Genomic DNA, 72,089 nt, shown 5'->3' with positions numbered 1-72,089 from the left:
ATGTAACCGTGGGAATGCAGAGTCCAAGCCCGTAGGGCAGGCCACAAGCGACAACTCCAATGAAGGGTCTGAAAGAACTCCACAGGAGAGGCTAGTCGGCTGAAGCAGGAAGAGTGACCGTCTCTTCTGAATCCTCTTTAAAGCCTTCTAGTGATTAGATTAGGCATCACTCATTGTAGAAGACACTCCCCTTAGCTCATTACAAATACAATCAGCTGTGAATGCAGCCAGTGTGATCATGATTTAAGTCCATGTTCTCATAGCAACGGATAGGCCAGTGCTTGCCTGACCAGACAACCAGCACCACCAGGTGGCTAAATTGATACATGAACCTGATTACAACAGTGGGCATTGGATTGTTTCCATCTTTTGGTAATTATGAACAATGCTGCTATGAACATTGGTGTACAAGTATTTGTGTCCTTGCTCTTAGATATTCTGGGTATATACTGAGTAGTGAAATTGCCGGGTCATAAGGAAACTCAGTATTTAGATTTCTGAGGAACCACCAAACTGTGTTCCACATCAGCTGTACCATTTTACATTCCCACCAGCAGTGAATAAGTGTTCCTATTTCTTCAAATTCTCAAAAACACTTGTAGTTCCCTGTTTGTTTAATAGTTACCTTTCTTATAGGTGTGAAATATCTCATTGTGGTTTTGATTTGCATTTCTCTAACAGCTAATGAAGATGAACATCTTTTCATGTGCTTTTTTAGCCATTCATATTTCCACCTTGGAGAAGTGTCTATTCATATCTTTTGTGCATTTTATAATCTTTTTGTCCTTTTATTGTTGAGTTGTGGGATTTCTTTATATATACTAGATATTAAATCCTTATCAAATATACGGTTACCAAATATTTTCTTCCATTGTGTTGGCTGCCTTTACACCCCTTTGACAAAGTTTGTTGAAGCACAGAAGTGTTCAATATTAAGGGTCTCCCATTTATCTATTTTTTGTTTCATTGCTGTGCTTTGGGTGTCAAGTCTAAGAAGCTACCTGCTATCACTAATTCTTGAAGATGTTTACCTATATTTCTTCTAGGAGCTTTGAGGTACTGGCTCATATATTTAAGTCTTTCATCCACTTTGAGTTAATTTTGGTATAGGGTATGAGGTAGGAGTCCTCTTCATTCCTTTGGATATGAATATCCAGTTCTTCCAGCCCTATTTATTGAAGAGACTATTCTGTTTCAGTTCAGTGGATTTAGGGGTCTTGTCAAAAATCAACAGACCATGGATTTGAGGATCTGTTTCTGAGCTCTCAATTCAATATATCAATATCTCTATGTTTGTGCCAGTTCCATGCTGTTTTGATCACAGTGGCTTTATAATAAGCTTTAAAGTCAGGAAGTATAAGACCTCCTACTTCATTCTTCTTTTTCAGGATATTTTTGGCTATTCATGACCACTTTCCCTTTGAAATAAATTTGATAACTAACTTTTCCAATTAGCAAAGTAGATTTTTGGAAATTTGATTGGTACTGTATTAAATCTGTATATCAATTTGGATAGAATTGACATCTCAATGACATTTATCCTTCCTATCCATGAACACAGAATTTCTTTTCACCTATTTCTATCTTCTTTGATTTCTTTTAGCAATGTTTTGTAGTTTCCTGAGTACAGGTTCTTTACATATTTGTTTACTAGGTACTTAATTCTTTTAGTTGCTGTTATGAATGGGTTTTTTCTTAATTGCTTCCTCTCTTATGCCATTCCTAGTGTATAGAAACACTATTGACTTTTGTGTGTTGATATTTTATCCTACAACTTTGCTCTATTTGTTTATCAGCTAAAGTAGATTTGTTGTAGATTTCTCAGGATTTCCAAATATTGTCTGCAAACAATTAAGTTTTACTGCTTCCTTTCCATTTTAAATGTTTTTCATTTCTTTTTCCTGCCTAATTGCCCTTGCTAGAACCTCCAGCACAATGTTGATGGTGGTGACAATGGGCATCCTTATCTCATTCCTGATTTTAGGGGGAAGGCTTTCATTCTCTCCCCATTGAGTGTGATGTTGGCTCTGGGTTTTTCATATATGCCCTTTATCATATTTGGGAAGTTTCCTTCTATTCCTATCTTTTGAAGTGTTTTATCAAGAAAGGATGCTGAATCTTATCAAATGTCTTTTCAGCATCAATCGAGATAATCGTGGTATATTACTTTCATTAATTTTTTGTGCTGAACCTCCCTTGCATGCCTTGTATAAACTCCACTTAATCATGGTGCATAATTTTTTAATGTGCCATTGGTTTCAATTTGAGAGTTTTTTGCTGAGAATTTTTAAATCTATATTCATTAGGGAGACTATTTTATAGTTTTCCTTTCTTGTAGTATTAGGTTTTGATACTCGAATGACATTAGCTTCATGTAATGAATTAGGTAGTGTTCCCTTTTTTCAATTTTTTTTTTGGAAGCGTTTGTGCAGAAATGACATTAATTCTTTTTGGAATATTTGGTAAAATTTCCCAGTGAAGCCATCTGGCCCTGCACTTTTCTTTGTAGGGAGATTTTTGATGACTGAGTGAATCTCTTTACTTGTGACTGGTTTGTTGACATCTTCTATTTCTTCTTGAATAAGTATAAGATATTTGTGTGTTTCAAAGAAATTGTCCATTTCATCTAAATTGTATAGCTCGTTGGTATATCTTCTTAAGATCAGTTATATTTCTTTGGTATCCATAGTAATGATTCCCCTTTCTGATTTTATCTCTGATTTTATTTGCATCATTTATATTTTTGGCTTTGTCAGTCTAGCTAAGGGTTTGTCAATCTTGTTGCTCTTTTCAAAGAACCAGCTTTTGGTTTTATTGTGTTTTTGCTGTTGTCCTCCAATTCATTTAATTCACTTTAGACTTTATTTCTTTTCTTCTACTTGCTTTAAGATTAGTTTTCTGCTCTTTTTCTAGTTTTTTCAGTTGTTCAGTTAGTTTTCTTTTTATTTTAGCTCTTTCTTTTTAATGTAAGCCTTTAGAGTTATAAATTTCCCTCTCAGTACTGCCTTTGCTGCATCCCATAAGTTGTGACATGTTGTATTCTTTTCATTCATCTCAGATACTTACTGATTTCTCTTGCAATTTCTTCTTTGACCCACTGATTGTTTAAGAGTGTGTTCTTTAGCCTCCATATGCCTTTCAAAGTTCCTGTTCTTTGGTGGTTATAGATTTCCAACTTCATTCCATTGTGATCGGAGAATATTCTTTGAATAATTTCAATCTTTAAAAAGTATTAAGTCCTGTTTTATGCCCCATAATGATCTGTTTTGGAGAATGTTCCATGAGCACTTGAGAAGAATGTGTATCCTTCTGCTCTGGAGTGCAACGTGTATTCATTTATCATATTATTGAGGTTCACTATTTCCTTGTTCCTCTGTATAGTTATTCTACTTTTTGAAGAGAGTAGCGTATTGAAGTCTCCTACTATTAATGTATAAATGCTTATCGTTCCCCTCTGTTTTGCCAGTATTTGCTTCATGTACTTTGGCACACCTTGATTGGGTACATAGACATTTATGATTGTTATTTCTTCACGGTGGATTACCCCTTTTATTACTATATAGTGTCCTTCCTCGTCTTATAACATCCTTGCACTTAAAATCTATTTTATCTGCTATTAGTAGAGTTACTCCTGCTTTGTTTTCTGGTTATTGCTTGTGTGGAACATCTTTTTCCATCCATTCCCTTTCAACTTATTTGTATCTTTGGGTCTAAAGTGAGTCTCTTGTTAACTGTGTATAGATAGATCATATATATATTCTTAATCCATTCTGCCAGTCTGTCTCTTTATTGGGGAGTTTAACCCATTAACATCCAATGTTATTACTGTGATAATCCATGTTTCATCCATTTTATTCCTTAATTGTTATTTGGCAGGTCTAGTATTTTTCGCTCTTTTCATCCTTTTACTTACCCTTACTGATAATCATCTTTTCTGTACACTCCTCCAAGTCTCCCTCTTCTGTCTTTTTTTTTTTTTTTTTTTTTTTTCAGCTGACAGAACTCCTTTTAGTATTTCTTGCAGGGCAAGTCTCTTGTTACCAAGGTCTTCCAACATTTGTTATCTGTAAAAAATTTTAAACTCTCCCTCGCTGTTGGAGGACAACTTCGCTGGATAAAGAACTCTTGACTGGAAGTCTTTCTCTTTCAGAATCTTACATATATCATACCACTGTCTTCTCACCTTCATGCTGCCCTGTGAGTAGTCAGCATGTAGTTTTACATGACTTCCCTTGTATGTGGTGAATTATTTTTCTCTTACTACTCTCAGGACTCTCTCCTCTTCAGCATTAGATGATCTAATTCGTATATGTCTTGGAGTGAGTCTATTTAGATTTATGCTATTTGGAATTCATTGGGCTTCTTTGATTTGTATACTTATGTCTTTTATAAGGGTTGGAAAATTTCCCCCAATTATCTCCTCAAATTAACTTTCTAGCCTTTTACTCTTCTTTCCTCCTTCTGGGACACCAGTGATTCTTATATTTGTGAACTTCGTGTTGTCCATCATTTTCCTCAGATCCAATTCAAATTTTTAATTTTTTTCACCACTTGTTCTTTTGTATATTTAATTCAGGAGAGCCTCTCATTTGCTTATTCTTTCTTCTGCCTTTTTACATCTGTTGTTGTGTCTCTAGTATATTTTTACTTGACATACATTATCTTTTATTTCCATAAGATCTGATGTTATTCTATTTATTCTTTCAAAGTCTTTTTTATGCTCTCTTAGTGTCATCTTGATATCCTTTATCTCTTTAGCCAATTCATTGAAATTATTTAAGAGGTTTGTATGAACATATATAGTTGCTTAGTTTTTCCAAATTCTGTTTCCTCTCGCTTTTCATTTTGATTATTTGGTTTGGCATATCTTCTTTCTCCTTCATATGGTTTATTTTTTGTTGTTGGTTTCTTGGCATTTAATTATCTTGTTAAGGTTATTTTGACAGTTGGTTTCCCTTGCTTGTCTAGTATTTTGTTTTTACTTGGGTTTGCACTGAATGTCTTATTTGGCACTTGGTTGTCAGTAATTTCCAGTCAAACCAAGGTCAGAGCCTGTCTCACTGAGGGCAGCGCTTTTTAAACGTTTGCTCGAGGCTGGGCAGAGAAGCAGTCCACACTTCTGCACTTTGCCCATCCTCCCAGCAGATGGCGCTGTTGGGCCACTTCTCCACAATCGCATCTTTCCCCAACTGCAATAGCTTTCCCGGCCGGGTCCAGACCAAGTGAAAATCCAGTCAAGGCTGCCGGCGGGCCCCCAGGTCTGCTAGAATCCTCAGGCTTTAGGCATAGGGGATGGGCATTGTGCACCACGGCACAGACTCTGGTTTGTGGGGTGATGGGTCTGGTGATTCCCAGACTACTGTATGGAAGGACTCCCAGTTATGGGACTGGGGGCTTCAACTTCACCAGCCAGCAGCTGGCCCAGGAGTGCTCTGCTTTTTGTTGGCCAGGAAGACTGCGTTGGGGATGGGGAAGGGTGCCTGGCATTGCAATGCAGCTCCTTCGCACCCCCCAAACCCCAACCCCATGTGCACAGTGAGCACCCTGAGCCTCTGTGTATAAACATCGTGACCGCAGAAATCCAAGAGTCTCTCTCACCAGCCAATTATCAGATCGGCACAGCTCTGCATCCCCTCTCCTCCGGCAAAGAAGGCTTCCCAGACTTCCCCAATTCCAGGCACCCACAGTGGCCTGCCTCAGGGATCAGGGGGTAGGCAGTGGGCAGCAGTGTCTCTGTATGTGGCTAAGATGAGTTTACTGGCTCCCAGGTTCCTGCACAGGAACTTGAGGCTGCAGACCTGAGAGGACTGCCTCCCCTTCCTTCCTCCCCTCCCCACCCCCAGCCCCTCCTCTAGGAAGCAGGGGTTTTCCTCTTTTAGGCTGCCTAATCCCACCATGGCCAATTGGCGGACCTTAGGGATGATCACAATTGAATACACTTGCCCCAATTTCTCAGCCCCAGTTTCCTCACCTTTCCGTTCAGGTCTTATGTGATACAGAGGTCCTTCTGATCACCCCGACACTGGAACTGCTGCTTTGGTCGTTTACTGTCACTTTCCAATGTGTGGTATGTTTTACCTATGTTTCTTGAGCTGTGTCAGTTTGGCTCACTAGATAATTCCCCCTCACAAAATGAAGAAAAACAAAATAAAACGAAATATGTTGCTGTGATGTGGGCCCATTGTTGTAATTGAGTCTTAATACTTGGATTCTTAACTGGGTCCTCACTGAGGGCAGCAGTGCTGCATCACCCTCGCTCAGCCTACCTGCTCTGTGGCTGTCTCCTCATCTGCCCACAGTCCTCACTGCTGTCCCCAGGGCTTCCACCATCTCTTGTCACCACCTGTGCTATGCATGTGGGGCAGAGGCCTTGGAAGCGTGGACCTTCTGACTCCCCAAGACAGGGGAGCAGGTTCCTCTCATTGCTTTTTAATTAAAGAACCATCAAATGCATGTGTCTGTGCATGCATGCACACACATGCAGGGGGTAACTGGCAATATATTGTTACATAAGCAGTAGCAAACATCCATCTATGGACATGGAAGAGGAAAGGATATGATGTCTTTTTGTAAGAGTTAAATATTATGTATCACCCATATCCTTGGGAATTATCAATAAGTTAGAAGCAGGATTGTTCAGGAGAGATTTAACATGGATGGATAAGATGGGAAACGAAGACTGAAGAAAAGTTAGGATTTTAGAGCCAAACTGTAAATATTTATGCACACATACTGGGTTTATTTCAATTTCTTGTGTCCTAAATTAATTATGCCAGTGTGTGCCAGGTAATTCTGAGCTGTCAGGAACTTATCTGGATGCAAAACAAGTTTTTTTGAAAATGGCCTTGAAGGGCTGGTGCATCCCCCTGGACAGATTGGAAGCTAAGTGCATTTTTAAGATGCAGGCTTTCAAATTTATCCTGAGAAAGTTCATCGGATTCTAAGGAGAAATCAGGGAAGAGGAGAAAGTAATCTTTACAATAGGAACAGTGCTTTAAAATTCCAGAGATAGTCTTAGAGTTCAATATCATATCCACAACTCTGAAGATCTTCATCATTCTAGAAAGAGAAATGTGGATGCTTTTGGTGGTGGGTCAGGTTTACGTGCCTGGTGTGAACCGGCAGCATGGGGAGAAGGAAAAGTAGGGTCACTTGAAACAGGAAGATAAGATAGCAGTTTAGCGAATGCCTTTGTTAATGCCACCCTGATTTTGATGAGAAAATCCTCTCATATTTGTTCAAATATAGTATGCTATGGTTTTAATTTCCCTAATGATTAATGACATTCAGCATCCTTTCATATTCTTAAGAGGAATTCATATATCTTTTTGGTGAAATATCTACTTGCACCTTTGGATACCGCCCCCACCCCAATCTCTTTTCAACTTTATAAAACCTTGGAGGAGGCTGTTGCAGGTTGGAAGGCTAAGCCACCTCCTTGACAGCGTCATCATTCACATTGCCCAGAGGGAAAACCCTTTTGCTTTACATTTTTCTTGAGTGTTTTTCTCTTTTTTAATAATATCATGTGATTATTTCCCTTTAATTACAGTGGACCATTTGCTCAGAATAAATATATATGATACATACTGGGTGACTTTCCATGTAAACATATATAAAATTATTTTTCTGCTCTGCTTCCCTGTCCCATCTCTTAAACTTCCCTTAGGGAAAGAAAGAGAGCTCCGTTTTGGTAAACAATATTAAATTAATCACCAAAGACTTCTCTGCTTCAAGAGCCCAAGGAAATCAGATTGTGGAGTGAAGCGCTGACCAGGTCCTAGTGCCTCTGTGTCACTTATTTGATTACCTCTAGTTGAATCTGGAAAAGAAGGGAGAGTTACATTATCCTGGATAATACTTTTGCAATGAAAACTTTTCAAGTACATATCATTTTACCAACCCATCTACTTGGCAGTCCATCTGTGTAATAGATAGTGAGGGTTCAATAATGAATATCCGATACACAGTCCCTAATCTCAGGAAGTTGCCATTAGGTCCTGCCAGGCACAGTATAAAGCCTTTGAGAAGGAATGGTTCTAAAATCATAGTCATTCCCAAATTCTGCAATAGACTTGGGCTTCAGCCCATGGACCCAAAAGCTATGCATCATTTTTTGCCTGAGGCCAGCTCTAACACAACCTCTGGGCTCAAAAGTTTGGTTAGTTGTCCTGTCTGAGGATCTGCAGTAGACCCTCTGCTCTGCTTTGTTACTCCCCCACACTGTCTTTGCACTGGGCTCCGAAAGTGGGCACCCTCTTTTGACTTGAAGCAAATGCTCGTTTTCAGCATCTGCCTGCACAGTCCCAAGCCTGGGGTGACTGGATTCACAAAAGTGAACAAAGTACAGGTCCTTATACTCAAAGAGATTATAGTCTATAAAACAGACAACAATAATAAAATATTTGTAGTACCAAATGTGTATTTGTCACTGTTATGAGTGTGACAAAGGAGAGATACATGATTTTAAGGGATTTTGCATAGGCTGGAAGGTCCAGGAAAACTCACAATCATCTTAGATCTTTGCTGAGCCAGCCTGATGACTGTTTGTGGTCCCCAGGTAGAGACAAAAGGCTCCTGCTAGGAGGTAGCATATTCCTCTGCCAACTGATGATGGAAACCACACAGGAGGGGAGAAATGACACATGACCTGGGGCAACTGGTAAGAACTCCCAGGTAGCAGCTTATCTTATTCTTCTTGAATGTATCTGTTGTGGGGGGGGAAGCCACAATTTACTCCATGTACTTATAGCAAAGCATGTGTCATCCCATATGTGAATTTTTCATTAATAGGCAGTATTTCTTGCTTTGTTCAGCCTGTGAAGATGGATATGGGCCATAGTATTTTGGGCATATTTATCGAGTAGATTAAGTACTTGCATGGTTTTTAGATGGTGGCATAATGGATCAGGCATCTTTAGATATCTCATGCTTTTAAGGTTACTATACATTTTTCAAAATAGGCTTTCGGAAAATGTGACCTAATATGGGGGAAATCTTATATACATGGCAGCAAAGTTTTAAAATAATAATAAAGGGAAACCTAAAATAATTTCCTCTGTTTTGAAATTTTCTCTACAAATAAATCTTCATTCTATTTGTGTTAATAATTTAACAATTTTCTGAAAGATTTGTCTTCTTTGGTCATCCTTTTGTTCTTTTCTGGTCTTTCTTTGTCTACCTTTTGTTTTACCAGAAGCAAATAATATAAAAGTGAATGAGTTTAGAAACTGACTTTGTATAGTTGGTTTTTAATCTCCCACTCTTGTCTCTGATGCATTTATGTAGTCCCATAAATTTCAAATGAGCATCTTCTCTACCTCTCACAGCTGGGAACAGGGTATTTCTATTGATGTGGTTATAACTGCATTTCTGTTCTGCTCTCTGGCCATTATAGATAAATAATGTGCTAATTTCCTTCCATCTTTACCCATATGTAATCTACAATAATAGTTTTCCTGTATGAATTATTTAGCATGATGTCAATAGAAATGCCAACTAAAAATAATCACATTTCAGGGATGAAACATGGTGGCCACAAAATGGAATCAAGACTCACTATTTAAAACAATAAGGCTCATGAATATTAATGAGGTAATTGAACTGAGAGAGAACCATAGACTCCCCTCCTCCAGTATGAAAATCTGAACTTAAATAACTCAATAAGATTTTGAGAGCCATTAGTCACAGGACCAAAGGATTCTTTGAGTTTTCATGGCATTCACTGCAGGGTTCCTTCAAATATTGAGTTATCATAGAATATTTTAAATGTAATTCAGTTTTTAAAATCTAAATCACCCCCAAATTGCAGAAATTCAGCCACTACTCTCATGTAAAGCAAGGCCCAAATGACATTATTTCTGAGTAGGGTTGCTTTTGTAAGAGAAGTAGTCCCGTAAATTTCAAGCATTGTTTTAATCACAGGCTATTCTAGTATGACCTTAATGTCTAGTCACAGAAAGATCCCCTCAGATCGTTTCTCTGGTGGTCAGCCTTTTAGGTCTCGCTGCCCTTCCCACTCTAATGGCTTAGGACAGAGGGAGAATGCTGGAAGAGGGCAATGGCAATCAATGGCCATAAAGGGTAAGGCAAGGGTTTGTTTCTTATCCCCTCCCCTTTCCTAGAAGTGGGCTGCTTGAGGCTGTTTGGGCCTTCTTTGTGTTGTTTTAGGGTGTCCTTCCCTGATTATGATAAAACCTACCGATCTTCAGAGATTGTGTCCTTAAAATAGGTCTTTATGCCTAAGGAAAAACTTCTTACTAGCTGCTGACTTAGTCAGGTTTGAATAAATGAGAGTGAGGCACTTTTGCTACTCAGCCTGCTGCAGCTTTCAAAGGGTTAATCTATGAATTTAAGTGTCTGACATTTCACATTTAAGCTTACATACTTATATAAATGTATGCATTGATGTTGTAAAAGTAAAATTATTAATGTGGATGTATGTCAATTTGTTTAAAAAGCAATTTACAAAATATTATTGGATAGCACAAGACTTTTTATAAGAAAAGATGTATATAGATGGGGAAAATTGTAGGAATTATATGCAATAATATGTTTACAGGGACAATTTTTAGGTGGAGAGACTATGAATTGTTTTTATGTTCATTTTCATGTTATCTTTATGTTCAGATTTTTCTTCCAAGTGGAAATTCATATTAAATACTCAATAAAGTCAATTTAAAGCAGAAAAAATATCTTTTTGTGATTTGTCTCCTTATGGCAACATTATGTTTTCCTGAGCTGAGTTTTTCTGAAATTATTTATTAATATTAAGTATTCAAAGCCAAAAGTTAGGATTTTAGATTTTTTTTCAACACTGGGAACCATTTAGTATAATCAATAACTGGCTTGTGATTGTCTGGAGAATTTATAAACTTTCTCAAGGGCAACTTTCCCAGTAGGGTCATGCAAACACCTGCAGGCTGGCAAAATTGAGAGCAAATAAGACAGTATGTTCTTTTGGAAGGAGCTGTAACAGGACATTTGTCTTCATCCTCATTGGTGTGTTCCTTTGAGCCTCACTCACGGCCCTCCCCTGCCAGTAGCAAAGTCTTGGGCTTTTGCAGAAGATTGTTCTCATTGCTGTCTGTTCCCCTGTCAAATATGGTCTGGTTACATGGAGTCAACGGGAATTCCTGAAAAACTGTCTTCCCAGAGATAATCAGTATCATTGGAGGAGACAATCTGGCTTTAGGGCACTGAATTGAAGAGATAGCTATTTCCACTCTCTTGTCTGCGTGTGTGATTGGAGGACTTACTTTGTCATAAACTCCATCAAACCAAATAGGTATCTAAGCTTTTTAAATCAATATCAAACACATAGACTGACATGGAATGAAATAAATTCTGTCAAGGCAAAGGCTGAGACCTTAAGGTCTCCCATATCCTTACCCCAAACTCCTTTTCTTCCCACTGCATCCCAAGTGTTCTCTACTCAGATTGTACCATATGTTGCCCTCTCCTATAGCTGGCCTTTACTTCAGCCATTCCTTCCACTTAGAGTGCTCTCCTCTCACCTTTAGCTTAACAAAATTCTTTCTTAATTCAAATATTGCCTCTTACAGGAAGCTTTGGTTAGAAGGAAGGTTTGCTTAGAGGGAAGTTTGCTTAGAAAGAAGATTGGTTTATAACGAAGGTTGGCTTAGAAGGAAGGTTGGGTCAGAGGGAAGACTTGCTTAGAAGAAAGGTTGGCTTAGAATGAGCTGTCCTCGATCCCTTCATATTATCCTTACACCTTGAGAGCAAGAATCCTACCTTCCTTAGACTGGCAGCCTTTTGTGCCATTATAATAGTGAACATCAGGTGGTTCTCAATACAGATAAATTACAGAAAGAAACCAATGAACTAATAGTATACTTCATGGTGTGTTTATCATGAAGTTTTACTTCATATCATTTTGTCTCGAGGTTATAGATTTTCCTACTATTATGTGATGGCAAACTCTTTAGGCCAGGGGCTATGTAAAGTACATTTTATACTCTTCTCCTCCTCACTAGCACCTAGCAGTGTTTTTCATTGATAGGTGCTTGATAAGCTTTGTTTAAATCAAAAAGTGTATTAAAAAGGAATATCAATTAATAGATTAACTCATATAGTACATGTTTCACGTACACAGCTATAATCCCAAATTGTGTTGTATCTTTTGACAGTCTTTCTCTCTATATATATTGAGCCTACAAATCCCCAAGATACATGAACTAAAACTGCATTTGACTCTACACCAACATTGCAAGTATAAACATTGCTGCTGCTTTTACATTTACCTTCCAAATCTCATACAGATTTCTCTTGTGAAAACTACAACCCAGAGCATACATGGAAGGTGATTATGGGAAACATGCTTCCAATTTAGTTAAATTGACACCGTATAGGCCATGTTAAAGTATTTGGATATAATGATAAAAACGAATGATGGATACACCTTTTGTTGTGTTTTGTTTTTCCCATCCAAACATTGGTAATTGAAACTACGTTGATAAATTGAGCCCACATTGTTAAATGAATTGGTTATCCATTGTGCAAAACAAACCTTTACTACTTTATATCTGTTTGAATTGGGGGGAAATAGCACTGGTCTATATTTGAGCACCCACAAAAATGGTAGAATATTTTAAAGGAAATTTCATATGATGTAGGACCTCTCTCACCCATTGCTGAATGAATTTACATATCCCTGCTTCAATCCCTGTATTTTACTTGGGAATGTTGGGGCTTCAGAATATCTTTTATTCCACTCAGAACTGTGATTCAACATGTCATGAGATTCTCTGCCAGCAGCTCACCTGGTAAATCATAACAGCACAGCCATCAGAGAAGCCTCAACTCATTAGTAGTACCAGGATTTCTGAGGCCACCACAGTTGGTTCAATGCAGAAATTAGTGAACATCTGAAACCATATTGGTCTTTTTTCTTTCTCTCACTCTTCTTCCTTTTCCCTTTCTCTTCCTCATTCTTTATCTAGTTATCATTTTCCTCAGTCTATCTTAGCTGCTTTTCTCTATTTCTCTTCATTCTCCTCAGCTCTTTTTGTCCTCATTATCTATCCAGGCTCCTTTAACCACAGGTTATGTGATTTAGACCTCCATTCACTTGTAGTTTTACTTGCTTCCTACCTTAATATGCCTTCAGTCCTTCTTTCTCTTTCTCAGGCCCTATCAAGCCTTTGAAGCCCAGATCAGCTTCACTTCCCCAGAAATTTTCCCCTCAGTTCTGCAGTCAGCACAGACCTCTCTAGAAAAGTCTCTGCCTCTGAAATCTGCACCTCTCCTTTGTCACTTGGTGCCTACAGTCTTAAGTATTTCACAAAATGTGCACCTTCTTTTTTTTAAAATATTTTTATTGTGAAATACATATACAAAAATAAATAAATTTCAAAGTATATTTTAACAAGCTTGGTATGTGATGTAGTTCCACAATTTCAGGTTTTTCCTTCTAGCTGCTCCAAGACACTGGAGAGTAAAAAGTAATATCAATATAATGATTCAGTACTCATACTCATTTGTTAAATCCTAAGTCCTCTGTTATAAATCATCCTTCTTATTTTGTCCTTCTCCCAATCTTTAAGTATTTGGGTTATGCTCATTCTAACATTTTTCATGTTGAGAAGGGGTGTTGACAATATAAGATAGGGGAATGGAACTTGATGCTCTTGGGGTGACTGGCACCTCTGGGTTTCTGGACTTTTCTGGCCTAGAAACCATCTGGAGGTTTTAGGTTCTAGAATAGTTAACTTAGTGCATGCAACTTTTGTAGGATCTCAGATAGGGCCCTGGGTGTTATTTAGAGTTAACAGAAATGCAGTTGGTTGGGGTTTGGCAAACTGTGGCAATTAGCAATATCTAGCTGATGCTTGCATTAGAGTAGCCTCCAGAATAGATTCTTGACTCTATTTGAAATCTCTTAGCCATTGATATGTTATTTTGTTACATTTCTTTTCTGTCTGTTGATCAGGAAGGCAGTGTTGATCCCAGGGTGCCAGGACCAGGCTCATCCCTGGCAGTCAAGTCCCATATTGCCAGGGAGACTCACATCCCTGTCTGTCATGTCTCATGTAAGCCGGAAGGTAAGATTTTTGCTTACAGAATTGGGCTGAGAGAGAGAGAGGCCACATCTGAACAACAAAAGAGGTTTTCTGGAGGTAACTCTAAGGCATAATTATGGATAGGCTAAGCTTCTCCACTGCAGAAATAAGTTTCATAAGAGCAAGTCTTAAGATCAGGGGCTTGGCCTATTAACTTGGGAGTCCATAGGGTTTGAGAGTATCAGGAGTTTCCCAGGCGGAAAAGCTTAATTGTCCCATATTTTTTCTCCCATCCCTCAAGGTACATTGCTGATATTTTTTAATTATCTGCCTAATATACTCTGTTATGTAGCCATATATTATATTAAGCTTTATGGAATTACAAGCCCTCGTTTCCATTTAGGGCTCCATATGTATGGGCTGTTTAAATGAACTATCCAGACAAGCTGAATTAGATTGTGTGCTACAGAAAATTTAGGTTTTGAACAAAATTAAGCTCTCTTCCTTTGGTCTTGTACAGTAGGTGAAGTTCTAAAATACAGACGCTGTCATCCTTTATCTTGTATTCTGATTTACCTTAGTCTCAATCAGATTGGTTTCATTCTTGTCTCTAATTGAAGCCTTATCTCTTTTTTTGGTTTCTTTAGCAGTTTTTTTTATTGCAACAATGTTGACTTTCAGAACTGCAGAACTCCAACTCTGATTCTTAGGTGTCACACAGGTACCCAAAGTTCCAGAGAAATACCAGGTCATACAAATAGAGCACAGCATCTCAGAATCTAGAAATAACACTTAAAGCTCAGAAACAAATGTGATTGCTATAACGACTTACAATCTAGACCACAATTTTCTTATAACTATTTTCTAAAAGAGACTTTAAAATATCTGTCTTTTTGTTACTGGCTTATTTTGTCCAACAGAATGCCTCAAGGTTCATACTCCTCGTTGACTGCCTCATGACTTTGTTACTATCTGTAGCCGCACAATATTCCATCATATGTATACACCATAGTTGGCATTTTTGCTTCTCAGTCATTGTACCCTTCAGCCACCTCTATCCACTGGGCATCATGGATAATGTCCGAAATAAACAATCCGTGTCTTACAGTATCCCCACTTAAGTGAATCATCCTCACACTCAATTTTGGAGATTTTTCACTATTCCAAAGAGAAAAATAACAGATAAACCCTCACTGAAGAGATAAATGACACCCTCACCCAAACTCCCCTTAACTCTTTTTCCTCCCATCCACTGCAATTTTTTACCCCTAGTATTGTTGTGGCACTGGCGATGTCTTCTTGTTAAATATAGGCCAAACATGCAGTAGTAATTTTCCTCCTATATGCCTGTATAATTAACTCTTTGTACAAGATCCATACCTTTGAAGTAGTTCATGCAAAAACTTATAATTTTAGTGTTAATTGGTGAGTTACGTAGCTCTATGCAACCCTTTTTCATCATATCCACCTTCAATATGACAATGTTTCTTATAAACTCACTAATAAATTACCATCACATCTATCCTTTCCCATGAATTTAAGTTCAACTTCATTAAGTAACCGTTCACCTATCTGTAGCTTCTGTGTATCTCTAGGTCCCCTGTATTCTATACTATAAGATGCTGAGTTAATCTTTACCAGGGTCTTATTAGCAAAATCATACAGTATCCAAAAGAATCATACCGTATCTATCCTTTTATGTCTGGCTTATTTCACTCAGCATTATGTCCTCATATTTATTCATGTCGTCAAATGCTTCAGGACCTTAATTCATCTTACTGCTGCATAATATTCCATCATATGAATATACCACATTTTGTTTATCTACTCGTCTGTGGATGGGCTCTTGGATTACTCCATCTTTTACCATTGTGAATAATGCCGCTATGAACATCAATGTGCAAATATCTATTTCAGCTTTCAGCAATTCTGGGTATATATACCAAGAAGGGAAACTCGATCTTTAGTTTTCCAAAGAAACACCAAACTGTCTTTCACAGTGTCTATAGCATTATACATTCCACCAGCAGCGAAAAGTGTTCTCATTTCTCCACATCCTCCCCAGTTTCCTGTTTGTTGAATGGTAGCCATTCTTATAAGTATGAGATGATATCTCATCGTGGTTTTGGTTTGCATTACCCTAATAGCTAATAGCTAATGAAGATGCACATAAAAATTTCATGTGCTTTTTAACCATTTGTATTTCCTTTTCAGAAAAATGTCTATTCATATCTACTGCCCATTTTATAAATGGGTTGCTTGATTTTTTGTTGTTGAGTTGTAGGATTTCTTTATATATATAGTATATCAAACCCTTATGTGATATGTGGTTTCCAAATATTTTCTCTCATTGAGTTGGCTGCCTCTTCACCTTTTTGACAAAGTCCTTTGAGGCACAGAAGCATTGGATTTTGAGGAATTCCCATTTCTCTATTTTTTTTTTCTTTTCTTGCTTGTGCTTTGGGTGTGAATAAGATGCTACATCCTATTACAAGGTCTTGAAGATGTTTCCCTATATTTTCTTGTAGGAGTTTTATGGTACTGGCTCTTATATTTAGGTCCTTGATCTACTTTGAGTTAATTTTTGTGTAGGGTGTAAGGTAGGGGTCTTCTTTCATTCTTTTGGGTACTGATAACCAGTTTTCCTTCATCCATTCATTGAAAAGACTATTCTGTCCCAATTCAGTGGATTTAGGGGACTTTGTTGAATATCAATTGACCATAGATTTGGTGGCCTATTTCTGCACTCTCAATTCAATTCCTTTGATCAATACGTCTATCTTTGTGCCAGTAGCTTGTTTTTGTATTTTTTTAGCATGTTGTTTTGATCACTGTGGCTTTATAATAAGTTTTAAAATCAAGAAGTGTTAGTCCTCCCACTTCACCCTTTTTTTAAAGCATATTTTTGGCTATTTGAGGTATCTTTCCCTTCCCAATAAATTTGATAACTAACTTTTCGAGTCTTCACAGTAGGTTTTTGGAATTTTGATTGGTATTGCATTGAATCTATAGCTTAATTTGGGTAAAATTGACATCTTAATGATATTTAACTTTCCAATCCATGAGCATGGGATGTTTTCCCACCTGTTTAGATCTTTGATCTCTTTTAGCAATGTTTTGTAGTTTTCTGTGTACAGGTCTTTTATATCCCTGATCAAGTTTATTACTAAACAATTTTTTTTAGTTGCTATTTTGAGTGAAATTGTTTCCTTAATTGTCTCCTCATTTAGGTCATTACTAGTGTGTAGTTACACTACTAATTTTTGCACATTAACCTTGTATCCCCCACTTTGCTGAATTTATTAGCTCAAATAACTTTGTCATAGATTCCTCAGGAGTTTCTAAGTATAGGATCATGTCATCTGCAAGTAATGAAAGATTTACAACTTCCTTTCTGATTTGGATGACTTTTATTTCTTTTTCTGGCCTGATTGCTCTAGCTAGAACTTCTTCACAGTGAATAATAGCAGTGACAGTGGACATTTTTGTCTCATTCCTGATGTTAGATGGAATACTTTGAATCTTTCACCATTAAATATGATGCTCGCTGTGGGTTTTTCATATATGTCCTTTATCATATTGAGGAAGTTTCCTTCATTTTTTTTTACCTTTTGAAGCATTTTTATCAGAAAAGGATGCTGAATTTTGTCAAATGCTTTTTCAGCGTCAATCAAGATGATAATGTGATTTTTCCCCCTTTTGATTTCTTAATGTGTTGTATTACATTGACTGAATTCTTATGTTGAACCACCCTTGTATGCCTGATATAAACCCTACTTAGTCATGGTGTGTAATTCTTTTAACGTGTTGTTGGATTCAATTTGGAAGTATTTTTCTGTGTATGTTTTGCATCTATTATCATTAGGAAGATTGGCCTGTAGTTCTCCTTTCTTGTAGGAACTTTATCCTGCTTTGGTATTAGAGTGATATTAGTTTTATACAGTGAGTTAGATAGTGTTTCTTTTTCCCTATTTTTTTGCGAGAGTTTGGGCAGGATTGGTGTTAGTTCCTTTTAGAATGTTTGGTAACTTCCCCTGCGAAGCCATCTAGCCCTGGGCTTTTCTTTGCAGGAAGATTTTTGATGACTGATTGAATTTCTTTACTTGTGGTTGGCTTTGTGAGATCATCTGTTTCTTCTGAGTCAGTGTAGGTTGTATGTGTGTTTCTCGGAGTTTGTCCATTTTATCTGAGTTGTCTAGATTTTTGGTGTATAGTTGTTCATAATATCCTCTTATGATTATTTCTTCAGGGTCCATGGTAATGACCCCCCTTTCATTTCTGATTTTGTTAATTTGCATCCTCTCTCTTTTTTTTGTTTGCCAGCCTAGTTCTCAAAGAATCAACTTTGGGTTTTATTGACTATTTCTGTTGATCTTTTGTTCACCAATTCATTTATTTATGTTTTAATCTTTATTATTTTTTCTTCTATTGCTTTGGGGTCAGTTTGCTGTTCTTTTCCTTGTTCCTTCAGGTGAGGAGATAAGTCCTCGAATTTTGCCTTTTCTTCTTTTTAAATATAGGCATTTCAGGCAATAAATTTCACATTCCACAAGTTCTGATATGTTGTATCATTATTTTCATTCATCTCCAGATATTTATTGATTTCTCTTAAAGTTTCTTTTTTGACTCACTGGTTGTTTAAGATTGTGTTATTTAATATCCATGTATTTGTGACTGTTCTTGTTCTTTAGTGATTATTGATTTCTAGTTTCATTCCATTATGGGCAGAGAAAGTACTTTGAATGGTTTCAGTCTTTTTAAGTATATTAAGATTTGTTTTGTGCCCCAACATATAATCTATTCTCGAGAACATTCCATGAGCACTAGAGAAAAATATATATTGTTTCCGGTTGTAATGATCTATATATGTCTGTTAGGTCTAACTCATTTATCACATGGTTTAGGGTTTCTATTTACTTATTGATCTTTTATCCTACTATTCTGTCTATAGAGGAGAGTGGGGTGTTGAAATCTCCCACTATTATTGTTGAAACGTCTATTGCTTCCTTCAGTTTTGTAAATGTTTTCCTCATGTGCTTTGGAGTTTCTTAATTGGAAGCATAAATATTTATTATTTTTATTCCTTCTTGATTACTTGTCCCTTTTATTAATATGCAATGTCCTTCTTTGTCTCTTATGAGATCTTTACATTTAAAATCTATTTTGTCTGATGTTGGTATAGCTACTCCTGCTTTCTTTTTGTTACAGGTTATATGGAACATCTTTTTAAGTCCTTTCACTTTCAATCTATGTGCATCCATAGCTCTAAGATGATCCCACTGTAAGCAGCATATAGATGGATCATATTTTTAAATCCATCCTGCCAATCTATATCTTTCAATTGGTGAATTTAGTCCATTAACATTCAAAGTTATTACTGTGTGAAGACAGTTCTTTTTTTTTTAATCTTTTTATTGTATAATATAAAATATATACAAAGCAAAGAAAAAAAGAAGCAATAGTTTTCAAAGCACTCTTCAACAACTAAGTTACAGGACATACCCCAGAGTTTGTCATGGGCTACTATACAATCCTCTCAGATTTTTCCTTCTAGCTTCTCCAGAGTATAGGAGGCTAGAAGGCATAAATATCTTTTTATTATCACAATTGACTTTATTTTCTTTTTTGTGAAAAATGACATATATGTAATAAAGCAATACATTGCAAAGCACAGCACCACAATTAGTTGTAAAACATTTTTCAGAATTTGACATAGGTTACAATTCCACAATTTTAGGTTTTTACTTCTAGCTGCTCTAAGATACTATAGACTAAAAGGGATATCAATTTACTGAGTCAGCAATCATATTCATTTGTTAACTCCTATCTTCCCAGTATAACTCCACCATCACCTTCGATCCTTCTAACCCTTTCTTTAGGAGTGTTTGGGCTATGGTCATTCTAACTTTTTCATGTTGGAAGGGTCTGTCTATAATATGGGGTAGGGAGATGGAACTATCTGATGTTCTGGAGAGGCTGGGCCCTCCAGGTTTCAGAACTTATCTGGAACAGGGGCCTATCTGGAGGTTGTAGGTTTCTGGAAGGTTACGCTAGTGCATGGAACCCTTGTGGAGTCTTATATATTGTCCTAGGTGTTCTTTAGGATTGGCTGAAATGGTCCTGGTTGGGGTTTGGCACATTATGTTAGATAGCAATGTCTAACTGAAGCTTGCATAAGAGCAACCTCCTGAGTAGCCTGTTGACTCTATTTGAACTCTCTGTGCCACTGATACTTTATTAGTTATACTTTGTGGAGGTAGCCTTAAACCTACCATCTTATCCTTAAATTTTTATTTGTCAGTCTATGCATTCTTTTGTATTCTTTTCCCTCTCACTGTTTATATCCTTTATGGTACCCTTACTGATACTCTTCAATTTTGTGCCCTCCTCCAGACCTCCTTCACCTGTCTTTTTTTTTTTTTTTTCTTTAGCTGACAGGACTCCCTTTAGTATTTCCTTTAGGGTACATCTCTTGTTGACAAATTCTCTTGGCAGTTGTCTGTGAAAATTTTAATCTCTCTCTCAGTTTTGAAGGACAACTTTTCTGGTTAAAGAACTCCTGGCTAGAAGTCTTTCAGAATATTAATTATATCATACCACTGCCTTCTTACTTCCATGGTGCCTGTTGGGGACTCCAAACTTCATCTTATGTGGCTTTTCTTGTATGTGGTGAATTGCTTTTCTCTTGCTGCTCTCAGGACTTTCTCCTTCTTTTGAGCACTTGAGAATCTGATCGTGTCTTGGAGTGGGTCTATTTGGATTTATTCTATTTGGGGATTGGATTGTTGTGATTCTGTGATTTGTAAATTTATGTCTTTTATAAGGATTGGGAAGTTATCCTCATTATCTCCTCAAGTAATCTTCCTAGCCCTTTACTCTTCTTTTAATCTTCTCAGATACTAATCGTTCTTATATTTACATGCTTAGTGTTGTCCATCTATTTCCCTGAGATTCAATTCAAATTTTTTCGTCTCATTTGCCATTTGTTCTTTTGTGCATTCAAATTCAATTGCCCTGTTTTCTATTTCACTTATTCTTTCTTCCACCTTTTCAAATGTGCTGATGTGTGTCTCTAGTCTATTTTTACTTTAATCTACAGTATTTTTCATCTCCATGAGATCCACTATTTCACCATTTATTATTTCATATTCTTCTTTATCTTCTTCTAGTGTCTTGTTGATATACTTTATGTCATTAGCCAACCCATTGAATTTTAAGAGGTTTTTATGAATGTCATTGATTCAGGGTTCCAAATTCTGCATCTCTCTGGTGTTGTAATTTGTTCATTTGGCTGGGACATGTCTGCCTGTATCTTCATGTGCTTTTGATTTTCTGTTGGCTTTGAAATATTTGATTATCTTGATAAGGTTATTTTGAAGGTTGATTTCCCTTGAGCACCTAAGGTTTTGTATTTGCTTGGTTTTGTGTTGAATATCTCCTTTTGCTTTTGATCTGTCAGTAATGATCCACCAACCCAAGGCCTGAATCTTATGCAGGAGATGCAACTCTCTTTGAACATCTGTTGAAAGCTAGGCAGATACGTAGTTTGTCAGACTGCACTATCCACATCTTCCCAGTAGATGGCATTCTTGGACCACCTCTTCCCCTTTAAGCCCATCTCTCCCAGACTTCGACAGCCAGCTGAGCCGAATGAAGACCTGGTGCAATTCCAGTCATGGACACCAGGTATTGGTGCATGTTGAAAGTCTTCAACCTGGAACTGGGTGATGGGCAGTGTGCACTTCAGTGGAGAATCCACCTTTGTTCCCAATGGGCCTGGTGGTTGCCAGGCTCCTGCTTGGGATGGCCTTGGGCTTTTGGAGTCATTATTTCAACTATTCCTGCCCTCAGCTATCCCCAAAAAGCCTGGAAGTGTGGCACAGCCTGGCTTGCTTCCTTGGCTGCACCTATCTGCCCATGCATATCTGAGGGCTCCAGGCCTCTGTGAGGAAAGGGAAGTGGTCATGGGATCCAAATGAGTCTCTTCCTCCAGCCAAGTTAGTCTGACTCTACTTTGCATCTCCCCCTCCTCCCAAAAGGAGGGCCCTCCAGTCTCTGCCAAAATACCAGGCACTCACAGCAGCCTATCCTGGGTCCCATGCAGGCACTGTGCACTGGCTAGAATGATTTTGTGTAGGTAAACTGAGTCTGCTGGTTTCTGGAGTCTTCATGGGAGCTCCTGGCTATGGAGCTGAGAGGGAAGATCTCCCAAGCTAGCTGTGGAGGCTAGCAGGAGTGTAGCAATGCCCTGCTCCATTAAACCCACTCTTTCCTGTGTGCCCCAGGTGGAGTCATGACCGAATACACTCACCCTGTTCTCTCCACTCCAGTTTTTCTGCTTTTTCACTTGCCTATATAGTGTTGAAAACCTTCTCTGGTCACTTATACCCTATACCTGCTATCCTGGTCATTAGTCTGGCACTTCTCTAACTGTTCAACAGAGCAGGGGTGGACTCAGTCTATCCTATTCTGCCATCTTCCTGGAAGTTCCCCAAATGTGCATCTTCTTAAGGTCCCGACTTGGTATCATGGTTAAAGCACATGTTCAGTAAATGGGAGATGCTCAATGAAAGCTTTTGTGTTATATCAATGATTATTGGTGAATATAGGCCACTTTTAAGGTCTCTCTCCTATTTATTGCTTGTGTTTTTATGCAAGTTTTCTTTCAGTTGTTTCCACTTACTTTTCCTTGGCCCACTGCTTTCTGTAGTATGAAATGATGACATCTGCTCAGGGTGAAGAAGAAAAACTCAGATTTGGTCATCTCCGGGCAGGCATGAACATATGTGCAGCTATGGGAACATTGCAGAGCACCTGCTCAGAGTGAGTTATTATATACAAATGTTCATTAAAAATTGCATAATTTGTAAGAGTGTGTCTGTGCTTGGTAGTTGGTAAAACTCATTTGGGTCTTTGTAGGGTGTAATTTTGCTGGAGAGGCTCAGGGGAGATTAAAATTTACTGCTGGGAAGATCAGAGAAATAAATCACTTATTGGTAACTCTAAGCTTCATCAAAACTCTTAATTCTCTCCAGCCTCTGGTAGCAAATGAACAATTTCCCAGAGATCTTCAGATGTGTGCTGTTCTGCAACATTGCCATTTTGCCAGTTCTCACTCTCTAGCTTCCTTTTATTCTCAGCCACGTTCTCCCATCTGCTCTTTCTCCTCCTTTTACTTGGGGAAGCTTCACAGGTGGTGGTTTGGAAGCTCACCGGTTCACCCTGTGACTCTCCCAATTCCTTTCATTCATTTTCACTTTTACAGTTCCTATTTTACTCATGCATCCTCTGAATTGCACGAGTTTTATTTGGAGGGTGAGTAAAAAGCAAAGTACTCATGGTTCAGATCACAAGATCAAAGCTCACATGGAGACAGTGTTTAAAGATGAGTAATAAGTTGGGATTATTATTGAGGAGTTGACAGACTTAATTAAAACAGGGCAGGAAATGTTAACATGAGTATTACTGAAAGTAGGAAAGTAAAGATAAATTAATTACTACTGGAAAAATAATAATGGAAACGGAAATCCAGATTGAGCACTATTATAGTCAATTTGTGGGCAGCAATAGGATATGATTTCGCAGGTAGAAAAGACTATCACCATTCTGGCTACATTCATTTGGACACACGTCTTGCGTGAAAACTTGTGTTTTCACAGAAAACACAATTGCTATGCAAATCCCTTACCTAATATTGTTTTCAAAGCTCAGGGGCTTATTGGATCCATTCACTTCCATGCACATTTTGGACTGAAAGTACTTTCTTCAGAGAACACTATCCTTAACCTAACCTAAGTCTCACACTAGCACTCCCCTTAAATGTACAATGACCTCAAAACTGACGACCGACACAAACCTATGCCAAGCTTCTCACCAATCTTAATCATACCCTAAGCAGAATCCAAATCCTAACACTAGCCTAAGCCGAACTCTAACCCACAACCAACCACTAATACTTGACACTAATGCTTCACCCTCAACCTAACCATGAGCCCAATACCAACATGAACATAATCTGTCTCAAAGACCGAGCAATATTAATATCTGCACACATTTACAAGCATTTTTCATGGAAAACACCACTGCAAACTACTGCTACCCAGTAAAATAGGAGACCCGTTTGTACATGTGCTTTGGGAACTCATTGATTTCAAGCTCCAGTCACTTTCAAGCGTTTCTGTCTGAGAAAAACAGTGTTTCTGCAGAGCCCTCACCTACAGCAATGGAAACCATTACCTAAACATGTTTGGAAACCTAAAAATTCTCCTGGTTCCATTCACCTGCATAAGATTTTTTTTAACCAAAACTGCAATATTTCAGAGAACCCTCACTTTCACTTTATTTAAATGTGACACTAACGCCACCAGAAACACAAACAGAAACCGAAACACTGAAGAACCCATACCAGCACAAATCCCAACCTCCAAACCCAGTCCAAAAATCAAACCGATGCCTGCCTTCAACCGAAACACTCACACGAAATCTAACCCTAAACCTAACCCTAACCCTAGAACCAACTCTACCTCCAACTCTAACCCAAAACCTAACTCCAACCCCAACACCAACCCTAAACTCAACCCTCAAATTTATACCGAACCTACAAACAACCACACCTATAAACTTAACCCTAACAGCAGCCCTAACCCTAACCCTAACCCTTACCCTAACCCTAACCCTAGCCCCAACTCTACCACCAACCCTAGCCCAAACCCAACCTGCAACCACCACACCAACCCTAAACCCAGCTCTCATATTTAGACCAAACTGACACCAAATCGCAGCCCTAAACTTAACCATAATTCCAACCCTAACACCCTAACCCTAACCCTAGCCCCAACCCCAACCCCAACACCAAAAGTAAACTCAACCCTCATATTTATACTGAACCTACATGCAACCACACCCCTAAACTTAACCCTAACACCAACCCTAACCCTCACCCTTACCCTAACACTAACCCTAGTCCCAACCCTGCCTCCAACCCTAGCTCAAACTCTAACTGCAACCACCACACCATCCATAAAACCAACCCTCAAATTTAGACTGAACCTAGACAAAATCGCAGTCCTAAACTTAACCCTAATGCCAACCCTAACCCTAACCCTAACTCTAACCCGAACCCTAACCCTAATCCTAGCACCAACTGTACCACTAACCTTCACCTGAAACCTAACCCCAACCCCAACGCCAACCCTAAACACAACCCTTGACTTTTTACCAACCCTGCAGCGAACCACAGGCCTAAACTAAACCCTAACACCAACACTGAGCCTAACTCTAACCCTAACCCTAAGCCAAAATCTAGACCCAACCCTACCACGAACCCGAGCCTGAACCCTAACCCCAAACCCAAAGCCAACCCTATGAACAACCCTCACATTTCTACCGACCCTGCACCCAAACGCAGCCCAAATCGTAACCCTAACCCCAACTATTACTCTAACCCTAACCCTAACCCTAACCCTAAGGCTGAGCTGGCCTTCACATAATTGGTTTTAGATACTGAGAAATGGACCTGGTCCATACGCGACCATACTGATTTTTAGGCTCAAATGGCATTGTCCAACATATCTCACCCTATTCTTGGTGGGAAAAATCTGTGACTGGGTTTGTAGAACTGAGTGATATTCTGGCTCCATTCATTTGGATACACGTCCTGCATGAAAACTAGCATTTTCGCAGAAAACTCAACAATTCCTATGCAAATCCCTTACCTAATACTCTTTTAAAAGCTCAGGGGCTTACTGGATCCATTCACTTCCATGCAACTTTTGGACTGAAAGTACTTTCTTCAGAGAACGCTATCCTTAACCTAACATAAACCTCACACTAGCACTCCCCGTAAATGTACAATGACCTCAAAAGCAATGACCGACACAAACCTACACCAAGCTTCTCACCAATCTTAATCACACCCTAAGAAGAATCCAAATCCTAACCCTAGTCTAAGCCAAACTCTAACCCACAAACCACCACTAATGCTTGCCAAAACTTCCCCCTGAATCTAACCCTGAGCCTAACACGAACATGGACATAATCTGTCCCAAAGACCGAGTAATATTAATATCTGCACACATTTACAAGCATTTTTCATGGAAAACACCACCTCAAACGAATGCTAACCAACAAAATTGGGGATCCGTTTGTACATGAGTTTTGGGAACTCATTGACTTCCCAGCTCCATTCACTTTCAAGCGATCTGTCAGAGATAAATAGCGTTTCTGCGGAGCCCTCACCTACAGCAATGGAAACCATTACCTAAACATGTTTGGAAAACTAAGAATTCTCCTGGCTCCATTCACCTGTGTAAGATTTTTTACCAAAACTGCAAAAACCCTCACTTTCACTTAATTTCAATATGACACTAACGCCACCAGAATCACAAACAACAATTGAAACACCAAGAACCCATACCAGCACAATTCCCAACCTCCTACCCTGTCTGAAAATCGACCCGAATCCCGACTTCAACCGAAACCCTCACATGAAATCTAACCGTAAACCTAACCCTAAATCTAGACCCAACCCTACCTCCAACCCTAACCCAAATCCTAACCCCACCCCAACACCAACCCTAAACTCAACCCTCAAATTTATACCAACCCTACACGCAACCACACCCCTAAACTTAACCCTAACACCAATCCTAACCCTAACCCTAACCCTTACCCTAACCCTAGCCCCAACCCTACCACCAGCCCTAGCCCCAACCTTAACCACAACCACCACACCAACCCTAAATCCAGCCCTCAAATTTAGACCACACCTATACCAAATCGCAGCCCTAAACTTAATTTTAATCCCAACCCTAACCCTAACCCTAACCCTAGCCCCAATTCTACCACCAACCCTTGCCTGAAACCTAACCCCAACCATTGCACCAGTTAAGTCATGGATGGGGAATCTAGGCATGCAGTCAGAAAAAAATGGTCTGACAGCCGGACTTTGGAGCAGTAATAATAACAGACCAATAAAATGGTGGGCTCTGGCTGTTTCTAAATATTACCATTCTGAGTTACTTTGTCCAATTAATGAAGAACTATTTACAATACCAGGTGTATAGTGTTTGATCAGAGGAATCAGTAAGAAGCCAGTTACAATGGAATGAGGTCTTTAGCAATTAATGGATGGTCATTCAACAACAACATTTCTGCTTCTTTTATGCACACTCATAATGACATTCCTGAGACTCGCTTATATTTGAGTGTGGTCATGTACCTGAATTCTGGTTAATGGAGGTATGTGGACATAATAAATGTTTTCTTCACCCTCTGTACATAACACCATCTTGTGGCTGATTCCCCATCATTTGTCACCATCTGTTGATTGATAAGTGAGTACTCAGTGGATAATGTGGATAGTGATAATGTAGCTATAATATGGAAATTTACTGAGATCTGAGCTGCCACTTGGAAGATAGTTTCTTAAAAAAAAAAAAAGGAGTACCCACCCAGTCAAGATAAGGAGCACATGCCTCAGACTGTTGAGTTAGAAAGAAATATATTTCATTGTGATAAATCAGTGACATTTGGTGATGTTAGAGCAGTTCGTCTACTATTCAAATACAAGGTTAACTGTAGTGATTTGCATGTATTTGACTACCCACTTTTGCCACATCCCATTTCTTCTATTTAGAACACCCTAATATTCTTAGGAGCAACTCCCTTGTGTGTTTTAAGAGGGTTGGCCTCATCTTCATCGTCCGCATTCATTGGTAAGCTTAGGATCCATGATTCACAATCAGCATATTCGAACTCCCTGTCAAAAGAATGAATCCATAACCCAATTTGGGCCAGTTAAAGTGGATATTAAGACTCAACATTAAAAGATTAGGAGTGGCGCTGGGTAGGCTTTTGGGATTGCAAAGGTGGCCACAGGGAGAAGGAAATAGGAATTGGCAAGATACCAATATTGTTGCACTTCAAACTGCCTGCTTTTCACAGGATTTCAAGGCTAGAAAGACCAAGCAGAGACTGTTGAAACCCTCACCCTACTATGATGAAGAAGCAAAGAGGCAAGGTAACTGATTCTAGTCCCACAGTAAAATGGTGTCTGAGCCAGGAAAAAAAAGCAAGTATTTCCTATCCCACCTCCTTGTCAGCATTTCTTAGTCACTTGTAGAGGCTCCTTCAGGTGGTGGAGTTAGGCTGGGATAATTTGCACCTGACCTCATTCAATAGTCTTCACACCTAATTTATCATTAACTACATCTGGAAATCATTCTCAAGCCATAGCATTCAGGTCCCAACCCACAACTTGGATATCCATGGAGTGCATGCATGCCTAACCTAAAAGATTAGTTTAAGATCAGAAAATTGTGAGTACTCTGGAGAGGACTGAGCAGTTTGAAGATCATGGGGAGACAACCCACTTACCCCAAACTTACCTGTGTTCTATAACAAAGATGGACCTTCCCAGCTAAAGAAGTCAAGGATTAAGACTTTGGCTGATATCACAAGATAAGAAACATAATTTGGTAAAGGACTCATAATTGTAAGTATGACACTGTAGAATTTCTGGATTCCTATGTGGGTAAGGCCTGCCAGAGAAAGCAGAATTGAGATACAGACAGCATTTTGGGCACATTAATTTGAACACCTGAATTCAATCATGCTTTAGGTGAGAAATCCATGAGGTTTTCAGTTTTTTTGGCAAATAAACTCCCCTTTCCATTTGGTTAGTATATTAACTTCCTATTGCTACTGTAATAAATTGCCCTAAACTTGAAACCACACAAATATATTATCTTAAAGTTTTGGAGTTGGAACTTATTTGCTGAACTAAAGTCAAGGTATTGGTAGCACTGATTCTTCAGAATCTGTATACTTGTGATAAGTTTATTTTAAGAAATTGGCTCACATAATTGTGGGAGCTGGCAAGTTCAAAATCAGTAGGCAGACTAATAGAATGGAAACTTGGCAGTGGTTGACATTGCAGTTTTAAAACAGAATTTTTATTTCTTCTCCAGGAAATCTCAGTTTTTGCTCTTAAAACATTCAATTGATTGCATGAGGCCCATAGTTTTGAAGTTAATCGTTGCTTAAAGTCATGTGATTGTAAATGTTAACCATATCTACAAAATACCTTACTAGCAACACGGAGATATTTGCTTATTATTTTAATAATAATAAAATCATATTTTATTTTTATAAATTGATTTATAAAATCAATTTTATTGATTATATCATTAGGTACTATAACCTAGCCAAACTGACACTTAACCATCACAGGAGAATCTCTTTTCTTGTCTTTTTCCATTTCTAGAGACAACCTACATTCTTTAGCTTATGACCCCTACATACATCTTCAAAGCCAACTGTGTAGCATTGTTTCTCCTTGCTGACCTCTACTTCCAACTTATGTCTTCTCCCTCTGACTCTGATCCTCCTATTCCCTCTCCTAAGGAAACTTGTGATTATATTGGACCTTCACAAGTAATCCAGAATAATCTTCCTATCTCAAAGACTTTAACTTAATCACACCTTCAAAGTCCCTTAAGCCATTTAAGGAATATGTTATTAGGTAAGGGGGTTGGGACATGTGCATCTTTGAGGGTCAACTGTTCAGCATACCACAGTCGGTATAATTTGAATTTCTATCCATTAAGCCCTGAAGAGTTTATTGAACTCTTTATTTTGAGCTCTTTAAATCTTGCAGAACCTGCATCTGCAGGTTATGGTCTGGCTGAAGATGAGGGAAGAAGAAAGAAGAAAAAGTGCCTTGTGCAGGAAATAAGCAGGCTATTATGTAGCGGAATATAAAACAAAGACATGGTTCACAAAGACACCCAATAAATATTTTTTTAAAGATAAGATGCATAATGTATATGATGTAAATAATGACAGAATACCCTTGGGATGTTTTTTTGTAGACATTGAATAGTTACCTTTTGATGTCCTTATTATACAATCTTTTAATTTTTCCTGTAACCTTAATCAGAAAACGTTTTTTAGAATAGGATATTATAATTTATCACCAAAATAAAAATATTTTTGAAAGGGACACAAGAGCCTCTTAATAATTAATTCAGAATGACAAGCATAAATTGAGACATTCCTGGGAAAACCAGGATGTAGATTCACCCTACTTATAAGAAGACTTTGAATAACATGTTTCCTAAACCAACTTTTTCAAGCCCCAGGAGAGGTGCCCTTATACTTATTTCTGTTCTCCAGAAAATAAGTAATGATAGAAGCAAATAAAAATGTATAAAATATAAATGTATAACAGGAGATATAAAATATAAATGTATAAAAATGTCTCTAGTTTTCAATGAATTTTTCCATTGAGAATGAAAGTAATAAACTTATTTGAGGCATTGCACTTTTATGAATTCTATAATGATGGGAAAACATTCGATTTTGTGATATTCCTCTAGAAAATATACAATTAATAAGTAAAAGGAATAAATCATTCATTTATTCATTCATCCACTCACGCAATAAATACTGTTTACTTAATATCCACAAGCTACAGTGCTAAACTGCACATTATTTGTGGTCATGACAGAGGTATATAAAGACTGCTGGGAAGAAAAGGGAGAAAGAACCTGGGAAACCTCTCTGAAGTAATAGGAAAGCACCTGACACATTAGAAGACGAGGGGAAAATTTACTGTTTATTTCAGCTTAAACGTTGGTTGAGAAGGTTGAGGAGATGTTTAGAGGAGTAGGGAGGTTGGGTCAGGATCTCAAAGGGCTGAAGGTGTAAGATTGGAGCCTCTCATTTGCACTCAAGTGGAAATCATCAGGGAGACCATCAATTGTAGAGTGATTTGATCAGATGTACCTAGTAAAACATCCCTGAAGGCTGAATAGTTCAGGGAAATCAGAGGAAGAATTCAAGATAGATGTTTAATGACGAGGGTTATACTCTTATGAGTGTTTTCACTGCTTACTCTCACATAAATGTTAACACAGCTTCCTAAGTTAGTGACAATTACTAAACCATTTTTCAGAGAAGGGCATCAAAGCAGCAAAATATTAAGTCATTAATTAAGGTGATATAGCTAGCAAATAGTATTGATGAAATTCAAACCTAGCCACTCTGACTCCAGGTCTGAAGCATTAGCCGTTATTTACTATCGCCTCCCTGAGTGAATAATGCCTGGGTTAAGGGAATGACTGTGTGGGTGGAGAGATGAGAAAAAAGTTAGAAGACACCTCTCTTGTCTTAGAGTTTTGATATCCCCACCTTCTGACCAATTGTTTGCAGAATCCAGGTTGAAAAATGTTAGAGCTGGTATTATCAAACATAATTTGGTTCACTGATGGCGGGTGATGACAGCCAAAGGCAAAACTATAGTCAGGACCTCTATTTAAAAGAAAACACAATATCCTTAGTTTAGGGGATGTTGAATTTGAGGTTTCTACAGAACATAGAAAAAGATGTATGTGTGCAGAGCTAGCAGGAGTGGCTACGGGTGGAGACAAATGAAAACAAGTCACCAGTAGTTGCGGCAAAGGATATGAAGACAAATGTATAGTAGTTGCCTAGTAATCCTTCAAAGCCCAATTCAAACAAAACCCTCAGCACAGTTTATGGAGCAGCATGGGTATTCAATAATAATAGCTGCTTGACAGACTTACTGACTGACAGATCAACTGAATAAGATTGACTTTCTGCAAGAAATTCTCCAACCTATTCCACCTCACACCTCCTCTAAATTCCTACAGTACTTGCCACCTGGGCCACTCATTAGGCACCCATATGCACTGACTTCTGTTAGATCTCATTTCCTGCACATGCTCTATCTTACCAGCTGACTTGGAAGCTAATTAAAGGAAAGGCCACTTTGTAAACAACTTTGTATTCTTCAAGCTTCTAGAAGATTCTCTTGCCCATGATCAGCACTAACAAAAAAATCCTCAGATTGACACAATCCCTGCGTCTGTCTTTGGTCTGTAAAGGGAAAGAAATAATAGTAAAGGCAATTGTATTTCAATATTTGCCAAGAGTTAAACATTACATTAGTTTCTTTATCCATTTCCTCACTTAATTCTCATAACCCAGAGATATTGACATTTTTCTCTTCCTTGAACAACTAAAGAAACCGAGGTTCAGAGGGATTATATGACATGCTAAAACTATGAATCTAAACAAGGTAGAGCAGACTCCAAATCCATGCTAAACTCGATAAATCACTGTCTCCCTGAATTGGATCTTTCCTGCTTTCTCTCAGGCTGCTTGCTTGCCGTTCAGAAAAGCACAACTCTCCTCATCATTTTTTGCAGTTTGGGGCCTGCCGGTTTTGGAGACTGCAGGTATGTGAAGACCACCTTCAGTTCATTCTTTGCAAGGTGGAGGTCTCCAGGCCACACCACTGAGCAAGCCTCAGATCCCACTAAATATCAAAGGAAAGGACAACATGGGTTGCAAGAAATTCTTGATCTTGCTCCAAGAATTTGATTCCTTCAGCCCCTCACAGTAAGAAGCAGCTATAGCTGCTCTACTTCCAAGGATGAAAGGGCCAGAAAGAGAAGGCAGACTTAGCCGCCCTGGCAAAAGGAACAGCAGGGGCTGGTCTAGTCCTTGCATAGTTAGGATCTGTTATTTCAGTCTTGTCAACCCTTCCATCACCAAGTAGAGATTTTCTCAGACTGTTGTTTCCTCTCCAGCCCTTGCATCTACCCTTAGATTGGAAGACTTCCTACCTTATATAGGATTAGTTAATTAGTTTTCCAAAGAAGCTCACTAACCTTGAGTCCCTTTGACCAGTTATAGCATACCCTAACAATTATTTTTTGTGCATTTTAAAATAATTTAAAGATTGATGCAATGCATAGAATTTGCTGACAGTAATTAATTACAGCATACATTAAAATGATTTGTAAAGAGTTCAGCTTTAAGCAATGTCCCCATTTTTTCTTTACTGTGCCACTCTGAAAAGGAGATTTTAGAATTCCATATATCAGATTAGAAAACTGAGGTTCAGGGACTATAAAGTATTTATATAATATGACATGGTAGTAATGTAACTGGCATCTCTAGGACTTACATTCAAAATCAAAACCATTATACCACAGCTAATGTTATATAGTGATGTTTAGCATTTTGCTGCTTTAAAGCTCATCTGTTCCATATCCATCACTGAATTTTATCTGTATATGAATGCTGACAAGTAGGGAAGACAGGCTGTGGTGTTCTCCTTTACTGATGAAGACACGAGGCCCAACCAGTTAAACTATATGCCTGCAGGAACATAGCAGGTTAGTTGTTGAATCAGAGCCATACGCTGTTCTGAGGATGTTCTAGCAGAGTCTTTCTGCAGCATCACGAAGTGGCCCTTAGTAATGGAAAGCCCATGGTGGATGTGGTTCTCTTCTCTCAATAGCAGGGTGATGCTCTAGTAAAATTTTTCAAATGAACATATTGTCAAACAAGAAGGTATATTGAGGCATGTGAAGGCTATATGGGTAATGCGAAAGGTGCCAGCAGTGTCAGTTCTTGAGTACCTGATGCCCAGGTCATAAGGAGCAGTGTATGCCTAGCCACCACTCTATACTGACTTCCTGGTTTAGGTTGGTCCTGAGACTCCCTTGCACACAGCACATATGCAGTAATGGTGTTTACTTGTTATTTATGATGGTGACTGCTAGTAATGTTGGCTTGTGAGATGCCATGGTGGAAAGCTGTCCTTACCACAAGTTCCAGAAGAGTATCTGCCATTTATTACATAATTTAAAACAGAGATTAGATTATCTGATACCTATAGTAAAAGGGGAAAAAAATCACAAGATACTTAAACTAATTAGAAGTCAGATTTCACCGACTTCTTTGTTCACCTATTTAAAATGCATTCTTTTGGACTTGTAACCACCTGCAAGATAGGAAAGTTCCTTTCTATCAGTATAAAACCTTGCTTCTTGCAAACCTGCAGATACATAAAGAGCCTCAGTGGAATTTCAGTTGCAATTGCAGCTCTCTTCTAACCATAAATGGCAAGCTGGTAGCTTTCCTCAGAGCACAACTAAATGTTATATTTCTCTTCTGTAGTAGAAAGAAATGCAACTTGTCCTTTCATTATCTTAAGCAACAGTCAAGACAGCCCAACTTTAAAGGGAGTACAAAAGAAAAAAAGTGAAATAAAATAGACTATTCTATTTAGGATAAAATATGTTTTTAGAAATCATAGCACTTTTTATCCCTTCTAAACAAATATTTCTTACTCCGGAGGTTTGGTGTTCTGGGCACAAAGTCCCTGGTATATTCTTTTGTTTTCTTCACTTTTTAAAAAAATTGTTTTTAATAACTTACCAGTTTTTCTACTTTTTTAGCATACTTGGAATCCAATGTGCTATAAAAAAAGAACAGAAAAAGAAAAGGAGAGAAAGAAATTACACTTTTTCAGCACCTTTTGATTTGGAAAGTTAAAGGTCTTTCCTGCTAATAATTAAGCTTAAACAGGACTCCAGAAGATAGGTAAGTGGTACCTAACTTTCATAACAGATGTGGTGTGATATGGTAAAGACCATAGGTCACGTGTCAAGGACAAGCTAGCAGCGGTCACAGTAGCAACCATATCCTTGACTTCTTTAGCTGGGAAAGTCCATCTTTGTTATAGAACACAGTAAGTTTGAGGCAAGTGGGTTGGCTCTCCATGATCTTCAAACTGCTCAGTCCTTTCCAGAGTACTCACAATTTTCTGATCTTAAACTAATCTTTTAGGTTAGACATGCATGCACTCCATGGATATCCAAGTTGTGTGTTGGGACCTGAATGCTATGGCTTGAGAATGATTTCCAGGTGTAGTTAATGATAAATTAGGTGTGAAGACTATTGAATGAGGTCAGGTGCAAATTATCCCAGCCTAACTCCACCACCTGAAGGAGCCTCTACAAGTGACTAAGAAATGCTGACAAGGTGGTGGGATAGGAAATACTTGCTTTTTTTTCCTGGCTCAGACACCATTTTACTGTGGGACTAGAATCAGTTACCTTGCCTCTTTGCTTCTTCATCATAGTAGGGTGAGGGTTGGTTTCAACAGTCTCTGCTTGGTCTTTCTAGCCTTGAAATCCTGTGAAAAGCAGGCAGTTTGAAGTGCAACAATATTGGTATCTTGCCAATTCCTATTTCCTTCTCCCTGTGGCCACCTTTGCAATCCCAAAAGCTTACCCAGCGCCACTCCTAATCTTTTACTGTTGAGGGTACCTGATTCAATGAAGGTCATGCAGTCAAGAGACGTAAAGGCCGTTTTTAACAGACGTCCTCTCTGCATTAATGTTACAAGTGACAAGACACTTTCATGGTGGGAAGAGGACATGGGCTGTGGTTGTAGCAATAGAAGAGAGACGAACATTTGAAAAGTGAAGAGAGTCTGTGGAATTTTGAAGGTAAGTCTCTCCTGAAACAACTCTAATGATAAATCTTAAGCTTTGACCTATTTTCTGTTGGCAATCTCTAGTGGTCATTATGAGAGAATTAGAGCTGCATGCTAAAGAGCAATAGAAACCTGGACTGGGGAAAGGAAGGGGAGAAAATGTTATAAAAACAGGGGGAAAAAAATGAAAACCTCGCCCGCCCTCCTTCTCCCCTCTCTTTCTCCGCCGGCCCGCCGCGCGGCGCCCACGCCCCGCAGCAGCCGACCCACCCGCCCTCCTTCTCCCCTCTCTTTCTCCCCCCTCCTCCCCCTCCTGCTCTGGCCACTCTCCAACCACCACGGTGCCCTCTTCCCCCGCCTTCACCGGCTCCTCCACCACCAGCCTCTACAGCCTTGCCGCCCTCACCTTTCCTCCTCCAGAACAGCTACTGGGGGAGTGGAGATAATACAGAGCAGCTCCCGGAGCCACGAGGGAGACCAAAGGGACGGCGTACCCCATCCTGGAACGGCTGACTATCTGGGAGAACCAGCTCCGGTGAGATCACCAAGGGGCATGGGCTTTCCTGGGTGGGACGGCAAGCGACCGGAGTCCCTCCCTTCCACCTTCCCAGGCCAGCTGGTAGAATTGGACAGGCGGTCCCCTTAGGCCGCGGCGGCTGGTGCCCCCACCACACGAGGCCCCCGGAACAACTGAGATAGTTGGGTCGGAAATCCCCAGACTGCGGAGAACAGTGACCGGGGGATCCCTTCCAAACACGTGACTCCCCCGTCGGCTGGGAATAGTGCACTCTCCCGGGCTGCGACAGCTGGCGCCCTCCCGCCACGCTTGGTGCCCCGGGCAGACTAGCTAATTCAACCGGACGCTCTCCCGTGCTGCGGCGGCCGGCGACCCTCCCCGCATTCGGAACCCCAGGCCCGCTGGCATTCTTCCAAGACGCTTCGGCTGCTGAACCTCCCCTACGGCGAGAATTTTCCAGAGTTAAAGGACCCACAGCAACTTTCACTGGTGGAACCCGTAGACAAACGTGTGCCACGAGCGCCACCTACTGGGCAGGATAAGAAAAACAGAACCCAGAGATTGCACAGAAAAATCTTTCAACCTGTGGGGTCGAACACCCAGGGAAATCTGACTAAATGCCCAGACGCCAGCAGAAGATAACGGATCATGCTCAGAAAATTGAACATATGGCCCAGTCAAACGAAGAAACCAATAGTTCAAATGAGATACAGGAGCTGAAACAACTAATGCTGAATATACGAACAGAAATGGAAAACCTCTTCAAAAATGAAATCGATAAATTGAGGGAGGACATGAAGAAGACATGGGCTGAAAATAAGGAAGAAATAGAAAAACTGAAAAAACAAATCACAGAACTTATGGAAGTGAAAGATAAAGTAGAAAAGATGGAAAAAACAATGGATACCTACAACGACAGATTTAAAGAAACAGAAGATAGAATTAGTGATTTGGAGGATGAAACATCTGAATTCCAAAAAGAAACAGAAACTATCCGGAAAAGAATGGAAAAATTTGAACAAGGTATCAGGGAACTCAAGGACAATGTGAACCGTACAAATATACGTGTAGTGGGTATCCCAGAAGGAGAAGAGAAGGGAAAAGGAGGAGAAAAACTAATGGAAGAAATTATCACTGAAAATTTCCCAACTCTTATGAAAGACCTAAAATTACAGATCCAAGAAGTGCAGCGCACCCCAAAGAGATTAGACACAAATAGGCGTTCCCCAAGACACTTACTAGTTAGAATGTCAGAGGTCAAAGAGAAAGAGAGGATCTTGAAAGCAGCGAGAGAAAAACAATCCGTCACATACAAGGGAAACCCAATAAGACTATGTGTAGATTTCTCAGCAGAAACCATGGAAGCTAGAAGACAGTGGGATGATATATTTAAGTTACTAAAAGAGAAAAACTGCCAGCCAAGACTCCTATATCCAGCAAAATTGTCCTTCAAAAATGAGGGAGAAATTAAAACATTCTCAGACAAAAAGTCACTAAGAGAATTTGTGACCAAGAGACCAGCTCTGCAAGAAATACTAAAGGAAGCACTAGAGTCAGAACCGAAAAGACAGAAGAGAGAGACATGGAGAAAAGTGTAGAAAGAAGGAAAGTCAGATATGATATATATAATACAAAAGGCAAAATGGTAGAGGAAAATATTATCCAAACAGTAATAACTCTAAATGTCAATGGACTGAATTCCCCAATTAAAAGACATAGACTGGCAGAATGGATTAAAAAACAGGATCCTTCTATATGCTGTCTACAGGAAACACATCTTAGACCCAAAGATAAATATAGGTTGAAAGTGAAAGGTTGGGAAAAGATATTTCATGCAAATAACAACCAGAAAAGAGCAGGAGTGGCTATACTAATATCCAACAAGTTAGACTTCAAATGTAAAACAGTTAAAAGAGACAAAGAAGGACACTATATACTATTAAAAGGAACAATTAAGCAAGAAGACATAACAATCATAAATATTTACGCACCGAACCAGAATGCCCCAAAATACGTGAGGAATACACTGCAAACACTGAAAAGGGAAATAGACACATATACCATAATAGTTGGAGACTTCAATTCACCACTCTCATCAATGGACAGAACATCTACACAGAGGATCAATAAAGAAATAGAGAACCTGAATATTACTATAAATGAGCTTGACTTAACAGACATTTATGGGACATTACATCCCACAACAGCAAGATACACCTTTTTTTCAAGTGCTCATGGATCATTCTCAAAGATAGACCATATGCTGGGTCACAAAGCAAGTCTTAACAAATTTAAAAAGATTGAAATCATACACAACACTTTCTCGGATCATAAAGGAATGAAGTTGGAAATCAATAATAGGCGGAGTGCCAGAAAATTCATAAATACATGGAGGCTCAACAACACACTCTTAAACAACAAGTGGGTCAAAGAAGAAATTGCAAGAGAAATTAGTAAATACCTAGAGGCAAATGAAAATGAAGACACAACATATCAAAACTTATGGGACGCAGCAAAGGCAGTGCTAAGAGGGAAATTTATTGCCCTAAATGCCTTTATCAGAAAAGAAGAAAAGGCAAAAATTCAGGAATTAACTGTCCACTTGGAAGAACTGGAGAAAGAACAGCAAACTAATCCCAAAGCAAGTAAAAGGAAAGAAATAACAAAGATTAGAGCACAAATAAATGAAATTGAAAACATGAAAACAATAGAGAAAATCAATAAGACCAGAAGTTGGTTCTATGAGAAAATCAACAAGATTGATGGGCCCTTAGCAAGATTGACAAAAAGAAGAAGAGAGAGGATGCAAATAAATAAGATTAGAAATGAAAGAGGAGACATAACTACTGACCTCACAGAAATAAAGGAGGTAATAACAGGATACTATGAACAACTTTAGGCTAATAAATACAACAATTTAGAAGAAATGGACAGGTTCCTGGAAAGACATGAACAACCAACTTTGACTCAAGAAGAAATAGACGACCTCAACAAACCAATCACAAGTAAAGAGATTGAATTAGTTATTCAAAAGCTCCCTAAAAAGAAAAGTCCAGGACCAGACGGCTTCACATGTGAATTCTATCAAACATTTCAGAAAGAATTAGTACCTACTCTCCTCAAACTGTTCAACATAATCGAAGTGGAGGGAAAACTACCTAATTCATTCTATGAAGCCAACATCACCCTCATACCAAAACCAGGCAAAGATATTACAAAAAAAGAAAACTACAGACCAATCTCTCTAATGAATACAGATGCAAAAATTCTCAATAAAATTCTAGCAAATCGTATCCAACAACACATTAAAAGAATTATACATCATGACCAAGTAGGATTAATCCCAGGTATGCAAGGATGGTTCAACATAAGAAAATCAATTAATGTAATACACCATATCAACAAATCAAAGCAGAAAAATCACATGATCATCTCAATTGATGCAGAGAAGGCATTTGACAAGATTCAACATCCTTTCCTGCTGAAAACACTTCAAAAGATAGGAATACAAGGGAACTTCCTTAAAATGATAGAGGGAATATATGAAAAACCCACAGCCAATATCATCCTCAATGGGGAAAAATGGAAAACTTTCCCCCTAAGATCAGGAACAAGACAAGGATGTCCACTATCACCACTATTATTCAACATTGTGTTGGAAGTTCTAGCCAGAGCAATTAGACAAGAAAAAGAAATACAAGGCATCAAAATTGGAAAGGAAGAAGTAAAACTATCACTGTTTGCAGACGATATGATACTATATGTAGAAAACCCAGAAAAATCCACAACAAAATTACTAGAGCTAATAAATGAGTACAGCAAAGTAGCAGGCTACAAGATCAACATTCAAAAATCTGTAGCTTTTCTATACACTAGTAATGAACAAGCTGAGGTGGAAATCAAGAAATGAATCCCATTTACAATCGCAACTAAAAGAATAAAATACCTAGGAATAAATTTAACCAAAGAGACAAAAAACCTATATAAAGAAAACTACAAAAAACTGTTAAAAGAAATCACAGAAGACCTAAATAGATGGAAGGGCATACCGTGTTCATGGATTGGAAGACTAAATATAGTCAAGATGTCAATCCTACCTAAATTGATTTACAGATTCAATGCAATACCAATCAAAATCCCAACAACTTATTTTTCAGAAATAGAAAAACCAATAAGCAAATTTATCTGGAAGGGCAGGGTGCCTCGAATTGCTAAAAACATCTTGAGGAAAAAAAACGAAGCTGGAGGTCTCGCACTGCCTGACTTTAAGGCATATTATGAAGCCACAGTGGTCAAAACAGCATGGTATTGGCATAAAGATAGATATATCGACCAATGGAATCCAATAGAGTGCTCAGATATAGACCCTCTCATCTATGGACATTTGATCTTTGATAAGGCAGTCAAGCCAACTCACCTGGGACAGAACAGTCTCTTCAATAAATGGTGCCTAGAGAACTGGATATCCATATGCAAAAGAATGAAAGAAGACCCATCTCTCACACCCTATACAAAAGTTAACTCAAAATGGATCAAAGATCTAAACATTAGGTCTAAGACCATAAAACAGTTAGAGGAAAATGTTTGGAGATATCTTATGGATCTTACAACTGGAGGTGGTTTTATGGACCTTAAACCTAAAGCAAGAATACTGAAGAAGGAAATAAATAAATGGGAGCTCCTCAAAATTAAACACTTTTGTGCATCAAAGAACTTCATCAAGAAAGTAGAAAGACAGCCTACACAATGGGAGACAATATTTGGAAACGACATATCAGATAAAGGTCTAGTATCCAGAATTTATAAAGAGATTGTTCAACTCAACAACAAAAAGATAGCCAACCCAATTACAAAATGGGAAAAAGACTTAAACAGACACCTACCAGAAGAAGAAATACAGATGGCCAAGAGGCACATGAAGAGATGCTCAATGTCCCTGGCCATTAGAGAAATGCAAATCAAAACCACAATGAGATATCATCTCACACCCACCAGAATGGCCATTATCAACAAAACAGAAAATGACAAGTGCTGGAGAGGATGCGGAGAAAGAGGCACACTTATCCACTGTTGGTGGGAATGTCAAAGGGTGCAACCACTGTGGAAGGCAGTTTGGCGGTTCCTCAAAAAGCTGAATATAGAATTGCCATACGACCCAGCAATACCATTGCTAGGTATCTACTCAAAGGACTTAAGGGCAAAGACACAAACGGACATTTGCACACCAATGTTTATAGCAGCGTTATTTACAATTGCAAAGAGATGGAAACAGCCAAAATCTCCATCAACAGAAGAGTGGCTAAACAAACTGTGGTATATACATACGATGGAATATTATGCAGCTTTAAGACAAGATAAACTTATGAACCATGTAATAACATGGATGGACCTAGAGAATATTATGCTGAGTGAATCCAGCCAAAAACTAAAGGACAAATACTGTATGGTCCCACTGATGTGAACGGACATTCGAGAATAAACTTGAAATATGTCATTGGTAACAGAGTTCAGCAGGAGTTAGAAACAGGGTAAGACAATGGGTAATTGAAGCTGAAGGGATACAGACTGTGCAACAGGACTAGATACAAAAACTCAAAAATGGACAGCACAATAATACCTAATTGTAAAGTAATCATGTTAAAACACTGAATGAAGCTGCATCTGAGCTATAGGGTTTTTTTTGTTTCTGTTTGCTTGTTGGTTTGTTTGTTGTTTTTTTTTACTATTATTACTACTTTTATTTCTTTTCTTTATATTAGCATTTTATATCTTTTTCTGTTGTGTTGCTAGTTCCTCTAAACCGATGCAAATGTACAAAGAAACAATGATCATGCATCTATGTGATGATATTAAGAATTACTGAGTGCATATGTAGAATGGTATGATTTCTAAATGTTGTGTTAATTTCTTTTTTTTTTCTTTCCATTAATAAAAAAATAAAAAAAATAAAAAAATGAAAACCTGAGAAAAAAGGTTTTTGTTTTTTCTTTCCAAGCATGCATATGAGTTGGATAACAGGTAGAAGTGGTGCGGTCAAGAGTGTTATTTCCTTCAAAGAATGTTTCTCCAAACCTGTTTCAATCTGTTTTATGGACCATAAGCTTGATTCTCTATAGATCCTCTTAGAAAAACTTTTCTGTTTTGTTTAATTTCTTGGTAGAAAAATTTGGAGAATTCCTTAGGACCTATAAGAAAATTAAAGATACTGTTAAGGACAGCAATTAAAACAAAATAAAGACATGCTAAGCTTTATCAAAACACCCTCTTGCCTCCTCATAAAATTTATCAATTACCTACAGAACTAGAAAAAAGAGACTATCACTTAGAATTGTTCGAGTTGCATACTGCACAACTACAAAATTCCATGGGTTGTCATTTATCTTGCTATCATCACAAATATGAATAGCTATTAGGCCACTTTTTATTTTACTTTATTTTTGAGGGGCAAATGGCAACACAGTGCTTGAGAAAAGGATGCATTTTTCACCCCCTCAGTTACAGAAATTCACCTGCAGTGGCAGGATGAGAGCTATTTCTAAAAAAAAAACAACAAAAACTGGAGTCCTGACTCTTATAGGAGACAGTGTTCTGGAAAGGCAGGAAGGCAAAACTTCCCACTTCTAGAGATGGTTCTTTCAAGGTACTAAACTGAGCTGCTTATTCCAGAGTTTTTGAAAAGCATATAGCTGGTGTTTCAATGAACATTAGAACCAATTACCCTTGGATATCCCATAACTTCAACTGGAGTTTCTTCATTGCTTTTTTCTTCTTTGAACTTAAGAAAATTCAGCAAACAGGTGACTCTCATCTGTGACTTGGTGCAATGAAAATTGTAAGCATTCAGTTTTCTTTCACTGGAAGGCAGGGGCTCCGGGGGGTCAATGAGCTGAGGGATTTGTGTGTTGTGGTTACTGGAGCAATGTTTGACATTCTAACGCTGACTCTGTGATTCGTGTAAGCTTGGATGTACAAATACCATTTCTTATGTGGGAAATGGTTCGATCATGTCTGCTATGTGGAAATCAAATGCACTCAGTACCAGAGATGTATGAAAGTACACCAAAGCATACTAATCTCTCAATGACTAGGTAGGCAATGGTGCCAGGTATTACACTGTTGCCTCACAACTTTAAATCCATCCTTATATTTGCTATTCTCTGGTACTTAGAATTGGGATTTACCAGCTGCAACCTGATAAATTTTACCAATAAGATCCCCCAATGGCAGATTAGAAGACTGAAAGAAGGAAAAGGAACTTGCTCTTTCTGTTTGCTTGCTGTTACCATATTACTTGTTTTTGTTCCTTTCAGCCCACACTGTGCCTTTCAGCAATACCCTAGTGAAATTTCTTCACTCTACAAATAGCATGTAATCCCAGCACTGGTATTCCGGTCTGGCCCATAGTTTTCCCAGCAATCACAAATCCAGCCACCTGGCTGCTGATACCACTTCTTCAGATTTCTGAGTGCTAGCCGAACGGCCACCTCTTTCAGCCTCAGAGATATCAGTGTCTTCTAAGATGCAACTTCTTCACACAGGTCTATTCTTCTCTGTGACACTCCTTTTCCAAATTTCAAGATTTAAAATAATTCTAGTCTTTTCCTGTTCCCCATTCCTAGGATTGGTAGCTGATTTCTGCAGTATCGTCAGTACTTTTGTGATACTTCAATGTTCTCCTTCTACCTTTTCAGTTCCTCTATGCTGTTTTGGTTTCCTTGCTGCCAAAGCAAATACCATGAAACATGTTGGCTTAAACAGTGAAAATTTATTTGCTCATGGTTTTGAGACTAGGAGAAGTCCAAAATCAAGGAGTCATCAAGGCAATGCTTTCTCCTAGCAGACTGTGGTGTTCCTTGGTCCTTGGCTTTTCTGTCAATAGAAATGCACAGGGTGGCCTTTCCTGGCTTCTTGGTACCATTGACTACCAGCTTTCGGCTACTCCCAGTTTGCCTCTCTGTGTCTGAATTTTATCATCTTTATTGGGTTGGGGCCACATCAAAACTGAAGTAACCTCATCACAAGGTCCTATTTACAGTGGGTTCACACCTACAAGAATGGATTAAATTTAACATGTTTTTCTAGGGTACTTAGCTCCAAGCCACTATATATACCTAAGTAACAAAGCTTCCATATATAAATGACGTGATCTTTCTGTCTCTTGGATTCTTACTGATGTAGTAAGTTAGTGAAACAGGATTTGCACACACCCACCTAAACACACACGCACACATTTACACTAGTTTCCATAATTAAACATATATAGTCTTTACTTCTATAGAAAAGTAGGGTCTATTTTTAATTGATTCATTCATTTATCCATTCACAGTTAAACATATCCTCTTGGTCTAGATTAATCTTTCCACTTCTGCTAAAGACACGGATCTAATAAATAGTATCTGTGTTAGTTTTCAAGCTGCCAGAATGTGGGATTCCAGAGCTGGAACAACTTTTAAGAAGGGAAATTTACTTTCATTGTCTTTACAGGTCTAAGGCAATGAAAATGCTCAAATTAAGGCACCAACAAGAGGTTAACTTAATTCAAGGATGGTCCATGGGTTAGGAACAGCTCTGGCAGCTGGGCAGCCATGTGGCTGGCATCTGCCTCTCCAGGTTCTGACTTGCTTAACATCTCATGGTGACATCTGCTGGGCTCCAAGCATCTCCACACATCCATGTCTCAGTTCTCCATGTGTCACATCCATGTCAGCTCTGCTATGAAGTTTCTGCCAACACTGAGGCTTTTCTCATTCTGCCAGCTCTGCCTCTCTTCAAAATGTTTCTTCTTCTAAAGGATTACAATAAGCTAATCAATACCCACCTGGAATGGGTGGAGTCACATTTCCATCTAATCAAAAGTTAATACCCACAATTGGGTATGTCACATCTCCATGGAGATAATCTAATAAAAAATTCTAACCTACAGTGTTGAATTAGGATTAAAAGACATGGCTATCTCCACAAGATTGAATCAGGATTAAAACATGGCTTTTCTGGGGTAAATAATAGATTCAAACCAGCAGAGTATCCTTTACTTTAAAAATTCCTGATTATTTCAGTATAATTTCAATTTAAAAGGACACTGTCTCCTGCTTCAGAATTGGGAAGTAATAGGGATTAGCAGGAATTTTACAAACTGGAGAGTGCACTCCAAAGAGAGACATTTTCTCAGCTACAGTGAACTTAAGATGAATGAAATTCATCCTCAATCATTTGTCTATAACTTGATATTACTATATCAAGGTCTATATTGAGAAGGAAATGTCAATTATATTATGAGGGTATTTTTCTAATCCTACCTCAATTCCTAAAATCTCTCAACAACAACTCTTATAGTCCTATACTTTTCTAAATTGTTCCTGAAATAGAGTGCACTTACTCAGCAATAGATCTTTTAGAAATCATGATTGTGATCAATTGCTTCTATTAATAACTGAGTTTTTCCTCTTGATTAGAGGTTGTTTTTTTTTCCCTTTGCTGCTGCTAACATGATTACCACATAGTGTGAGGATGTGCACTCAATCCAGACACCCAGTCATGTGTTTTCAATTCTGTAAAATTGGACCACATCTGGTTCACAGGTAAGCTTTGTGTGCCCTGCACAGAGATAGCTTGCTTAATTAAAAAAAGGAGAAGGGGCAATATTTTAAAATCTAGAGGTTCAAAGAAAAATGTATATGTCTGGCACTTTGTGAAGAAATAAGGAAATAAAGGTCCTGAACAGGTCTGTGGCTCAGTGTCTCACACCAGTTTGAACTTCTTTAGTCTGAACTCCTATCACAAATATAATTAATGAAACATCATTTGTAGTATTGATGTGCACCTATGCTGAAGAATATATATATATATATATATTTTTTTTTTTGCATGGGCAGGCACCGGGAATTGAACCCGAGTCTCCGACATCACAGACAAGAACTCTGCCACTGAGCCACCATCGCACTGCCCGACCCCTTATATTTTACAATGGTTTATAACTTAAAATACGTTTTTTATTAAAATATTGGCAGAATATCTAGAGGGCCTAGCACATAGTAAGTGCTATATATGCATTAGTCATTCTTAATATTATCATTATAGTACTCTTATATTTATTATTAATTCCAATAAAATTAAGTATGTGTTTTATGCTGATCTATGGGTTATGGCCATAACCCTCTAAAACATTTGATCATATTTTTCTTTAAGCAGGCTATCTCTAGATCTTTTGATTGTTTCTAATGTGGCCTAGTTCCTATAACCTTTGCTAGCTTTTTGTGCATACACTCTAGTTTCTCTCTTTAAAAGTAGAAATCCTAGAACCGACCTTGTTACTTTCAATATTTTCTAAACGAATAAATAGAACACTGTTGCCTTTACTTCCTAAAGCAAAATACTGTCTTACCCTTATTTAATTTGCTAAGGCTCTGTAACCTGACAATTTAATCCTAAGACATGGAGCCATTTCCACATCAACTTTGTCCCCCATTTGGACATGGTTCACAGTCTTAATTTTGCTTCCTTACTCTGACAGGCTTGTGTTCTACTTCCAAATTACTCAAGAACTTATGAAATTTTAACTTTTTGGTTCATTTTTAAGTTTCTGGTTCATCTCACCCCTTTCAAACGGGATCTCAGCACTGTTACTGTGATTATATCATGAACTCTCTACTTAGGCTATTATTTTAAACTTCTCCCAGGTTTCTGGCTTCCAGCTTGTATGGGCAAATCTCTTTTCATATAGAGGGGCAGCCTCTAGAGAACTTCCCCCTACCCTTTTCCAATCACAATCCTATTTGGAAGTTCCTGTTTTGAGCAGAACTTAGGTATCTGTCGAGAAGGCTCTGTGCTGAACACTTGGCATAGATTATTGCATTTAACCTCCACAACAACCTATGAGTAAAGTCCACGTTTGACAGAGAGGGAGACAGACCTGTGGCCATATAGCTAGTTAATGGGAAAGCCAAAATTCAGATCAGGAAAGCTGATCCTAAATGCTGTCCTCGTGCTCTACTGAACCACGCACGAACAATTGTAATTATATTCAAGCTACCATCTAATGTATAAAGTTGTGTTTTGTTTTCTAATTTTTCATTAACACAAAGTTTAATTTTCCGCTGTTAGTCTAAGCACCCTGAGGATTGGGATGGCTCTTATGTTCTCTGTGTATTGCTCCCAAGATCCAGCATAAAACAAGCACCCCATAGCTGCTCTCAATTCCACTCAAGAAGGAAAACTGAACAGAAATGAACATTTGGGGAATTAGAGAAAGTGCAGCCTGGCCAGATTGTCCCACAGTGACACCACAGAGGGAAATTAGTACTGGTTCTAAGCCCTGGTCCTAGACACTAAATCAGCATGTGTATCTAAGGATTTATATGCGAAACATTTGTAGTTTTTAGGAGAGGAAGCGGCCTTTAGTCATTCAAATAGCTATCACCTTTGAATAACACAGGCTCTATATTTAATTCATGAAAATGCAAACCCCATGTTGAAATGGTCAAGTTCCACATTTTCGGGAGAATGCTTCCTTTGATGTCTTCACAGAGAAGAAACTATTTGGAAGCAGAGCACTTTTCATTTTCTCACTAATATATAAATCATCACTTTCTTTATATTTGAAAACAGCTGATCATCACTACAGAGCCACCCAAAGCCAGTTGTACTCTGCCCCCCTTGGCATCTAATTTTTTCTATAACTCTACATTTTAATTGCCTAATGAGCAATGTCATAGATTTTTCATGCCTCTGTAAAGTGGGATGCCATGAATATTTTCCATAAAACTAGCTCTCATGTTTCAGTTTTAGGAGAAATAAACCTTACCATCTTGATGACAGACTGTGAAATCAAATGTAAGGATATAAATATCCCTGAATAAAGGAATCTTATATTTTTGATAGCATAATTATAATATGTCAAATTTGAGGGTATATTCATAAAATTCATGTAATATTTCATACATATATTGGCCTTGGCACCAAATATCATTTAGTGACGTTAATAATTTAGAAACTGTTATATATTAAAATGGCTAATTTAATTAATTCATATTGAAAGCAAATAGATATAAATGTTTTAGTCTCAAAGTAAGGCTCCAGAAAAACAGGGAGATGGTACAATTACAATGACACCTATCAAGGTTTAGAAGCCAGAGTCAAAAGTAAACTGGAGGACATAATCAACATGGCAACATATACAGCTACTGAAAATCTCCCCTGAGAGTTTCAGTGATGAAAAGGACAATTCTCACTTGTTGAGAACTCTGGAGAAAGATATGGACTGGAGAAGGATTCCGTAAGTGCTCAATCAAAGAGAGAGAATAACATCAGGTAGGAAACTTTTGACCAACTGGCCAGTCCACTCATCTCCCCCTCATTTGATCCCACTCAGTTCAGGAGGTGTACAGAAACAGCAGCTGGGGACCTTCTCATTGCACACTGGGGACACAGACTATTAAATTCTCATAGTAGTGGGACACATCCCCACCTATATCCAGACACAGAGGCTCAAACCCACAGAGACCCACAGCAGGATGTAAGCTGTAGGGGAGGGCAGAATTCAAAAGACTAGCAAGGAAGAATCTTCAAAATGGAGGATTAAGGAGGGAACTGCAAAATATTTCCTAAAAGCAAAGTAGCCAGGGAGAAAATACCCAAATTAACTGTTTGGGGATGCAGGGGACCAAGGAGGACAGTTCAAGGCCCAGGTCAGTAAGGGACAGAGTCTGAGCAAACATGGGCAGAGCCTGTTTCCAGCCCTGGGTTTTAGTACCTGTCTCCCACCCTTGAGGGAAACAGTAGCTGAAGGCCAATCCCTGCCAGGGGGCGGCTGCAGACTGAAGGAGATAGGTTCTGCTCCACTGCAAGTAATGTGGGGTATATAGCCCCACATTGAGCCAAATTTTGGCCCATGAAGTGAGGGTATAGGCAACCCACAGTTTCAACCCAGCCAAGTCAAACACTGGGCTCTAGGAGGTAAAAACCTTCTGAGGACAATTAAGTTACTGAACAGTGCCATCTGCTGTGCAGGCCAGAAAGTGCAGGAGAATTTCAAGACTTTTCAGAGCCTCTTCAGACCCTATCCCAGGTCCATTGGAGGTGGCCTACACCCCCTGCATGGGAACCTAGCCCCGTTTGGCCAAGGAATATGGATGATCTAACTGTCAAAGCAGTGGCCTAAAATAAACCCAGGTCTACTGGTTGGTGAAAAGCAGAACACTCCTGGACTGGCTCCTGGTTGAGGAAATTGAACCTCTCAGTCCCCCAGCATGAGGTCTTTCCATGCGGGAGCCTTGGAATCACCTGACACATTGTGGGGTCTCAGCCAAGGTGCACAGTACCCACTCCCTACCCTCAGAGTCAGTGACTTCCAGTGCCCACTGTGAACTGTGCCCTTGACTGGATTGTTGCCTGGTTGGTTCCCAGCCTAGTGGGCTTCCGCAGTCAGGGAAAGAAGGCTAGCAGGGAACAGGTGGCCCAAGAGCTCCATCTAATGAGAAGACAGGGAAAATGCAGTATGGCAACTACTTTTCTGCCCATTCCCTAACAGACTTCCAAAAAGGGTTACACCTCCTGTGTGAGGCCCCATCTATGGATTGGCTGGGAATTACTGACAAGTCAATTGCTGGAGACATTCACTGCAAATCCAGGCAACTGCAATATCTTAGACAAGTGATGGAAAGCAACATTCAAGAAAATGAACTTATCAAGATAATCAAATGTCAATAAGCCAGTGAAAAATCACAAAACACAGGAAGAAGCAAGAAGATATGGCCAAGACAAATGACCAAATTAAAAAGCCAGAGGAGACACAGAATTTGGAATAATTAATCAAAGATGTTCTTACAAATATCATACCTTCAATGAGTTGGCTGAATAGATAAAGGATATCAAGAAGACACTTGAAGAGCATAAAGAAGACTTTGAGAGCATAAAAAGAAAAATAGCAGATCTTATGGAAGTGAGAGATACTGTAGATTAAACTAAAAATATATTAGAGACATACAATAGCAGATTTTAAGAGGCAGAAGGAAGAATAAGTGATCTGGAGGACAGCAACTGAATTTGAATGCACAAAAAGGACACATGGTGAAAACAAATGGAAAAATTTAAACTGGATCTCAGAGAAATGATTGACAGCATGGAATGCACAAATATAAGAATAACTGGTATCCCAGAAGAAGAGCAAAGGACTAGGAAGATTATTTGAGGAAATAATTGAGGAAAACTTTCCAATGCTTAAAAAAGACATAAGCATGCAAATCAAAGAACTCCACGTAAATCCAAATAGACCTACTCCAAAACATGTACTAATCAGACTATCAAATGCTGGAGAGAGGTAGAAGGTCCTGAAAGCAGCAAGAGAAAAACAATTCACCACATACAAGGGAGGCCACATAAGGCCAGATGCTGACTATTCATCAGGCACCATGGAGCCAAGAAGACAGTGGTACAATATATTTAAGATTATGAAAGAGAGAAATTGCCAGCCAAGAATTCTTTATTCAACAAAGCCATCCTTCAAAAATGAGGGAGAGTTTAAAACTTTCACAGATAAGCAAATGCTGAGAGAATTTGTTAATAAGAGACCTGCACTACCAGAAATACTAAAGGGAATCCTGTCAGCTGAAAAAAAAGACAGGAGAGAGAGGTCGGAGGATGGAACAGAATTGAGGCATTTTAGTAAGGGTAACTTCAAGGATAAAAAGAGAGGGGGGAAAAATAGGTCTGACAATTAGAAAACTGACGATAAAATGGTTGAATCGACGACTGCCTTTACTGTCATAACTTTGAATGTTAACAGCTTAAATCTCCCAGTTAAAATACAGATTGGCAGAATGGCTTAAAAATATTCCTGAGAAACATATGACAAAGCTACTTGAGGTAATAAACAAATTCATCAAAGTGGTGGGATGCAAGATTAACATGCAAAAATTAGTAGTATTTCTGCACATTAGTAATGACCTAATTGAGGAGGCAATTAAAAAAAAAAACAAAACACCACTTAGATTAGCAAAAAGAATCAGGTATCTAGCAATACACTTAACCCAGGATGTAAAAGACCTCCACACAGAATCCTACAAAACATTGCTAAAAGAAATCAAAGAAGACCTAAATAGGTGGAAAGACATTTCATGTTCAGGGATAGGAAGGCCAAATGTTGTTAAGTTGGCAATTCTACCCACTTTGAGATACAGATTTAATGCAGTACCAATCAAAATTTCAAGAACCTACACTGAAGATTTGGAAAAGTTAGTTGTTAAATTTTATTAGAAGAGAAAGGGGCCTCAAATAGTCAAAATCATTCTAAAAAAAAGAATGAAGTGGGGAGTTTTACACTTGCTGACTTGAAAGCTTATTGTACAGTCACGGTGGTCAAAGCACCATGATATTGGCACTAAGATGGACAAATTGAGCAATGGAATAGAATTGAGGGCTCAGAAATAGACCCTCAGATCTATGGTCATTTGATTTTTGACAGGGTCACTGAACTGGGACAGAAAAGTCTCTTCAATAAATAGTGCTGGGAGAACTGGATATCTATAGCCAAAGGAGTGAAAGATGACCCTTACCTCATACTCTGTATAAAAATTAACTGGAAATGGATCAAAGACCTAAATATAAAAGCCAATACCATAAAACTCATAGAAAAAAATATAAGGAAACATCTTCAAGATCTAGTGATAAGAGATAGCTTAGGTCTTATACCCAAAGTACAAGCAATGGAGGAAAAAAATAGATAAATAGGAAATCATCAAGACTGAACACTTCTGTGCTTCAAAGGACTTTGTCAAAAAAAGTGAAGTAGCTGTCAACTCAGTGGGAGAGAATATTTGGTACCCACTATATATAAAGAAATCCTACAACTCAACAATAAAAGGATAAAACAACCCAATTGTAAAATGGACAAAAGATATGAATGGACATTTTTCCTCCTCATTAGCTATCAGGGAAGTGCAAATCAAAACCACAATGAGACATCACCTCCAACCAATAAGAACGACCACTATTAAACAAAGAGGGAACTGCAAATGTTGGAAAGGGTGTGGAGTATTGGAACACTTATTCACTGCTAGTGGGAATGTAAAATGGTACAGCTACTATAGAAGACAGTTTGGTGGATTCTCAGAAAACTAAAATCTGGGATTTTGCTATTACCCAGAAATTCTGCCCTTTCCCAGGCAACCATTAATGGGTTTTATATCACAATGGATTAGTTTACATTCACTGGATTGTAAACTATATATATATATATATATATATATATATATATAAATATAATTTATAAAATATATAAAATTTATAAAATATATAAAATTTATATATATATAAAATTTTGAGGTTTGTGCTCTTTTTGATTGGACTCCTTTCACTCAGCAGAATTATTTGATATTGTTGTTGGATATATTTTTGGTTCATTAAAAGTGGTAAGTAGGCATCTTTGAATGATTTCTGTCTCAGAAGAAAAATGTTCAGTCTTTTGTCATTAATTATGATATTAATGGTGGATTTATGTTGATGCCCTTAATCAGGTTGAGGAAGTTCATTTCTGTTCTGAGTTTTTTGAGAGTTTTTATTGGGAATAAATATTGGATGTTCTCAAATACATCTATGCATTTGCTGAAATAATCATATTGTTTTATGATTATGTGAATTTCAATTTTTGTGAGCTAAAATACATTTGGTGATGACATATTACCTTTTTATATATTTTTAAATTACTTAATTTCAATAGAATTGACCTATAAAGTCATGTGGATATAGAATTTTCTGTGTCAAGTTTCTTAACTGTAAGTTCAATTTCCTTAAAAGCCACAGGACTATTCAAGTTATGTATTTTTTCTTGAGTGAGTTTTGGCAATTGTTTTCTTTCATGATTTTTTTCTTCATTTAGGCTAAGTAGTAGAATTTACTGATGTGATTTTTATAACATTTCTTTTTGTACTTTTAATATCTCCAGAATATGCATCTTTTTTTATTGGAAGATGGAATTTTCTATATTTCTGATTGTTATGGCTAGAGAATTATCAATTATATTGATCTTCTCAATGAGCCAGTTTTTAGTTTTATTAATTTTCTCTACTGTTTTTCTATTTTATGTTTTTTTATTTCCAGCCTGCTTTTTAATGTTTCTTTTATTTTGAGTTACTTGGGGTTAGTTTGCTCTTCTTTTCCTAACTTTTTAAGGGTGAACCTTCTGTGTCAATTAGGCAAAATCAGTTGATGCTGACTAATTTTATCTATTCAAATAATTTTGTAAAACTTTTTATTGTGGTAATATATACACAACTCAAAATTTCCCATTTGAAATTACCTCTTTCAAATGTACAATACAATAGTATTAATTACATTCATAGTATTGTACTATCATCACTAACATCTGTTACCCCAACTTTTTCATCATCACAATCAGAAACTCTGTACTTATTAAGCAATACTCATCCTTCCTACCCCACACTCTGGTAAAGGTAACCTGTAATCTACTGTCTGTTTCGATGAAATTTGCTTATTCTAGTATTTCATATAAACAGATTTTGAAGCAGGGCTATTATAAACTCTAAGTATTATTGTTGATTTGTCTGTTTCTCCTTGCTGTTGTGTCCATTTTTGCTTTTTTGTATTTTGATGGTCTATTATTAGGTATACAAATATTTATGATTCTTTTTCTCAATATATTGATGACTTTACCTTTATGAAATACCTGTTGCATTCACAGACCTATTGCAGATTAGCTTTATTGGGTCCTGGTAGTATGTCTTCCAGGAACTGTGATTAGATAATGAAATGTATATGGTAAAAATAGTTTTTGCCTTTAAACTCGGTTTAGTAAAACTATAGTAATGACCAAAACACAATTGCATGGGGCTTACAAATAGAGTAAAATTTTATTTATTTTAACAAAAGCCTCTCTTCAGTAGAGTAAATTTTTGTTCCAGGATGAAGGTGAAATAAATTTTAGTGGGATTTTCTTTACATGAGTGCTTTATTATGATTACTGTAGAACTGAAAGCAACTATGTTCAGCAACAATGTCTAAAGGAAAGATTTGCTAGTGTTAGTCAAGATTGTTTTTTAAAAATTAGGTTCTCCATTTTCGTCATTCATTTTTAATATGTAACAGCTTTCTTTAGATAATTTGATGTATTAGTCAGTGTTTTCTAGTGAAACAGAACCAATGGGAGATATCTATAAATATAAGATTTTATAAAAGTATCTCATGCAACTGTGGGGATGAACCAACCCCAATTCTATAGGGCATACTACAAGCTGGAGACTCCAAAGAAGGTTTTAGATGAATTCCCCAGGAAAAGCTGGCTGGCTGAAATAGAGTTGAAAATTCTCTGTTCTGACTGTTGAAGTCACCACTCACCCTTTTAAAGCCTTCAACTGATAGGATTAAATGTCTCTCAGTGCTGAAGACACTCCCCTTATTTGATTGTAGATGTACTCTGTTATAAATGCAATAAATTTACTGATTATTTAAGTCCATAAAATGTTCTCACAGTAAGAGTTAAAGCAGTTGTTCATCTACCAGGCAACTGGGCACCATTACCTGGCGAGGATGACACGTGAGCCTAACCATCACATTTGCCTGTCATACAATTTACACATTTGGAATAAATAATTCAATAATTTTTAGTATAGTCAGATGAAAATATCACTATGATCAGTTTTAGAATATTTACATCACCCCAAAATGAAACACCATATCCATTAGCAGTCACTACTCATTTCTCCACACCCCATCAGCGCTAAGCAACCCATTTATGGATATGATATTTTATTTAACTATTTGTCAGTTAATGGATGTTTGAGTTTTCACTTTTTGAGTATTATCAGTATGCTACTATAAACGCCTTTATAAGAATTTGTGTGTGCTTCTATGTGTTCATTTATCTTGTGTATATACCTAGGAGTGTAATTGCTGGGCCAATACTTTAATTCTATGTTTAAACTTTGAAAGAACTCCTAGATTAATTTCCAAAGAAGCTGCACCACTTTGCATTCTCAATAGCATTTGTGCCAGTTTGGAGCTATTATGCACCCCAGAAAAGCCATGGCCTTTAATCTTCATTCAGTGTTGCAGGGTGGGACCTTTCTGATTATTTCCATGGAGAGGTGACCCACCCAACTGTGGGTGGTAACTTTTGATTAGATGGTTTCCATGAAGATGTGTCTCTACTAGTTCAAGGTGGGGTTGCTTAACTGGAGCCCTTTAAGAGAAAACCATTTGGAAAAACTCAGCAAGCCAACAAAGCCCACACAGCCAGAGACCTTGGAGATGAAGGAAAACGCCCCTGGGAAAGCTGTTGAGGATGGGACAGAAAGCTAGCAGACATTGTCAGGTACCCTCCCAGTTGATGCAGGTGTCTAGAAGCCAAAGACCCCAGCAGATGCCAGCCAGATGCCTTCCCAACTGCCGGAGGGTTTCCAGAAAGCATCAGCCTTTCTTGAGTAAAGGTAACCTCTTGTTGTGCCTTAATTTGGATGTTTTCATGGCCTTAGAAGTATAAACTTGCAATTTAATAAACTTCCTTTTAAAAAGCCATTCTGGAAGAAAAAATCTGAGATGATGGTATGATTGCCCATGGCAGACTCTGGGATCTGTCTTATAACTACTTGTTCAAGAGTGCTTTGAAAACTATTGCTTTTTTCTTTCTTAGTTTTTATATATGTTATGATACAGTAAAAAAAAAAAAAAAAAAGCCCTTCCATTTCTGGTATGTTGCATTCCCACAGCTACAAACTAAAACAGCAATGGATAAAGGATCCAATTTTCCCACATCACTGCCAACACTTTCTTTCATCTGTCTTTTAGATTGCAGCTGTTGAAAACAGTGTGAAGCAGTATCTCAATGTGGTTTTTATTTGCATTTCTTTGATGGAAAGTAAGGATATTTTCATGTACTTATTGGATATTTATATCTTCCTTGGAGATCTTCTGCCCTTTTTAAATTGTATTACTAAGAGTTATCATTTCACTGTCCCCCTCCACAGTTGCTACTGTTTTGTTGTTAATGTTTACTTTTTTTTTATTCTGTGGTATGTCTGAATTATTTTACTGAAGTGTGTTCACTGATTTCAGACCCAGAGGGTATTGCCTTGCAAATGTGTACAATCAACCTGGAATGACTGATTTTACCTGGTGTCTCACTGAACGTTGCTATGATCTCTGTTTATTAGCCTGCCTCTGTTGGTATCAAACCCCTCAGGCTGCAATAGCTGCTGCCTAATTGCTCCAATTTTTTTACAATGATCTGCGTAACAAAAATGTTCCACCACTTTATTTAATTAAATGCAGGCCCATTTACAGAGATGATTTTTAAGGCCAGCTTTTCAGACTTTATTCTGACCCCAGTAGGACTTACTTTAGCTGAGTCTTACCCTGGTCCTCTCTCACAAACTATTTAACCTACTGTTTAGTTTGTTCCTCCCATGAAGCTACTGGTCACTCTCTGTTGCATACAAACAAAACATCTATTGTTTCCAATAGCACACTTAGGCTTAAAATTTCCTACACTCCCTTCCAATTACAGTGAGCTTCCTTCTGAAGAACTTTGGAGATCTCTATTCTTATCATGTGACTCTGTCCTTTTGTAAAATCTCTAAGCCACTGCTCTGAATTTGGGGGTGGAGAGAGTGACCTACTTCTCTCACACTGGCATCTTTGCTGTATGAGCAAAACATAGGGAAGAGAAAATAGGTTCTGGTCTCCTCAGCTTTCCTCTCCTATGAGTGACCTGGGATGAGGGATCTGGACCTATTATTCTAGACCTGCTGTAACTGGCCAGAGTCTCAGTCCTATGAGTGGTATCTGCAGTGTTGGATTTCCCAACATCTCTACTTCACTTCCCTGGAATTAAGCTTCTGCAACATGAAACGAGATAATTAGAAATGGTGTTGTTTCACCCCTCCTGGGGAGAAGTAGTAGCCATAGACTGAGAGCAAGTGAAGGAGAGCTAGTATTCCTGGCCACACCCTCCTGGAGTGGGGCTTCTGTCCAACTGAGCTGGGGTGAGGAGTGTCATGGCTCTTGTTCTTTTTATTGAGATTTAGTAGATTTTCTGGAGTAAATGTTTCTTAATTTGTTCTACACTTTAGGACAATTTCCAAATAATATGAATGTTTATTTCTTGAAATAATTTACAACAGTTATGATTGCTTTACTGGGGAGCAGGTCCATGCCATTCCTTACACTCCCATTGTAGAATTTATCAATCATCTTTCAGTTTTAAAAAATCCTTGTAACATTTTAGTAGTAATTTTAATTAACCTTATTCAACTCAGGATGTGTATAAATATCAACTTTTTTGGAAAATAGAACAGGGGAAATCAATTTGAGTTCATAAGATTTTCATAGACTTCTACTGATACTTGTTCATGGTGGAAATATATCTATGAGAAGTCTCTGTAGGAAACAACTTCCAGCAATATCTAATTTTTGACGTTACCTCACAACAAGTAAATCTCATCTAGCACAGTGGCCTTTCATATGATGAATTTCTAAATAAAAAAGAAAATATCCTAGAGATTGTTTTTTCCCATACCCTACATTTTCCATATCATGCAGACTTGTTTAATCAATAGTTAAGAGCTGATTTGTTGAACACATATATAAGGCAACCACCAAGTAACAATTTTATACTTTGAAATTCAGCCCATTAATAACAGGTTCATTCCAATTAATCTGTTGCAAATGTGGACATCTCTGACATCCATCTGATGTCGCTCATTCCTTTGTAATGAGCTCCACTCTTTCCAAAGCTCTGTATAGGATTAAATAAGTGTGCTTTTGATGGTGAGACTGTGCTGGACCAGTATAGCTCCCTTGATTTAAATTGGAAAACTTTTGGTCTCAGTTGAGGGGTGCTTTCTACCTTTGACAGCCACATGTCAAATTTCAGTGACTGAACCAGACTATGATTATAATTTTGTTACAGCATTATTAATAACATATAAATGCCTACTGATCCATGGTCATTACTTTAAAATTATAAAAACCACTATAAAATTAAAATTATAGTAGTATGGGAAAGGAATAAATGTATAGCAGACATTATGATAGGAATGATAGGAAAGAAACAAATGTATGGAACTTTTATAACTTACTGTTTGTGGCCATATGAGGACCTAATAAGGTAAGCACTGTGTGGTAACTGTAGTGGGAATCTTTCTGGTGCACAAACACTGAGAAGGAAGAGAAGTAACGAGAAAAGTAGTGGTTTAAATGCTCCAAATTCAACTAAAGTTTAAATAGCATTAAATGGGAGAGTTTGTATTGCATTTTCACCTTCTAAAAATGTAGGCAGACCAGGCCTCTGACCACTAAGAAAGGGGACACTTCCAAAGCCATGCTCCTGTTTCTATTCTCAGGACCTAGCAGTGTCCAGTAGATAGTTGACCCTCAGGAAACACTTGTGGACTGAATACACTTCTCAATCATGGATCTTTACTAAAAGTGTCATGATAATATATCCTTATAGGTACTCATATCCAAGAATGAAAAGAGTGGCAAGATTTCCATCCTCCTTGAGGTCCATTCATTTATTCATTCATGTATTCAGTAACTATTGAATGACTATTCTATCCCAGGTACTGTGTTAAGTGCAGGAAATAAAATATTGAGTTTAAACAGACAAGATATCTGCCAGATAGACTTTACAATGTACTAGACAAGGCTACCTGCACACTGCAAAAGAGAGATGCATGATACATAATGAGTATCTAACTAAGAATATGACATAAGCCTGGACTTAAAGGAGTCTCTGAGGAAGTAATTATTGAGCTAATATCTGAAGAATGAATAGAAAATAATCCTAAAGATGGATTGAAGTTGGAGTGTGGTATATGCAGATTATGGTATCTCCCAGAGGCTTTAAAAGACAAGTGTTAGTGCACAGCCGCATAGCAGAGGGTAGTGTGAGATGAAGACATAAAGGTTGGCAGGAATGAGACCATGTTGAGTTTGGAAGGTCATGGCATGTTGTTTTTATTGTTTTATATCCAGAGAACAGTGGGGAGTCATGGAAGAGTTTAGAGAAGAGCCTCTTCTATCATGATCATAGTGCTTTGGGAAGAAAACTCTTGTTCTTCTTTAAAGAGTGGTTAGTCATAACCACTTTGGAAGAAAACTCTTGTGCTTTGGGAAGAAAACTCTTGTTCTTCTTTAAAGAGTGGTTAGTCATATACAAGAGTGAAAGTGAGAGATTGCATGGAAGACTAGACCAGATAGGCAATGAAGGTGATTTTGAGAGGTGATGGATATGGATAGAGCAAACCATCAATGATGAGACAGAAGCTGGAGTGATGTGGTTGGAGCTAGGGAGAAGGATTACAAACCAAATTTCATGCCTTACAAGGAGTATTAGTGAGAATTCAGCTAGTTCAGACTTTTCCCAAAAAAAAGTCCCATTTAAAATGTCTTCTGGGCCCTGAAAGCAAATCTAGTTAGGGATGTTTGTTTCTCCCTTATAATATTCAAAACATTCGTTTGAAAAAGTAAAACTCTTGATAACCTCTTTTTATTTCCCTCTCTAAAAACTCATTGTACATGTGTTCTAAATATAGTAATCACTAGTGACAAGTGTATTCAAATTTCTACAGTCAGTTTATTAAATAATGTCAGCTTAAAATGATAAAAATTCTGGAATTTCTCTATCTGAGAAAATGCATGATTTCATTTAATGTATACTATAACTTTTTCTCAAATACTGGGGGATGGGGAAGAAAATCAAGTTGTGTTAATAAGCTCTAGTTTTTAATTTTAAATCTGATCTCCTGGTACAAATTAGACAGAATTGATCATTCACCACAGAGCAGTAGGATTAATTAAGCTTTCTGACGGGGGTGTTGGTTTCTTGTGGAGTGCTAATGTGTCCAAATTTATGTGTACCTTTGTGTATCTAGTGGGCAATTCTCATGTGACCTCATGTTGAGTATCATTGGCCAAGAGTTAATCTAAGTGTTAGAGAAATTGTGAAAATTGGAATTTTTCTCTGGACTCTTGCTAGCCAAGCATATCTTCTGTTGACAAATCTAGTGAAGATGCTTGCCTTCAGTATTTCCAGAAGCAACCAGACATTCATGGTTTCTCCTTTACATGAAATTCCAGTCCTTCTGTTAACTGAACTCTCTCCTAGGGATGAGAAAGTATCCTTAACATAAGATGACTGGGAAAGTATTATCTGGGCTTGGATTGACAATTTTTAAAAATGAGATAGTTTCTACAAGTAGAGAATATTTTCTTCTGACCAAGCTTAAAGAGTGAAATCAGGGTGATCACACAAAAAATAGGGATGTTTTTCTTCACCTAACTGGTTTTAAATAAAGTTATAATTTCTTAAGATTTGTAGGTGTTTAGGCCTGGAGCTAAATGATCTGTATATTTTCATGCATCCTAATAACTACACTTAGATAAAGATGTTGTTCTTCCCATTAGACAGATGAGGAACATTGTTCTTCATTCATATTATTGGAGAGCAGAATTAACTTGCCCAAGGTAGTATGTTATGAAACCGGAAATAAAATATGACTTTATTAGGGTCTAAAATGTCAAGCTCATTCCACTGAATCATACCTCATTGAGAATTCAAACTAAAACAGTAGGGACAGTAGATGATTAGAGATTGGAAATCTGGACATATTAGGTGTTATTTCAGGTTAAATTCTCCAAGAAACATGTGCTAGGACAAAGTTAGAAGTCAAAAACTTGTTTGGGGTTGTAATAGCTGTGGAGAAAACGGAAGGAGCAGGATTGCAATGAGGAAGCTGTCAGACCATGGTGCCAGCCTAAGAATCTGCCAGCCTAACAGGGTGCTACAGAGCAAAGTTTCCCTTTTAAAGCAATCATATGTTGGGTGAAACGAGATGGCCCCTTGAACAATTGTCTCATCCAGTCATTCACTGGGAATAACCCAAGATAAGCCACCCTCAGCTACCACTGACTTCCTTAGTCATTGGCTGAGGTAACCTCAAAAATAGCATAGTCCTGAGCTCAAACATGAGGTTAATCCTGATGATGCTAAAAACTAGAGGTTGCCAGCAATTATACTCCTTACAGCTGATCGATTTGTCCTTCCTTGAAGAGGACACTGAATGGTGCATCTCCATGTCTGCACAGATGTGTTATACCAACATATACCATGAGTGCTGTTTTGTGTTGTAAATTGATGTAAACCTGACATTTTGACCCTGAAATAAAAACATATATTAAAATAACCCTGTAAAATTGATTAATTCCCATTAGAGGAACTCTAGTTGCTGAAGATTTCATGGATATTTTATCTGACATCTCTCTGTCATCTTATCTATCTACCATGTCTTACCTATGGATCCTCTGTCTTTCTATTGCCTATCTTTCCATTTACTACCTCTTGTCTACCTATCTATTGTTTATCATCTAACTACTTACCTATTAGCTATCTAGCAACCTACCTACCTATCATCTATCTCTGGTATGTCAGACATTACTCTTTTTCATAAGCTGTTAAAACCTGTACATGTATCCAAATGGAACAAAGTAAGGGACAATGGTTTCAGGAGTAGAGACTTGCTTCCAGTGGGAGGTATCCAACAGACCAGAGGACCTCAAACTACATAATGGAGAAGAACCATGACGTCATTCGATTTCTTACTAAATTTTTTGCCATATTTAAATGGAACTGAAAGTGAGCAGAGTTGCTATTTAAAAGTAATGGACTAGACATTTAATAGGACATCAGGAGGCTGATGTCTTTTTCAGGTTAAATTCTCTTTTTCTACCTTCTTACAAGACCCTAGGTTAATACTCTTCTCTCCTTTGACCTTTTTAGGAACTATTTATTTCAACAGTAAAAACGTTTGCTTTATTAATAAAATAAAAATGCAGCTTCTAAGTAAATATAATAATTAAAAAAGGACCAAGGAAACATACAGAATTTGGTAATAAGTTTTCTTTATCTGGATACGAATTACATAAATGTTTTCACTTTAAGGAAGAGTCATCAACTTGTACATGTATTATCTGTATTCATTTCTATATTTATGCTATTCTTCAATTTAAATAAAGTTCATAGTAAAACTGATTCCTAATAGTCACTTCAAATCCCTATTGAGAAGGCCAGATAGAGCTACATATATATTGATCTATCTTGTCCATCTTGTCTGTCTGTCTACCTAACCATCTACCTATCTATGTACTTACCCATCCATCTGCCATCCATCTACTTACCCACCTGCCCACTCACCCACCATGCCCCTGATTCCTGTTCTCATTTGTGCAGGTTACCCATTTCCAAAGGAAATCTGTGGTGAAAGTAACCATCAGGAAAAAGAGATACCAGTAGTAATCACAGCAGCAAATCAGAATGGACTATTCTTGGCAGTAAATCCTTATTTAAATGATCACCTAACATGGATTTTTCTTTAAATTATGACCTGGATACTTCAGAGTCCAGTTTGTTTTATTAAGCTGTGTTCTGAGGCATTACATATTTAATAAATTTTAGTTATGGGGCATTAAGATGAAACTTATAGTTACTCAGACCTTAGACTCTCTGCAGCTGTATTATTATCCTGTGGTGCTATTATTTCTCACCACAGTGGAACAGGATATTAAGCTTGTCAAGACACAGGGAGACCAGAACATATGAATCACATCATAAACCATTCTTTAAAAATAGATTACATTTAGATAAATTCAGTCCTATATTTGTTCTTAAAGCCAACTTTCAATTATGGTGTAAACTATATTTTAAAATGAAAGAACTCTTAAAATTTGAAGGTTAAGGAAGAACAAACTTGTATAATTTGGACACTTAATAACCTTAGTGGTGCTTAAAGGAGTCTGAGATGGTGGCTTACTGAAGTGTGGAATTTAGTTTGTCTTCCAGAGCAGCTAGTAACAGTACAGAACAACTGCTGGGGCCACATCAGTGACTGGACGCACAGCATACACCAGTGTGGACAAGCTGGATCAGCTGCAATCCCACCAGAACAGTGAGTCCCCCAAGCCACGGAGCCGGTGTTCATCCCCCACAGGCTACTTCCCAGAGGGGAAAGGAAAGAGACTTTACTAACAGCAAGGGGATGAGCTCAACCAAGCTCCAATGGTGGAATTAATTAACAAATTCTGACTACTAAAAATAGACCCCCAGCTCAGCTGAACCTTTAGTAAAAGCTGAGGTTGCTGGTTTTTGCCCAGGTGCAGAGGGGGCAGGGCTGACCGAAAAAAAACAACAACAACAAAAAAACAGAGGTTCTTTTTGGAATGGATGGCAAAAATACTTGGAAAGTTTGGGCCCATGAAGGAAATGAGGGGTCACATAGGACCTGGAGATACATAGCACAATGTACCAACTTAAGCTCTTGATTGGCAAACCCAAGGAATGGGGTTCCTGCTTTGAAAAGGATTTTTTTCTTTCCTTTTTTGTGGCTGAGTTTCTATGGCTTGACTGCTCTTTACATACAACTGCAAGGCTTCTCAGGCTCCAACTGCCCCAGGCAAGGGTGGAATCAAACTTGTCTAAAAGCTTGACTGGAGGCTGTGCCTTCCGCAGGAGAGGGGTGGGGTCCAGCTCAGGTGGAATCCCTCCCTCAAGGATTTCAGACCCCAGGGTCTGGAAAACTATAGTGGTTAAGGCCAACCTACAATCTCTCCTCTGTTTTGACCATGCCTCAGCAAGGAGGTCTGCTGAAGTTAGAGGTACCACATCACTTTATGCTGGTGGTACCTGAAGGCAGGCAAGCACCCCATATTGGGCAGGATAGGAAAAATACAGAGTCTAGAGGCTTCATAGGAATGTCTGTTAGCCTGCTGGGCCTCATCCTCAGGGAAAACTGATGCAGGTGACTCTTCCCTCTTGAGAGGAGATCAGTCTTGTCTGGAAAACCTGACTGGGATCTATAAAACCTAAGTAGATTCTCCTAAGGGAAAAAAAAAAACACCATACAGGCAGGGCAAGAAACAGGAAAACAAGAACTGAAAAATTCTGACCTGTTAAACAAAGTCTAAAATAGAGGTCTAGAATAAGCTAAAACTGAAAAATCAAAGAACAGATAGACAAGTCATCCAGCAAGAAAATCCTAGGTAAAAAAGTGAAAACAACCTCCAGAATAAACTAATTAAGGAAATTAAATGTTTAGACACCAGCAAAAAATAATAATCACACCAGGAAAATTGAAGATATGGCCCAGTTAAAGGAACAAACCAACAATTCAAATGAGATACAGGAGTTGAAACAATTAATTCAGGATGTTCAAACAGACAAGGAAAATCTCATGAAAAAATCAAATTAATGAATTGAGAGAGAATATGGAGAAAGCAAGGGATGAACAAAGAAGAAATTGAAAATCTGAAAAAAGAATTGCAGAACTTATGAGAATGAAAGGCATAGTAGAAGAGATAAAAAAAAAAAAAACATGGGAACCTACAATGTTAGACTTCAAGAGGCAGAACATAGAATTAGTGAACTGGAGGATGGGACATCTGAAATCTGACAAGTAAAAGAAAATATAGGGAGAAGAATGGAAAAATATGAGCAGGGACTCAGGGAATTGAATGACAAGATGAAGTGTGTGAATATATGTGCTGTAGGTATCCCAGAAGGGGAAAAGGAGGAGAAAAACTAATGGAGGAAATTATCACTAAAAATTTTCCAACTCTTATGAAAGACTTAAAATTACAGATCTGTACCCCAAACAGAATAGATCCAAATAGATACACTCCAAGACACTTACTAATCAGAATGTCATATGTCAAAGAGAAAGAGAGAATACTGAAAGCAGGAAGAGAAAAGCAATTCATCACATATAAGGGAAGCCCAATAAGACTATGTGTAGATTTCTCAAGAGAAACCATGGAGATGAGAAGACAGTGGCATGATATCTTTAAGATTCTAAAAGAGAAGTACTGCCAACCAAGAATTCTATATCTAGCAAAACTGTCCTTCAAAAATGAGGGAGAAATTGAAACATTTTCATTCAAAAAATCACTAAGAGAATTTGCGATCAACAGACCAACTTTGTAAGAAATACTAAAGGGAGCACAAGAGATAGAAAGGAAAAGACAGCAGAGAGATGTGTGGAGAAGAGTGTAGAAATGAGGACTATCAGTAAAGGTAAAAAGAAGAAAAATTAGATATGACATATAAAATCCAAAAGGCAAAATGATAGAAGAAAGTACTGCCCTTACAGTAGTAACACTAGATGTTGCTGGATTAAACCCCCCAATCAAAAGACACAGACTGGCAGAATGGATTAAAAAGCAGGATCATCTGTATGCTGTCTACAGGAGATGCATTTTAGACCCAAAGATAAACATAGGTTGAAAGTGAAAGGTTGGGAAAAGATATTTCATGCAAATAAAAATCAGAAAAGAGCAGGGGTAGCCATATGAATATCCAACAAATTAGACTTCAAATGTGAAACAAAAGAGACAAAGAAGGACACTATGTATTAATAAAAGGAACAATTCAACAAGAAGACATAACAACCATAAATATTCATGCACTGAGCCAGAGTGCTCCAAAATACATGAGGCAAACTCTGAAAACTCTGAAAAGAGATATAGACACATCTACCATAATATTTTGAGACTTCAATTCGCTGCTCTCATCGATGAACAGGCCATCTGGACAGAGGGTCAATAAAGAAACAGAGAATTTGAATAATACAATAAATAAGCTAGACTTAACAGACATATATAGAACATTACACCCAACAATAGCAGGATACACATTTCTCTCAAGTGCTTATGGATCATTCTCAAAGATAGACCATAGGCTGGGTCACAAAGCAAGTCTCAATAAATTTAAAAAGATTGAAATCATGTGAAACACTTTTTCAGATCATAAAGGAATGAAGTTGGAAATCAGTAATAGACAGAGGGCCAGAAAATTAACAAATATATGAAAGCTCAACAAAACACTCTTAAGCAACCAGTAGGTCAAAGAAGAAATTACAAGAGAAATCAGTAAATATCTCGAGGCAAATGAAAATGAAACCACAACATATCAAAACTTATGGGATGCAGCAAAGGCAGTGCTAAGAGGGAAATTTATTGCCCTAAATACCTATATCAAAAAACAAGAGAGACCAGAACTTGAGGAATTAAGTGTTCACTTGGACGAACTAGAGAAAGAAAAGCAAACTAACCCTAAAGCAAGCAAAAGGAAAGAAATAATGAAGATTAGAGCAGAAATAAATGAAATTGAGAACATCAAAACAATCGAGAAAAATCAACAAAACCAGAAGCTAGTTCTATTTGAAAATCAATAAGATTAATGGGCCCTTAGCAAGGTTGACATAAAGAAGAGAGAGGATGCAAATAAATAAAATGAAAAATGGAAGAGGAGACACAACCACTGACCCCGCCGAAATAAAGGTGGTAATGAGAGGATACTATGAACAACTTTACGCTAATAAACTAAACAACATAGATGAAATGGGTGACTTCCTAGAAAGGCATGGACAACCAACATTGACTCAAGAAGAAATAGATGGCCTCAACAAACCAATCACAAGTAAAGAAATTGAATTAGTCATTAAGAAGCTCCCCAAAAAGAAAGGTCTAAGACCAGATGGCTTCACATGTGAATTCTACCAAACATTCAAGAAAGAATTAGTACCAAGCCTGCTCAAACTCTTCAAAAAAATTGAAGAGGAGGGAAGGCTACTTAACTCATTCTGTGAAGCCAACATCAACCTCATACCAAAGCCAGACAAAGTTACTAGAAGAAAAGAAAATTACAGGCCAATCTCTCTAATGAATATAGATGCAAACATCCTCAAAAACTCTTGCAAGTCAAATCCAGCAGCACATTAAAAGAATTATATACCATGACCAGGTAGGATTCATCCTAGGTATGTAAGGATGGTTCAACATTAGACAATCAATTAATGTAATATACAGCCATATCAACAAATCAACACAGCAAAACCACATGATCATCATGATTGACGCAGAAAAGGCATTTGATAAAATTCAATGTCCTTTCTTATTGAAAACACTTCAAAAGATAGGAATAAAAGGGAACATCCTCAATATGATAAAGGGAATATATGAAAAATCCACAGCTAACATCCTCTTCAATGGAGAAAAACTGAAAACTTTCCCCTAAGATCAGGAACAAAACAAGGATGCCCACTGTTACCACTGTTATTCAACATTGTGTTGGAAGGTTTAGCCAGAGCAGTTAAACAAGAAAAAGAAACACAAGGCACCAAAATGGAAAAGGAAGAAGTAAAACTCTCACTGTTTGCAGACGATATGACACTGTATGTTGAAAACCCTAAAAAATCCACAGCAAAACTACTAGAGCTAATAAATAAGTACAGCAAAGTGGCATGTTACAAGATCAACACTCAAAAATCTGTAGCGTTTCTATACACTGTAATGAACTATGTGAGGAGGAAATAGAAAAAAATTCATTTACAATTGCAACTAAAAAAATAAAATATTTAGGAATAAATTTAACTAAGGATACAAAAGACCTACACAAAGAAAACTATAAGAAATTGCTAAAAGAAGACCTCAATAAATGAAAGGGCATACTGTGTTCATGGATTGGAAGACTAAATATAGTTAAGGTGTCAATTCCACCTAAATAGATTTATAGATTCAATGAGATACCAATTAAAATCCCTACAACTTGCTTTTCAGAAATGGAAAAACCAATAACCAAATTTTTCTGGAAGGGCAGGGTGCTCCGAATAGATTAAAATATCCTGAGAAAGAAAAATGAAGTCAGATGTCTCTTACTACCCGACTTTAAGGCATATTATGAAGCTACAGTGGTCAAAACAGCATGGTAGTGGCATAAAGATAGTATATACTGACCAATGGAATTGAATAGAGTGTTCAGATATAGACCCTCTCATTTATGGACAATTGATCTTTGATAAGGCAGTCAAGCCAACTCACCTAGGATAAAATGGTCTCATCGATAAATGCTGTCTGGAGAACTAGATATCCATATGCAAAAGAATGAAAGAGGATCATATCTCACACCCTATACAAAAAATGAGCTCAAAAATGGATCAAAGACCTAAACCTTAGATTTAAGACCATAAAACTTTTAGAAGAAAATGTAGGGAAATATGTTATAAATCTTATAATAGGAGATAGTTTCCTAGATTTTACACCCAAAACATGAGCATTGAAGAAAGAAATAGATAAACGGGAACTCCTCAAAATTAAACACTTTTGTACATCAAAGAACTTTGTGAAGAAAATAAAAAGACAGTCTACACAATGGGAGACAATATTTGGGGAAATGATATGTCAGGTAAGGGTCTAGTATCCAGAATATATAATGAGATTGTTCAACTCAACAACAAAAAAGTCAAACAACCCACTTACAAAATGGGCAAAAGAGGTGACAGACATTTCTCAGAAGAGGAAATCAAAATGGCTAAAAGGCACATGAAAAGATGTTCAATTTCTCTGGCTATTAGGGAAACGCAAATCAAAACCACAGTGAGATATCATCTCACACCCACCAGAATGGCCATTAACAATAAAACAGAAAATGTCAAGTGCTGGAGAGGATGTGGAGAAAGAGGTACACTTATACTGTTGGTGGGAATGTAAAATGGTACAACCACTGTGGAACAGAGTTTGGCAATTCCTCAGGAAGCTAAGTATAGAATTGCCATATGATCTGGCAATACTATTGCTAGTTATCTATTCAGAGAGAGAACATGAGGGCAAGGACACAAATGGACATTCACACACCAATTTTTATAGCAGCATTATTTACAAGTGTGAAGAGATGGAAACAGCCCAAATGTTCATCAACAGATGAATGGCTAAACAGGTTGTGGTATATATGTATGATGGAATATTACATTGTAAGACAGAATAAAGTCATAAAGCATATAACAACATGAATGGATCTTGGGTACATTATACTAAGAGTAGCCAGAAACAAAAGGACAAATACTGTATAGTCTCACTGATATGAACTAACATTAATGAATGAACTTGGAGAATTTCAGTTAAGAACAGAGGCCATCAAGACAGAAATAGGGTAGATTTTTGGTAAATGGAGCTGAAGGGATACAGATTGTGCGACAGTGCTGATTGTAAAATTCAGAAATAGATAGCACAATACTACCTGTGTTAGTTAGATTCAGTTGTCAACTTGGCCAGGTGAGCATACCTAGTCTTGTTGCTGCGGATATAAGCCAATGGTACGTGAACCTCATCTGTTACTAATTACATCTGCAGTTGGCTAGGAGGCGTGTCTGCTGCAATGAGTGACATTTGACTTAATTGGTTGGTGCTTAAATGAGAGAATGCAATGTAGCACAGCCAAGCAGCTCGGCATTCCTCATCTCAGCACTAGCAGCTCAGCCCAGGCCTTTGGAGATGCAGAAAGAAGTCACCCTGGGGAAAATTGTTGGAACCCAGGGGCCTGGAGAGAAGACCAGCAGAGACCATCCTGTGCCTTCCACGTAAGAAAGAACCTCAGTGGAAAGTTAGCTGCCTTTCCTCTGAAGAACCAACAAAATAAATCCCCTTTTATTAAAAGCCAATTCGTCTCTGGTGTGTTGCATTCTGGCAGCTAGCAAACTAGAACACTACCTAATTGTAGCACAATAATATTAGTACACTGAATGAAGCTGAATATGAGAATAACAGAAGGAGGAGGGCTGGGGGCACAAATGAAACCAGAAGGAAAGATAGATGATAAAGCTCAGATGGTATAATCTAGCAATGCCTGGAGCGTATAATGATAGTGACTAAATGTACAAATTAAAAATGTTTTTGTGTGAGGAAGAACAAAGGAATGTCAATATTGCAGGGTGTTGAAAATAAACGGCAATTCATATTTTAAAACTTTAACTTATATATGGGACTAAAGCAAAAAATGTTTATTTGGTACAAAATTTATATTACAACTAGTGCATTTCCTAATATAACTTATATGGACAGTTTAATTGAATACCATAAGTACATGGAACCTTGAATAGGGCATGAGATTTTATAGGTTTTTCCAGAGTGATGCCCCAATAAATCTCACAGTAATTTGAATAGTGAAGAAAAAAGTATTTGCGAAGACCCCTTGGGGGAATGGCAAGAAAGGGGGAAAATTCAACTTCCCCATTTGGAGAACTCCTGATATTCTCAAAGGAGTGGGGACAGCCAAATCAATAGGCCAAGCCCTCAATCTTGAGGTTTGTTCATATGAAACTTATCCCCACAAAGGATAGACTAAGCCTACTTAAAATTAGGCCTAAAAATCACCCCCAGAGAACCTCTTTTGTTGCTCAGATGTCGCCTATCTCTCTTTCAGCCAACACGGCAAGCAAACTCACTGACCTCCCCCTCTCTATATAGAATATGACTCCCAGGGGTGGAAACTTCTCTGATAATGTGGGACAGAAATACTAGAATGAATTGGGACTTAGCATCAAGGGATTGAGAAAAACTTCTCGACCAAAAGGCAGGAGAGAGAAATGAGGTAAACTAAAGTGTCCATGGCTAAGAGATTTCTAACAGAGTCAAGAGGTTATCCTGGAGGTTATTCTTACATATTTTATAGATATCCCCTCTTTAATTTAAGGTGTATTAGAGAGGCTAGAAGGAAGTGCCAGAAACTGTAGAGCTGTGTTCCAGTAGCCACGTTTTTAGAAGATGAATGAATAATGATATAGCTTTCAGAATATGACTGTGATTGTGAAAACCTTGTGTCTGATGCTCCTTTTATCCATGATATTGACAGATGAGTAAAAAAATATAGATTAATAAATAAATAATAAGGGAAACAAATGTTAAAATAAATTTAGTAGATTGAAATTCTAGTGAACAATGAAAGGGAGTGGTAAGGGGTATAGAAAAAAAATAGGGGGAACAAAGGTTAAAATCTATTGAGTAGATGGAAATACTATTGGTCAATGGGGGGGACAAGGGGTATGGTATATGTGAGTTTTTTCTTTTTTCTTTTTGATGCAAATATTCTAAAAAATGGTAATGGTGATGAATACCAAACTGTGTGATGAGATTGTGAGCCACTGATTGTATACCATGCATGGACTCTATGTGTGTGAAGATTTCCTAATAAAAATATTAAAAAATAAACATAAAAATAACTTCAATGGCATCAAGTCAGGAAACAACAGAGAAAAAGGAATTTATTCAGATGATGGTGGTCCTAAGTACCCGATCTTCAACAGCCATAAGAGTTTCTTAGGAGCTTTGAAATACAGCCCCTTGAGAAAGCTTGGCAGTAAACAATATCTTCTTATAGAAGTCAGTGCCCAAACTACAGTTTTTGAAATGAGGATTCATAAGAGTATAAATTGTACAACCATTTAGGAGAGCTATTTGGAAAACTTTAATAAATTTGAAAATATGCAAAGACTATAACACAGAAATTCCATTTCCAGATATATGCCTTAGAGCAACCTGTTTGTGTGTTTACTGAGAGACATGTGATAGGCTGTTCATAGCATCATTGTAGTAATACTGAAAAGTAGAAATAACCTAAATTGCTATCAACATAAGAAAAGAGACGCAAGTTATGGTATATTTATAAAAGGGAATACTAAAAATCAGTGGAAATAAATGAACTAAAATGGCATGAATCAACATGGATTTATCTCACAACCATGCTTATGGGTGTAAAAGCAGTTGTAGGGACTTCAGTGGAATATTTTATGATGCTTCAAAGCATGCAAGAGCAATGCTATATATTGTGCAGGATCTATAGATGAGTTGGACAGATAGAGGTGAATGGGAATGATGAATTATGAGTTTAGTATCACATTCCTCTGGTTGGAAGAGGCAAATGTGAACAGAGGGGGTGCACAGGTGTCACTGTGAGGGGATATGAGCAGGGAGGGTGCACAGGTGTTCACGATGAGGGATGTGCACAGGGAAGTGTACAAGTGTTCACTATATGTGGGGGAGGGGATGTAATCAGGAAGGGTGTACATGCGTTTGCTAGGTGGGGGTGTGAACAGGGAGATGGCACAGGCATTCACTTGGACGTATGTGAACAGGGAGGCGTTGACTACATGTGGGAGGAATTCAGAGTAGGGAGAGTGTGTAGGGGTTCACTATGACTGGGGTGTTGTTTTAGTTTCCTAAGCTGTTCAAGCAAATACCATGAAATGGGTTGGCTTAAGAAATGAAAATTTATTAGCTTATGATTTTGAGGCTAAAATCCAAAGCAAGATGTCACCAAGGCAATGCTTACTCCCCCAGGCTAGCCTTGTGGGGCTGACTGCTAGTAATCCTGTGGTCCTTAGCTTGTCACATGGTGTACTGATTT

This window comes from Tamandua tetradactyla, chromosome 13, assembly GCF_023851605.1.
Source record: "Tamandua tetradactyla isolate mTamTet1 chromosome 13, mTamTet1.pri, whole genome shotgun sequence".
In the NCBI taxonomy this organism is placed as follows: Eukaryota; Metazoa; Chordata; class Mammalia; order Pilosa; family Myrmecophagidae; genus Tamandua; species Tamandua tetradactyla.
Note: the sequence above shows the minus strand (reverse complement) of the source record.